We start from the raw sequence: 72,089 nt of genomic DNA on the forward strand, positions 1-72,089 counted from the left end.
ATTTTGACGGCAACTCTGTAAGACTAGCGAGCACACACAAACAACCCACGCGAAGCCTCGATGACCTCCACAACGAAGTAAAACTCTGACGAAGCAAGATTCACAGATCGTTTCTGGTTAGTGGTATAGTCTGATACTACGTATAAATCTTTTAACATTTTCTTAAAAAAAAAAAAGTTTAAAGTATCATACGCAAGATACTTCTTTTTTTTTTTTAACAAAATTGTTTTTTTAAAAAAGTAAAAGGATTTGTTTTAAATATACAAAACTTTTCAAAATATAAAATAAAATCTTTTAAAATATGTTTTGAATATGTTTTTGAAAATTAGGGAGTGATTTTGATAAATGATTTTCTTTTCTATAAAAAGAGTTTTCTTTTTCTTTTTGGTAAATAAAGTTGATTTTAAAAAAGAAAATATATTTGTTTTAAACCATATTTTTTTAAAATGCAAAATAAATAAAAGGTTTTTTATAAAAAAAAAGGAATTTTTTTTAAAATAACCTTTTTTAAAGTAAGTTTCTTTTGGAAAAAAAGTAAATATTTTGTAAATGGATTTAAAATAAATACCTTTGAATGAGTAAAAAAAAATCTTTTTAAGGAAAGTTATAAAATACAAGTTTTTTAGAAAAATACATAAAAGATTCAAAAGAAAATTTTTGTTTTAAAATAAATGAATCTCAAATCACAAATTAAGTAAGAGTTTGTTTTTAAAATAAAAGATTTGTTAAATAAGTTTTAAAAAATGAAGAGATTGTTTAAAATAAGTTTGTGGTTTTTAAAAAACCAATTTTAAACTCCAAACAAAGAGAAGGTTTTATTTTTTTTATTTAAAATAAAAATTTTGGGTTTTTTTTTTAGTTTTTAAAAATAAATTAAAAGATTTGTTTTTTAAAAGAAAACAATCTTTATAACCTTCGGTGTTAGCATAGTGGTAAGAAGCTTGGATATCAATACTCATGTGACAAGTCTAGTGTATTGGAATCTTCCAATATTCTCCGAGATGTTAAAATTTTTCCAATGGCTTTCATGACACTCATACTATTAATTCATATCTTCTAACAAAATGTGAATTAATATAATATGAGATATTTAAATAAAAACGATAATTTTTTTTGACAAAATATGGTACTGTTTTCGAACGGGTGTCGTAGGGTGCTAATACCTTCCCTACGCTCAGTCGACTCCCGAACAAAAAATCTATTTTTGCAGACCACGTTTTTAAAATAGGTGACCAATCACACGTCGTAGATGATTGGTGGAGAACCCTTATATCGAGAGAGAACTTTAAGGAGATGTGTTGGCCACTCTGCGTCGCAATGACATTGCGACAACTTCAGAAGTTCAAAAGTTAGAGAATTAATACATCCTATTGAAGACTATCTCTAAAGATTGGAAGACAAGACTTTTGAAGCATATAGAATTTGGATCAAAGTTTAAGAAAGTTAAACTGCATTAAATATAATTTCTCAAGAAATTTGGTGTGAACAAAAATAATTGGTATTCGTCAAGGGCAATTTGGAAACCAAAAATTATAAATGAAATCTAGAAATCTAGATTTGTAAATAATTAAAAAATAATGGATATTTATGAAATATTATGTATTATTTGACCCACAAGAGATAATTCTAGCAAAAAAGAAAAAGAAAGTGTTGAATTTTTTCATTTTGTGGAAAGCCAACACTAATTAAAAGGCTAAAAAAAGGCCTTATTTTTTCGAATAATAAAAAAAGAAAGGAATCTAAAATTGAAAATACAACCATATCAAGATATTTCATAATGTTATATTAATTAGTAAAAAATTTACATTTTAAGAACACAATCAACAACTAAGTTGGTGACTTAATATGTTACATGCAAGCTTCCGTCAAACATTCCATCATATCCTTTACTTAGAAAAAGATCAAACAAAAAGAAATAAAAGACAGAGAAATTGCAAGGGACAGGTTGTCTTCTTTTAATTAAGATTCATCGTTGCGAAGTATACTATCCATCACTAATATCAGCTGATTTATAGGGGAAGAGCAGATTTTAGGATTCTGTTTTCCGGTAACGATGGATTTTACATTGGGATGTAACAGGACCATCTATTCCACTGTAAGTAAGGTCAATATCAGCTACTTCTACCTCACCACAACCCAGGCCACTACTACAAATGAGTTTGACTGCTACTGGAGTTGCAGAACTTCCTCTAATGTTCTTGAAGCTCACTTTACTTAACTTTATCTTTGATGGAATCTGAAAAGTAATTAGAATGACATACCATGGGATCAAAATGATTTTGTTGTAGAGTTGATAAAAATATTTTCTTTCAAAAATTTGGGAGTGTGATCAAATACCTGACGATTGCATTGATTCCATGGGCAATATTCTTGGTCTATGAGAATAGGATTGCTAACATTGATCATTATAATGTCCAAAAAATGCATGTTGGTGGCTGTGTCAGTGGCTGGAGAAGCTGGCCATGTTTTAATCCTCACACCATTAGTGGTGTTTATTATGGTGCAGTTTTGTACTATGACACCTTCCACAGGTTCTTCTTTAGTGTATTTTCCAAGACTGCCTATGCTGATGCCATGTCCTGGCCCACATGTCACATTGGTGACCTTTATTCGCTTGCTTCCATCGCAAGGGAGATGCAATCATCTCCTGTTGCGATACGTGACTTTGTGATTGTGATCCCTTTTGATCGTCCGATGTGTATTCCATCAGTATTAGGACTGTTTTCGGGTGCAATTATTTTGACACTATGAAATGTGAGGTTGTTGCAGCCTAGAACATTGACATGGAAGTTCTTACTATCGAGTGATGTTATTCTCTTGACGGTTGAATTGGTAATGAAGTCGAACCTTAAATTCTGCTCATTTTTATATGATAAATGTCGTGTTAGAAGCTTAGAGAAAGCTTATATATTAAGAACAAATTCCATGGTTAAAATTTAAATATTTTTCTAAAAATTAAGGAAATATGCAAAATTGTGAAAGTTAAAATATTAGAGAACATCTGCGAAGCCCTCTCAAAATGGACACGACGGCATGAGATTAAAAAAAGAAAAACAAAGGCCTAGAGCTTACAATGGGAAGCTTAGCACAATTTATGCTTTTGTGGCAATCATTCTTTTCCCAACCATTTTCTCCTTTGGCCATCGAAAACACCTTCACCTATTAACGTCAATTGATCAATATATGCAAAAGTAATCCAACTCTCTCCCTTTGGATGGAGTGGAGCTTGCAATGTTCCTTGAAGTCGAATCTCAATGGCGCTCTTACAAGGACCTTTAAAGTTCCCTTCGCTTACTTTAAATATCCCACTCGGGATAACTATTACACTAGGACGAACGGATGCACATGCATCCTTCCATGCATCTGTCAAAGCCTACATATCACTAAGTAGTAGAAATAAGTGAACAACTAATCAATTCAACAAACGAGGACTTCACTAATCTACATTGCATTACAATCTTACTTGAGTGACATCGGCACCAGATGTTATAACACCGTATTTGCTCAAAGGGAAATCAACACGAGATTGAACGTGAGAAATAAATGCTAACAACAGGATCAATAATGCAGCGATCAAGAAGCTCGATTTGATCATGCTCATATTGTCTTTGCTCTAATTTCTTTTTATGTATGATGTTTGGAATCAGTTTGAGATGATGATGCTTTTCTCTTGCATTTAAAGCTCTTTATATATATCAATGGAGAATGGAAGATAAGAAGCCATTGTAACTAAAAGAGGTTATTGTTGTGAACGTGTGTGTGACATATTACTAATCCATCTCTTTGTGTATCTAAACACTAAATTGATAACTAAATGTTGCTATTGTTAAACTTTCAAGTCATTCACAAATGGATGTGGCCGCAACAGCTCTCTCTCAATTGCTTGTGAATAGTTAAATTTGCCTATTGAAACTAAACATTAACCTGTCATGGAAGAGGGAATTAACAATGGGAAACAATCTTTTTGGCCACAAATTAATGGTGGCCTAAAATCTAAAACCGAAGTTGCTGTAACAAATTTGAAATTTCTTGGCTTTATCTAAACGTCCTTCACTTTTATTTAAACCCTAAAAGTGAAGGATATTTAACCATTCGTATTGTTATTTTATTGATTAAAAGGGAGACATTATTTAAGAGTGTGTAACAATGCGGTCGATAATTCTATATTATGAGAAAAAAAATCTACGACATAATATTAAGGTAGACAAAATGATTAATAAAGTCAAACATACAATTTCGTCTATATTTCTTCAATATTCAAATTTCTAGTTAATTACGCATTTGTTTTTCTAGTTTTAAATGATGAATTTTTGTCTTCAAAACACCGTAAATTAATAGTCTCCTATTACATCTATTGAATTCTTTTTTTTTTATTAGTTCATTATATCCTAATAAATGAATAGTCATTTAAGTTAAATATTTATCTTACTAATGAATGATTACATTTTTGTAACCAATTAAAGAACTAAAGAAATTTTAAATTAAATTATATGAGAAATATTTATTTCTGTACCGTAAAGTTTTTGGTTTCATGGGTTCGGAAGTTATCTAAACAATAGCTATTCAGACACTTCTGAGTCAAACCTTGCACCAAAAGTTACCTTTATGCCCATCTCTTCTCAACTTTCTTTCTCTAGGCTCTCTAAAAGACAAAAAACTTTCTGTCTCTAGCTTCACTCTCACAAATAAATAAATAAATTCTTTTTTTTTTAACTCTCTCAAAAAAAAAAAAAAAACTTAGAACAAAAAATTTACATCCTCAATTTTTTTTCTTTCTAAAACTACATTTCATAAATAAAAATATAAAGAAAATTGAAATTTCATGCCCTACCATTTACAAAATTACAAGCCAAATCTAAAATTTCCGACCAAAGTTCATTGCAAATCATTCGATTTTATCCATGACAACTTCAAATAAATTCATCAATTGTAGATCTGTTAAATAATATTTCCCAAACTTAAGAAGTCTCCTTGAAGATGGAAGTCTTTAGAAGCCACTACGTTAAGAGATTTTTCAAAGCTTGCTCAAGAAGGTTTCCCTTGGAGAGTTAAAGCAACTAGAATCTACTAGAGTAGAATATGTGACAAATTTATTACCACTAGATCATCATCATAAACAAGGCTAATATGTGGCATATTTTGTAGCCATAGAAATTTGCTTGATGACCAAGTATGGATGGACAATAAATAGGTGGGCACCCATACGTGGCAACCCATCCCAAAAAAAAAAAAAAATATCTCCAATTCCAAGTAAGCTAAAGTGTGAGTGTGAAGCTTGGTGAGATAAAGATAGAGACAGTAAGTTTGTAACTCTTACTTTATTGAGTGAAATTCTTCTTCCTTACCCTTGGTTTTTACCCTAATTTGTTTAGGGGTTTTCCACGTAAAATAACTGTGTCATTTTCTTTTCTTTCTTCTCTACTTCTTCTGAATCAATTTTAGTTGCGTCTTACTCTATCCGATTCCTATCCTTTTTACAACAAATGGTATCAAAGTCTGGTCTTGGGTGTTAATATCTACTTATCGTATGCTCTGTGGTTGCCACTAATAATGTATCCTCCACATCAGAAAATAAGTTAGATATCTTTCACCTTAATTGAAAGGCGCAGAAGATTGCATACGGTTCGTGATAGAAGTAATGGCGGCAAAGTACGAGATTGAGAATTTCAACGGGACTAATTTCTCGTTGTGGAAGATGAAGATGAAGGCTATCTTGAGAAAAGATAACTGCCTTGCAGCCATCAATGCGAGACCGACGAATGTCACATATGATAAGTGGAACGAGATGGATGGGAATGCTGTTGCAAATCTTCATCTAGCTCTAGTAGATAAATTGTTGTCAAGCCTAGGAGAAGAAAACTGCGAAAGAGATTTGGGAACATCTCGGAAAGTTGTACGAAGCTAGGTCACTTCATAACAAGATTTTCCTTAAGAGGAGATTGTATACTCTTCGGATGTCAGAATCCACTCCAATGACTGAGCACATCAACACATTGAATACTCTGTTTTCTCAACTCACATCATTGGGTTGTAAAATAGAACCAAAAGAACGTGCTGAACTTCTACTTCAAAGTCTTCCCGATTCGTATGATCAACTTGTCATCAACCTGATAAATAATGTTCTCACCGACTATCTAAACTTGGAAGATATTGGATCTGATGTCCTACAAGAGGAAAATCGGCGCAAGAACAAAGTAGATAAGTTGGGCGAGATCACAACAAGTAGAGGCTCTAGCAGTGACAAGAGATAGATCAAGGGAACGTGGCTCAAGTGGGAGTCAAAATTAAGGAAGCGCAACATCAAGAAGTAAGAAGAACATGAAGTGCTACCACTGTGGCAAGAAGGGCCATCTGAAGAAAGATTGTTGGAATCTAAATAAGAAAGATTCCAATCCTCAGGGAAATGTAGCGAGCACCTCAAATGAAGGTGATGTCTTGTGTTGTGAAGCAGTGACAACTGTTGAAGGCAGAAAGAGTTTAACTGACGTGTGGTTCATCGACTCAGGAGCCACTTATCACATACCTCTCGACGAGAATGATTCCATCTTTATGAACCTGTCTCTGGAGGATCTGTGTTCAGCTATGATGATCATGCCTTGAAGATTGTTGGTATTGAAACGGTCAAATTGAAGTTCCATGACAATATAGTTCGCACAATTCAACAAGTGCGACATGTAGAAGGCCTGACAAAGAACTTGATCTTGGTAGGTCAATTAGATGACCTTGATTGCAAGGTAATCGTGAAGAAATGTATCATGAAGATGATGCGAGGTGCGCTTACACTTATGAAGGGAAAAAAGGTGGCTACAAACTTGTACATGTTGGAGGGAGAAACTTTGCAAGAAGGATAAGCATCAGTGCCTCAAGAAGTCCAACTGAAAAGCTCTCGATGACCTGGTACCAGAAACTTGGACACATGTTCGAACAAGGAATAAAGATTCTTGCAAAGTAGAATCTACCCCCACGGCTCACTAAAGTATCTCTACCTTTTTGTGAGCATTGTGTTACAAGCAACACAGGTTAAAGTTCAACACATCAAATTCTAGAATTGGTTCACTCTGATGTATGGTAAGCACTGGTTACATCTCTAGGAGGGGTAGGGTACTTCGTGTCTTTTATAGATGACTACTCCAGAAGATGTTGGGTGTATCCTATCAAGAGGAAGGCAGATGTGTGTTTCGTCTTCAAAGTGTTCAAAGTGTAGGTAGAACTTCAATCTGGCAAGAAGATGAAGTATTTGTGGATAGATAATGGAGGGAAATATACAAGCAATGAGTTTGCGAATTTCTGCAATCAGGAAGGCATCAAGAGCTAGTTCACTACGGTTTATACTCCTCCGCAAAATGGAGTAGCAGAGTGGATGAATAGAACATTGTTGGAGAGAACAAGAGCAATGTTAGCAGTTGTAGGCTTAGAAAAAGCTTTATGGGCAGAATCAGTCAATACCGCCTGTTATGTAGTGAATCATGCTCCATCAACCACAATTGAGTTGAAGAACCGATACAGATGTGGACAGGCAAGCCAGCTGATTATTCAAACCTCCATACATTCGGAAGTCCGATGTACCTGATGTACAATACCCAAGAAACTACAAAGTTGTATCCAAAATCCAGGAGATGTTTATTCTTAGGGTATGCTGATGGTGTGAAGGGGTATCACCTGTGGGATCCCACTGCCCACAAGGTTATCATCAACAAAGATGTGGTATTTATAGAGGACAAGAGACAAACTATAGAAGACGATAGCACTGTAAATAAAAGTTCAGAGACTACAACAGTACACATGGAGAAAGAATCTGAAGAGGACTCTTCTGAAGCTCAACCAGTGCACGAGATCCAGGAACCAGATGGATCACAAGTACTAGAGACTCATCGATCAGGTAGGCTGACAAAACCACCTAGTTGGCAATCTGACTACATTACGGAGAGTAATATTGCATATTGCTTTCTAACTGAGAATGGAGAGCTATTAACTCTCCAAGAGGCAATGACTAGATCAGATGCTACTTAGTGGATGACAGCAATGCAGGAAGAAATAGAAGCTCTCTATAAGAACAAGACCTGAGAACTTGTAATGCTACCACGTGGGAGAAAGCTTATTGGCAATAAGTGGGTGTATAAGATCAAGTGCAACAATGATGACCAAGTGGAGTGGTATCGTGCAAGATTGGTGGTGAAGGGATATGCTCAGTAAGAAGGTATTGACTTCAATGAGATATTTTCTCCGGTAGTTCAACTGACTACGATTAGAATAGTCCTGGCAATGTATGCTACATTTGATCTACAGCTGGAGCAGTTAGATGTTAAAATTGCCTTTCTCCAGGGAGATCTTTAAGAATAAATTTATATGCTCCAACCAGAAGGCTTTGAAGTAAAAGGAAAAGAGAACTTGGTTTGCAGGTTGAACAAATCTCTGTACGGTTCAAACAGGGGCCGAGGTGTTGGTACAAGAGATTTGATGCCTTCATCATGAGCCTTGGATACAACAGACTTAATGCAGACCCTTGTGCATATTTCAAGAGGTTTAAAAGACTTTATTGACTTGTTGTTGTATGTTGACGACATGTTGGTTGCAGGCCCCAACAAAGATCGTATCGAAGAATTGTAGGCTCAGTTGGCTAGGGAGTTTGAAATGAAGGACTTGGGACCAGCAAACTGAAGGGATGTGAATCCTGGAGCGGAAGCGGACCGTTGTTCGTGACATTTGGGAAACAAAATCAAAACCATTAAAGATGAAAATACAGAGGAAAATCATTACCTTTGAAGAACTTTTCTTCAACGGTTTCCACCCGAACACCACCACCGAGTCTTCCTTGCTATCCTATTGGGTTTCGAGAACACGCTTGTGGGAGCGTTTCGTTTGGAAGAAGAGGGGATTTTTGAGAGAGAGCTTGAGAGATATTGGGTGGGAGTTCTTTTTTTTTTTCTGTTCTGTAACAATTGCAGAACTTTTCTGCAACCCATTTGACAAAGAAAAAGAAGAATGACGTGGGGTAACTCCCCACGTCATACGAGCTTCCCACTCCCCTGCAATTTTGCAAGGGAGTTTAATATTAATATAAATATAAGTATTAATAATATATATATATATATAATAATTAATATATATATATATAATTAATTAATCATATTAATTAATTATTAATCTAATTAATAATTAATTAATATATATATATATCAAATAATTAACACTTAATTATTTATCATATAAATAGAATCATATTCTATAACATTTCTCTCGTATAACCTATAGTTTTAATGTACATCTTATGCACATTATTTTTAACCTATAGTTTTAATATGAATCTTATTCATATTAATTTTATTTGAATCTCATTCAAATAATTTCTCTCGTAATATATAGTTTTAATTTATAATTAACTATATATTATAATGTATAAATATACATATAATCCCTTAAGTAATTTGAACAATTCAAATTCTTCCAAAAACTTGATCCTTGTTTTACCCGTTATGAGCTAGCAAGGGAACCTAATGGACCTACAGATTAGAAGCTCAAACGATGCAAGATTAATCGGTCAAACTCATTTACCAAGTTAATCAACATTCGTTAACTACGGGTCATTCCACTAAAGACCCGCAGTTGCACTCTTCTCACTACAGAATGTTTTCGTGTCCATGGATATACGACCATTAATGACAAGTCAATCATTCACAAGTGCTCGTAACTCAAGTTGGGTCAAATTACCGCCCCTGAGTTACATCTTACTCCTTAAATACCACTGCTCCTCTAATGAACAACCCGGTTATGGTCCGACCAATAACCGGAAGTCCCTCTCGGGCCAATGAGAGGGTGGGGCCCCTTGTTCAAGTCCCGGAGTCAGCATTTAAGGGAACACTCATCTACTCCCCTAAAGTCGAAGAGGAGTGAATTCCATCTTGTGAAGTTATGTTCCTAGCTCCCCAATCGGTCTCATCCCCAAAATGGTAGGAATGTTGAGTCGGAAACTTGGGCCACTCTCACCCATACAGATCAAAGGATGAGCCCTCACGAGCAGGAGTCCATAACTCACTCAGGATTGAGAATGAGTTGCCTGGTCATCCTAAGAAACAACAATCTATTAGTTAACGGTGTTACATCTAAAGATTGACTATTTCGTGGTTCGGTCTTATACAAACTCATTGTATAGGATACCCCCACTCGCATGTCTTCACACGAACGACCTGGATTGAGTCGTCTATAACCTTTACAGAGTGGGCCATATCCATAGTGTTGCCAGGATAAGGTACCCAGCCTTATCCATATACTATAGACCCTTTAGGTTATTCACGGGACATTATCCACTTGTATATCAGGGTATATCAAATATATACCTCGTATATCAGGGGTATATCAAATATATACCCAGTATATCAAATATATACCTAGTACATATACTGTCCCGGTTACACTAAAATAACCTCGGATGTTTAGTTTATTGGATTTTGGACAATGCAATGCAATGAATTCAACAACAAATTTATTAAATAAAACTTTATTGAATATACATTTGTTTTTACACAAAATACAAACTACGAGTTTAGGGCAACACACCCAACACAAACAAGATTATGGGGATGCAAATTCACTAAGACAGAAATAATAGGAAGATTTGGCTATCTTAGAAAAATTACTTGAAGAATGTCTTGCAACGCTTCAACATGCAAAGCTGTAAGCCAATTGCTACCCTTCTGCCGGTTAATTTCAAGTTATCCTCTAGTGTGAGCCCTAGCAGTTAAGCAGAGAGGATGAAGATGTCTCAATTACTATATGCATCAGCAGTGGGAAGCCTAATGTTCGTGATGATCTGTACCAGACCAGACATTGCACATGCAGTGGGAGTAGTTGGTCGTTATATGGTGAATCCAGGTCGAGAGCATTGGAATGCTGTTAAAAGGATCCTTAGATACATTAAAGGGTCCACTGATGTTGCATTGTGTTATGGAGGATCAGACTTTATTGTTAGAGGATATGTTGACTTAGATTATGCAGGTGATCGTGATAAGAGCAAATCCACCACCAGATATGTGTTCACTCTTGCTAGTGGAGCTGTAAGCTGGGTTTCAAAACTGCAGTCAGTTATGGCTATGTCAACAACTGAAGCAGAATATGTTGCAGCTACATTAGCTAGTAAAGAGGCAGTTTGGTTGAAAATTCTATTGGAGGAACTCGGGCATTAACAGAAGAGTATTTCTCTATTTTATGATAGCCAGAGTGCCTTGTATCTTGCAAGGAATCCAGATTTCCATCCCAAGTCAAAACATATCTGAGTGTAATACCACTTCGTTCGTGAGAAAGTGGAGGAAGGAACAGTAGACTTGCATAAAATCCATACAAAAGAAAACCTAGCAGACTACTTAACAAAGGCAGTCAATGCTGACAAGTTTAATTGGTGTCGATCATCGAATGACCCTAGCAAAAACATAAGAAACATGAAGGTGGCAAGGTAGAAAGAATGGTTTGGAGATGTGATTGATTAACAATCAAATCTCCAAGTAGGAGATTGTTAAATAATATTTGCCAAGCTTAAGAAGCCTCCTTGAAGATGGAAGTCTCTAGAAGCCACTAGGTTAAGAGATTTCCCAAAGCTTGCTCAAAAAGCTTTCACTTGGAGAGTTGAAGCAACTAGCTACTAGAGTAAATATGTGGCAAATTCATGACCATTAGATCATCATCATATCCAAGGCTAATATGTGGCATATTTTGTAGCCATAGAAATTTGCTTGATGACCAAGTATGGATGGACTATAAATAGGTGGGCACCCATACTTGGCAACCCATCCAAAAAAAAATCTCAAATTCCAAGTGAGCTAAAGTTTGAGTGTGAGGCTTGCTGAGATAAAGATAGATAGAGTTTCTTCTTATGAGAGATTTTGTTCTCCATAAGAAAGAAAGTTTGCAACTCCTACTTTATTGAGTGGAATTCTTCTTCCTTGTCCGTGGCTTTTACCCTAATTCGTTTAGGGGTTTTCCATGTAAATCACTATGTCATTTTCTCTTTTTTCTTGTCTACTTCTTCTCAATTTACAACGAGATCTTAATAAATAAAAAAGGAAAGAAATTCAATTAGAGAGAGAACTTATAAATATTTGTCAATAAAATCTAGAAAAAAAAAAATTCAACGTAAATTTTAGTAAATTTTCGTTTAATTGATAATTCTTTTATTTGAATAAATAAAAATAAGTAGTAGAACGAGATTAAGAAGATTTAAGAAAAAACAGAATTTAAAGAAAATATATAAATTTTTATTAAAAAAACAATTATTCCGGTCGAGATATCGACCGAAATCACTATTTATTATTATTTTTTTCATTTTTGCTGAAATACAAAAAGCGATTTCCACCAATATATTAGTTAGAATTGTTGCAATTTTTTCTCTTCTTTTTTATTCTTGAGCTGGAGGGAGTGATAGAAGAGAATCGCATAAACTGAAAGTTTGAATAGGAAAAATACAATTCAGATCTCTCTCCCCGTTTATCATAAAATGATTCTCGATTTGACGATGTCTTCGCCCGTCATCACCCTAGCCTCCAACTCATTTGTTTTTCCATATTTCTTTTTCTCCACAAATCTTAACAATCTAGGAAGAGGTTGAAGATTCTGTTTTGAAAAAAATATATATATAATTGTGTTCAGAGATTAATGTAGAAAGGAAGAAATGTGAAAAAGAATGGGTAGAAAATTAATTTCAAAGTGTATCTTTATGTCAAAAAGGACAATACTTATTTTTTATAAAGCGGTCCAAAATTCTCAAACCAAAAACTTTAGGTTACATAAATGACAACTCCTCGAATTATTCATTGTCCATTTCCATACCCTAATAATTATCCCTCATTTTTCCTAATTTTATTTAAAAATTTCACGGTTTCAATAGCTAGCTGTATTGTAGTAGTTTACAAATTTTCTCAGCAAAACTCATTATTGTACGTTTGTTTTTCAGCAAAAATAATTACTCGATTTATTTATTATTTTTTTCCCAAACATAGCTGACAATGATCATTGGCCCTTATTTTTCAGTTTAAATTTCTTCTCTTTATTTAGAGTTACCGCACACCCACCAGCATGCCTCCTACACCACGCCACTGTCTACGCGTATGCACCCTCCAGCATACCAGCCGCTTGTCTCCACGAACTAAAACGGCGTGCGTGCCTGCACCCTTGCCCCCGCACACTCATGCCCTCACCAGCGTTCATTGCAACATGCAAGCCTGCGCTTCCAACTGCTTGCATGCCTACTGCCTTAGCCTTGGGCGCCCGTCGACACCCATGACCCTATGAGCACCAATGCATGCCCACATCGCGTGGCCCTGCGCTTGCCCGCACCCACATCCACCTACCTCTGCCACTAAGCTACTGATGCAATAATTGTCGTCCAAGGGACCTAGCCGCCCTTTTCATTTTAGGAAAACTCTTTTTACTTATTTGTTTGAAGATAACATTATTTTGTTTAGATTTTTCCTTCAGCTTTATTTTAAAGAATTATACTCTTTATTAGTTTTAGGCAAGTATTTTCGAGATTCGGGAATAATTTTTAGCATATATGACATTTTCTATTTTCTTTTATATTTTAGGGTTTGTTTTTATTTTAAAATTTTTCTTGTAAGGGCCGATGACCTAAGCCTATAAATAAGCTCCCTTATAATCTTTTGAAAATAGACTTGAATAGACGTTGAAATATAATTGAGAGACTTTTCTCCCCACTCCTTTGCATTTGTGCAACCCTGGTGTATTCCTTGGTGTGATATACTAATTAGGATGCATATTTTAGAAGCATTGAAGCTTTGTTTGTCTCCAAGCTTGTTGAATGTTTGGACAATGAGTATATTGGGTAATATGTCCTACTCTGGTATTTGTGACTAAACGTAATCTATCTATCTAACTTTTTCCTTTTTAGTTCAACAATTTATACGATTATGCTGATGCAGGATTCTGTCGAGCTACTGAAGGTCGTCCACGTGGTAACGAGGATGAATTGGCAAGGTGCGACCTTGAGCATGAGGGATCTGCAAAATGAACAAACACTATGGCACTCGAGTTAAAAGAGGCGTGAACTATGGTAAGTCATTCTCGGAGTAGAATTGCGTACCTGAGTCACGAGGCGGAGTGTCCTTTCTGTAGGTAGGGGACAAGACCGTTACCATTACAATTGCTCCGACAAGCGGTTGTGGCCGTTGGACTCCCAGGTCGGTTGTCAGACATGAGGTTGAACTCCTCAAGTCGGCTTGTGCTAGATCTACATTCGAACATATAGTGTGGGTACTTAAAAATAAGACTCACGTAGCATGGCTAAAAACTGAGAGATAAAAAGTAAGATAAAAAGGATGCTAAACTACATAGACTAAGTCAAAAGGACGTTAGCCCGACATGGAAATTAAAAATAAATAAATAAATAAAATTAGCGTCCTTTTTATCTTGTCCGCATTGTTTCCTCCGTATTTTTTTGTCTGACATTATTTTCTCCATGTTTTTTTTTGTCCGACATTAAAACTCAGATTCCGAGTTCGAACCTACCAAAGAGGGGGTAAATGTTGGAAGGAAAAGTACAACGTGACATGTGGACCTAACAACTCAGCTCGTGATCACCAGAAACGGTCAACAAGGCGAACTAAGAAAACTAAGGACCAAGCTGTAAACCGTAATCAGGGAGATTAGCCTAAGTTCCCTAGAACCTAATCGCCGATCAGAGCAGTTCCAACGGCCTTGCCCCCCCCACCCCCCAATCGCTCATAAAAGGGACGCTCCGCCTCTTCGCTTAGGTACGCAACTCTTCACCGTGAACGATTTACCGTAGCTTGTGCATCTTCTAACTTGAATGTCGGAGTGTTTGTTCCTTTTGTAGATCCCTCTTGCTTAAGGTCGCACATCGTTAGCTCGTCCTTGTTGCCACGTGGTCGATCTTCGATAGCTCGGTAGAATCCTGCATCAACAAGGGCAAACCAGTATAAACTCTTTGGTGTTAAACTTTTCTATCCCTATCTTCTATATATTTTTTTTTTTTACTATCACTTTATCTGTGATATGTTTTATCCCATAGAAGAGAATATTAATTGTGATACGTTTGGTCCCGTGAGGGGGGGAATATTAATTAGGTCTTGATTGGATAACTCTATTTGGAAGATAAGAGGAGGATTTTTTTTCCTCCAACAAATCATTTTATAATATAAAAATTGGAATTTCATTTTTAATTTGTTGAGATTTTTAACCAAGGACTAAATTGTTATAAATTTTAAGACTAAGTTGTTACATATTAAAATTAAGAGACTAAAGTGTTACAAATTTAAAAATATAAGCGGACTAAATCATTACAATTTAAAGTTTAAAGATAAAATTGTTAACTTTAGTAAAATTACAGGAACTAAAAGTGTTTTTTAATCGAACCATTATCAGATAGACTAAGAATTATTGATTTTTAGCAATTGTGTTGTTTCCTCGTTGTAAGGAGTGAATTCTAAGGGTTCATTTGGTGAACGTTCTCCTTTCTTATTTCTCATTTCTAATGTTTGTAATGAACGTAATCATTTGAGCTATCAAGATTCATGGGTTCAATTTCAAAACCAATTGACTATGAGAAGAGTAGTAGATGGTTCTCAAGACGAGGACTCCTTTGGGCTCATAAATCTTGGCCTGACACCATTTTTTTTTTTGCCCTACACTTATGTCAACAAGATTAATTTATGTCATTGCCATGACAAAATATGATTGGTCAAATTCGAATGACTAGGGGAAAGACATGTGATAATTTATTTAGCCAAACATTTAAGTTTCTTTTAATTTAGAGACACTTTGTGGAACTTTGTTTGCTCTCAATTTTAATGACATATAATTTATTATTAGGTGGTGATTTGTGATTGATCAAAATCATCATTCAACAATGACCACGCTAAGATACCAACCTCAGCATTTTTTTTTTCAAGATTCATGCATTAATTAATTAAAGTTTTTTAGTATGTTGTTAATTTTATTTAAATTTAACATGAATATTTATTGGATTTTACCTTAATTTTATAACAAATAGAACTATCATATTTATTTTTTAGATGTATTTTTAATGTACATAACTTCTTAGTAACTATTAGATAAACATGATTTAACTAAAAGATATATAACCTTTTAAAAATATTTGTATCCTCATAATTATAATTTATTTGAAAATTAACTTCATTACAAGAAATATAGTAATAATTTTCATGGATATCACAAAATAATTAAGGAACTTTTGATAATTGAGTAAAATATAAAATATTATTTTTTTTTTACAAATTAGAAATGCCTTAAATAATTTAAAGTTAAATAAAATATAAATTATATTATGTTAGTGAACATTTTTTGTTATTTATATTTTTATTTGGATATAATTTATATCCTTGTAAAAATAAAGTAATTGTATATGTTTAAAGTCAAATTAGTGTTGGGAGATGTTTCCTTCCCTTTTTTTTATTTCATTTTATAATTAAAACTGTTGCTTAATTTTTAAAATTAAAATTATTCTAATTTTAAAAAGGTAAATCAAAGAAAATATTGGGTTATTAAAACAACGTGGATTTATTGATATAAAATCTTATTAATATATTAATATATAAGAATTTAGATGATTTATTAAATAAAAGTTACTATAAAAATTAAAGATAGGCATTACAGTTTAGTTGTGCAGTACTTTTGAAAGGTTAAAGACGATTTTTGTTCACTGCATTTTCATTTTTATCTCATTTATTAAAAAATGAAATTTAGTATATAATACTTCACTCATTTGCTAAATTTCTTGAAATATAGCCATAGATTTGTACTAAAGGGTTCCATCCATCGTGTATAAAATTTTTGTTAAAAAATTTCAAATTAAGGATAAAAAAAATTATCATTTTCTAAAAGTAGAGGGACCAAATTAGAATAGTAATGAACAAAAGTTGAAAATACATAAACTAAAATAAACTAAAGCCAAAAATACCATGATCAAAAGAGTATTTTAATTATTAAAAAAAAACTAGAGGCTAAAATAGATCTTATGAAAGTTCAGGACCAAAATAAATAATTTACCAGAGTAATTTTGAAATAAAAACACAAATTAAGAGACCAAAATAGAATACGATTGAAAGTTAAGGACCAAAATGAAATGTAAATGCACTATTAATACGAGTCCGGTAGTCAAAGTGAGTATAATTCAACGGTAATTGACATATATCTTCAAAAGGTTGTGAGTTGGATTCCCCAACTCCGCATGTTACTAAAAAAAGAAAAAAAAAATACGAGTGGAGTCGAGTAAAGTAGTACACAAATTTAGTAGACCACGTGAAAGTTTTGAAGGTTTTCAATTCCAATTATTTCATAAATAACAACATACAAGATATTTCCAATCCCAAAAATTTGTTGGCCTCACATTTTATATCAAACACAAACAATTATTTGGATTGCGATTGGTATCAAAATATGAGTGGGGAAGAGAGAGAGAGATGAGAAGGGGCTGTTTAGAGAGAGAAGCTCTGCCGCTGGCGGCGATGGTTGCGGCGGAGTTCGCCGGCGTTGGGCTGACGATCATATTCAAAGCCGCCAGCTCGAAAGGGATAAGCAATTACGTGTTCATTGTGTACACATACGCCATTGCAGCCCTCTGTTTCTTTCCTTTTGCTTTCTTCTTCTTCTTCCAAAGGTAATTCATTACTAATTCTCTCTCTTCATTTCTTCTTCCACTTATTATTTTCTCTCTCTCTCTTGTAGATCATTTCATCTCCCTTATAACATTTCTTCCTACTTCATGATTCTCTCTCTCGCCGCTATTGGGTAAGAAATCAAACATCTATATCAAATAATCTCTAAGTCCCATGTTAAAAACTCTCAAAATGTGTCATTAAATTATTGTTTTTGTAATATATTCAGACACGTGGATACGATACTAGCTTGAAAGAAATATATTCTGTTGGTGAATGAGTTCGATTTTGCTTTAGACTGAGTTGAGTTGGGATTTGAATATGTTAATAAAATGATGTATCGACTTTTTTTTTTTTGACAAATTATATTTTATTAATTTTTTTTAAGAAAAGTAATCGAAAAGGTTAAATTTGATCTCTCTCATCCGTTTATCTATTTATAAACATATATATATATATGAAACTTCTCACATTAAATCTTCGTAACATTTCTTAAGGTAAAGGACTAAATAGAACCTAACTTTTAAATATTAAATATTAAAGTTTAAATTTTAAGAAATGCTTAAATACATGAATAAAATTAAAGTGCAGAGGCTAAATGAGATCGAATATATTTTTTAACATAGAAATTATTATTGGACAAACTATTTTTGGAGTGTTCATTGAATTTGTTGGTGTGGAAAATTGAAGGATTGGGTCTCAACTGTGTGGATATAGAGGACTGGAGATTAGTTCACCGGCTCTATCTTCTGTCATCAGCAACCTAACTCCGGCCTTCACTTTCATCTTTGCCGTTATTTTCAGGTCCGTCGTGGCCATCTACTCCTCCTGATTTCATATAAATTTGGTCCATACAATTTTAAACGTCAATGGAGTAAATTGTGTCTATGATACTTTTAGTTTAAAAATCTTTAAACACTTTTTTTAATATTTATGAACCTTTACAGTTCACTTCTTACCATGAGAATGTTCACCAAATTAACCTTTCTAAAAATTCTTTTTTTTCAAAATCACTCTTTCTATTACCATCCAAGTAATACCTTAAAAATAAATTTTAAGTACTTTAATATTTTTCTAAAATTTTAGTTTGCCAAACATGATTAATAAGAATGGGAGTGATTTTGACTTTCACGAACATATCAAAATCACTCCCAAACACACCTTTAATCTTTTTAAGTGTTTATTTAATCAATATTTATAAGTATGACTTTTTTTATAATATTTTTGTATTGGTTATAAAACACTTTTAGTCGTCTAAAATGATTTTAGTTGTCAAATATACCATTTTTTTTATCTCTATTTAATTTTTAAGTTAAAACTTTATTTTTGTTTCATTTTGAGAATACAATTGAAAATTTTATGCCCTTGTTTGGTAGGTAATTCAAATTCTATTTCTGCTTTTCTATTAATTGAATGTGTGTCTAATATATTTGTTTTTTAAAACTGTTTTCAGATTCTGTAATCTAAAGTCGTAAAAATTCTGAAAACAACACTTTTATCTGTTTTTAAATTTTGAATTCGAAACTTTAAAAGCAGAATATCATTAAAAAATAAAACTTTTGATAAATATACTATTGTTATAAATTATATGACATTATAAACCATAAAAATTTTACAAAATTTATAACATATTATGTTAATAAATTAATTGATATTATTTTATATTCAACTTATTTAGTTGGTAACTACTTATACTAGTTTACCAAATTGCGGTTCAACTTTCAAATTGTTACCCAAAAGTTTACTAAAAACATAACATAGAAAACAACCTTGTTTTCATTGAATGTCTTGTTTTCAGATTTCTGCTTCCAAATCACCGACTAAACGCATGATAGATTCAACTTACCATTTTTTTTTTATCTCAAACGTTGAGTTATCCTCACGTGTAAAAATTTAATTTTTGTACATTAAATTCTTTTTATTAATTCGTTAAAAGAAGCATAAAGTTATGACAAATTTTGTTGGATGTGTTATGGTGAAGGATTGAAAAGTTAGATTGGAGAAGCTCAAACTGCGTGGCTAAAATCATAGGCACAATAGTTTCCATGATTGGTGCTTTTGTGGTCGTTCTCTATAAAGGCCCAATGCTTCTACCCAATTCTTATAAAAAGCCTCTTCTTCTTCACCATCACTCCAACTCAGACTGGGTTTTGGGCGGCTTCTTGTTTTCTATTCAGTACCTCTGTTATGCCATTTCCTCCGTTCTTATGGTAATATTTCCTTCTATTTTACTTTTCGTGTTTCCCGTTTCTCGTTTTCATACTGTGAGATCGGTATGTGTTTTATAAGGCTCTACATTTTCATGGCTTTTCAGTTAACAAGAAACGTTTCTACAATTGTATATGCAAAGTTGAGAAACAAAATGGAAAAAAAACATTTTTTTGGTTCTTGAGACTTGAGTTAAATGTCTATTTGATTTGTGAAAAGTTGAAAAAAGACATTTTTCATTTATGAGATTTGAAAAATAGTTCTAAATAGTTTCAGGGGTCGTGTTAGTCGACTAACGAATAAATGATGAGGTCATTACTTGCCGATTGCACTATGATTATGTGACATATTATATTGATTTTATGTTTACTTTTATTTTTATGGATTGGACATTAGGTGGCATATCTTCTTCCTTGTCCTCCCCTCTATCTCTCTTCTCCTTCCTCTGCCCTCCCCTTTCTCGTTGCTGACGCCACTGCTAATCTGTCGTCAAGGCTTTTGTTCTTCATCGAGGGAAAGATCGAATGAGGGAAGATCTTCATTAAAAATCTAGAATGGTGATCATAATTGAGGAGCAATTCTTTCGTTTCAAATATGGAACAATGAATGCTCCTTTGTTCCAGACCTTTAACAAGAAACACGAGGACATTAATTCTTCATTCTAGATCAAACAAGGAAGAAATTCCTTTTTCTCGTTCTAATCGAACGAGGAAAGCATTCCTCACATTCCTTTATTCCTGATTGAACAAGGAATGCATTCATAGAACTAGAATGATTCATAATGAATCACCTGTTAAGAGAAAAATATAGAGAAATTAAGGAAATACGATCGATCGAAACCTAACAAAAGTGTTGTTTCCTTTCAGACAATTTTGTTCATTCTACGGTGCTCTAGGTATCATGAATATATAATTGTCTCCTAGGATAGGACGAATTACAAACTTGTGAATGCAACACTTCAATCACAGGGCTCAAGGAATACTGTACTTAAGCAATCGTACAAAGAAAATAGGAGAACGAGATTGAAGGAAAATATATCTTTCTTTGTTCAAAACTAAAAATGATCCACTTAGTTTGAGATTGGTTTGGAATGAAGCTCGCCTGTGAAATGTGAAGGTGATGACGAGAAGATCGATACAACAACCGGTGAGAATAAGGCAGTGGCAGCAGTGAAATTTGAAAAAGGAGAGGGAGAACGAGAGGGGAAGGAGAGGAGAGAAAGAGGAACATTGCAGAAGATGTGAACTCAATATCCAATAATAAAAGATAAAAAATGAAAAATTAATATAATTTGCAAGTAGTCATAATTCAATCAGCAAGTAATTAATGACCACGTCACATTTTCATTAGTCAATTAATGTTCAAGTGACATCAATGATCATTTAGAATCATATTTCTTATTTGGAGACTAAACATATCCATTTTGTAAAATATGAAGGACCAAATATAAATCTAACTCAAACTCAAAAACCAAAACAATTGTCTAATTTACCCTAAAAGGAAAAAAACACGTTTACTGTAATTATTTTTATGTTTAAAAATAATTTTTACAATCTTTAGACGTAAGTGAAAAACTAGATTTGTGTTTTTCATTTTAAAGCCACATAATCAAAAGTTTGTACTTGATTAGTATGAGGCATTTTGGATAAAATCAAAAGTAAAGTTATGAGGGTATCAATATTTATGGGGTTCCATCTTTCATGCTCGTTTGAGCTTTTGGACTCTGATACCATATTAATATTTATTGGGTTCCATCTCAAAACCAATTGACGATGAGAGGAATAGCCTATGTTTAATATAAACTTTTGTTAGGTCCTCTATCTTTTCAGTATGGGATCTTTAACATGTGATTTTGAAGCAAAGTGGAGAATATTAATATCTTGTGAAAATGTGGCAAAAGGGGAGAATATTAATATCTTGTGAAAATGTGGAGAGATTTATTGTCTTAACAAGTGCTACTAGAGTAATTCACCAAACTTAACCATAACAATGGAATCCTAATATGCCAAATAAGTGATTAATGTTGGGTTTATAATCGTAATGCAAAAAAAGTCTCACATTGACTCGGGAAGAGCATGATCCAAAGTATATAGATGAGAACAATAATCTTCATTAGTATGAGGCCATTTGGGTGAAACCAAAAGCAAAGTCGTGAGGGTCCAAAGTGGACAATATCATATCATCGTGGAGATACACGGGTACTTGGGATACCTTTGTCCTTAACAAGTGGTATCAGAGCCACATTCTAAGCCTAGCTGTGTCGTGAAATCTTCGAGTGCCGAACAAATAAGTGATGATTCTCATAATATGTAGTCATGGTGTAATCTGTGGGTGTGCTCCATCAAGGTGTGTCTGGAGCCTTGGCTAAGAGCATGCTCTTGTTGTGCCCGAGAGTAGACGAATGAGTGACTACTTGAGGAAAAGTCTTTTGGGTAAAACCAAAAGTATAGCCGTGAGGATTATGCCCAAAGCGAACAATATCATACCATTGTGGAGATATGAAGGGTACTTGGGGTACCGTTGTCCTCGACAATGAACACGTGTATGATTAAGTTCTATCTGATAAACGATGTACTCTAGGGAAAAAAAGACCTGGATATCGAATATCAGACAAGTGGGGTTGCTCTACAGAAAAAGTCTTGGTGTAGTAGAGAGTTGGACGTGGATGACTATTTGAGAGGAGATTTGGTACGGTGATACTTTATTTGAGAGGAAGATTGATGATGGTTATCATGCTCTTCTGAAAATGCATAGAGAGTTAGTTTTGTTTTAACAACAATAAAGAGGAACCAAGTGACTTTAGGGTGTATTTGGGAGTGATGGTAGAAAAAACGATTTTCAAAAAAGATATTTAAGTATAATTGATTTTCCAAAATCACCATCTAAGTGGTACCTTAAAAATCAATCTTAAGTGATTTTAAGTTTTCCTAAAATCAATTTTTTTTTTGCCAAACTATTGGGAATTAGTGCAAACATATGTTAGTTTCTTTGTTAGTGGTTCCACATTTTTAGAAGTCATGCAAGGTAATTAATTTCATAGTTAGAAGTTTATTAAGTAGAATGAGTGGTATGTGTATGTTGGGAGAGTTTATATGTTAGTGGCTTAGTAGAATTGTAGTGATGGTTTAAAGAGAATTGAAGGTTAGTGGCATAAGTAGTGTATTAGTGGCCTAAGTAGTGGGTTAGTGGTCAGTTATTAACTTTCTTATAAATACTTGTAACAATTATCAATTCAATTAATAGAAGTTCTTCTTTCGTATAGTTTCTATCTTGCTTCTACTCTCTTCTTCTCTTCGTTTTCGTTACATGATATTAGAGCGTTTAAGTTCTTTTTTATGTGTTTGATTTTATTGCTTGTTGTTTGAGTTAGTGCTCGTTGTTTGAGTTTAGTGCTCGGTGTTTGAGTTTAAGATGAACGATGGAAGCATTGTTTGTGTATACAAGCTTACCGATGATAATTAGAGCTACTGGACCATGTATGGAAGCTTTTCTACAAGGGTAGGATTTGTGAGATCTTATATCTGGTGAAGATAGTGTAATTCCAGATGATAGTCCACAAAATGCTAAGGTACGAAGGAAGTGGAAGATCAAATGTGGCAAAGCTTTATTTGCTTTGCGAACTTCTATTAGAAAGGAGTATATCAAGCATGTTCGTGATGTAGATTCTCCAAAAGAAGTGTGGGACACTTGAAAGGTTGTTCACTCAGAAGAACACGATGAGGTTGCAGTATTTGGATAATGAATTTGCAGGAAAAAGTTAAGGTAATTTATCGGTTTCAGAATATTTTCTGAAAGTTAAAACTTTGTGTTATGAAATTTCAGAACTGGACAAGGAGGAACCAATTAGCAATGCTCGTTTGCATTGGTACATTGTTCGTAGATTGCGAAACGAGTTTATGTCATTAATTTATTTCTTAGATACAAGGTTGGGTAAATCAAAATAGTCGATGTGGGAAACCAGGCCATATTAAGTAAAATTGTCGAGTGAAACTTAAAGAAGTAGAAACAGATGTTGATTCTGGTTGTTTTCATCATACTACTGAAGATGTATCTCTTCTTTCTAATGTTTGTGGGAGAAGAGTCAATGCGACAGCTGATAATTCCTTACATCATGATAGGAAAGGTGGACATGTCAATATTGAAAATCGTGAATCGGACGATGTTCCTCGTAAAGATGGTTGTCATGGTTCAAATCTGAAGAAGAATTTTTTTTTTCAGTCTCTCAGGTTGCTGATGCTAGGAGTTCTTTGGAAACAAGTTGAATTGTGACAGAAAATCTGCTCATTCTTGTGCTAAAGATAGTACAAGCTTAAGTTGTTTAAATAATCTGAAGGTTAGCCTTATGGTTGGACTTATTGCTGGGTTAAGATTTGGTTTTCTTGGTTTGATTATTATTTTTCTGCAAGGGTAACTATAAAGGCTACACATGCGGAGTCTTTGTAGATGTTGCAGGTGAAGTTAATCGAATAGTTTCTTTCAGTCAGTTGAAAGGATTCACATGGAAGAAAAGTATTGGAGAAGATGTTTTCCAACATGAGAATTTGAGTGTTATCTACCATCCTCGAGAACTTATATTTGGGGAAACTTGCTTTGGATTGGCCTACAGGTGTGTGTGATTGGACACAACTCAAAGTTTAAGTATTTTTGTGAGCATTGCAATCCAAAGATTACTCATCAAGGTATTGTGGTTGCTAATGTATTTCTTGATGAAGATTTTGAAGTCATTATTGGTGATTTTGACTTAGCAAAGTTGGTTGGTGTTAGAATGTCTAATGTCACTCAAGTTTGGGAGATAACGGGTCATATAGAACTGAAATATTTTGTTATGACATGATGAGTTTGGGCCTTGTTACATGTCAATTTTACTTCTTGTGCTTTGAGGAAAAAAATGATGTTCTACTCCTCGACCATGTCAAGAAACTAAAAAGGGGAAGTAACTCAATGCGACTGTGGATTGTTTTCATATGGGGGAGGCAAAACCGATTACTACTCCTATAGAGGAAGATTGAAGTAATCATAAGTGTACAATGTTGTTGTCCATATTTGTATGCTTGCACTAAGGAGGAGTGTCAAGAATTAGTGCAAACATGTTTTAGTTTCTTTGTCAGTGGTTCCACATTTTTAGAAGTCATGCAAGGTAATTAATGTCATAGTTGAAAGTTCATTAAGTAGTGGATGAGTGGTATGGTTTATGTTGTGGTGTATGTTGGGAGAGTTTATAGGCTAGCGCCTTAGTGGAATTATGATGATGGTTTAAAGAGATTTTGAAGGTGAGTGGCATAAGTACTGTATTAGTGGCCTAAGTAGTGGGATAGTGATCGGTTATTAACTTTCAATGCATAGAACTTCTTCCTTCGTACAATTTCTCTCTTGCTTCTACTCTCTTGTTCTCTTCTTTTTCGTTACACAAACATGATCAATGAAAGGGAAATTCTTTTGACAATGTCAAAAGTGTTTTGTCATCCCAAAATCACTCCTAAATACACATTTAATCCATTAGCCTAGCAAAGAATTTATAACAAGAAACCAACTACCTTATCTATTTGGCTAGGCTCTCCAAGGGTGTGTTTGGTGGTGATGGTAGAATTATTGATTTTTAAAAAAGAGATGTAAGTACAATTGATTTTCTAAAATCATCATTCAAGATTCAAGTGATACCTTAAAAATCAATCTAAATTGATTTTAAGCTTTCCTAAAATCAATTTTCTAATTTACCAAATAGATCAAAGGTAAGAGATATGATTTTAACAATGGCAAAAGTGATTTTGGTCATGTCAAAATCACCTCCCAAACACACCATGAGTCTCTTCCATCCGTTTCCTAACAATTTTATCTTTTGTTTTATGTTTTTGAAATGAAGCTTGTAAACATTATTTTCACCCATATATTATTCTTTGTTTAAAAAATAGTTTTAAAGAACTTGTTTTTGTTTTTGAAATTCGACCAAGAGTTCAAATATATTTCAAAAAAACATCAAACATACTAAAGAAATTGTGAGCAAATAAGTACAATTTTCAAAAACAGAAAACAAAAAGTGAAATGGTTATCAAATAGAACCTTCGTACTTGAACCACCTGTTCCACGTCACTACCCTCTAATTCTCATAGGATCTCAACAAAACAGTTGCAAAATATAAAAAGTTCATAGGCCTGTAATTAAGATTACTTGTGAATGATGTAATTAAAAATTTTCAAAAAATTTTATTTTTTGTTTTTCAAAATTAAGCTCTTGTTTGTGGCATATTCCATGAATTGCAGACAACTAAGGTCATCAAAGTTATGGGAGCTAATTCATTTGTGCTGCTCTTCTACTACATATGCACCACCCTTTTGTCAACGCCCATCTGTTTGTTGGCAGAGACAGATTTCAGAGCTTGGACACTGCCTACTGATATGGCACTTGTCGCTGTTATATATGCGGTATGTACCAACCAGTACTATTTATATGCTTAATATTTATAAATAGAAATAAAAAAAAATGGTTATCAAATCGGACCTAAACTTGTAATTGATTATCCATAATTCTTGTTGTTAATACTCATTACTACGACGTGATTATTGGACAAAAGCTAACCGATTTGACATTATAAGATAGATAGATCCGGGGAGAAGAAAATAGGTAGTTGAACAAAATAGGGTGATGTGTATAACATATCCCATTTCTTGAAGCAATATGTGTCAAATTCATTTATTTAGATTGTGTATCGCTTAGCTAAGATCCCTTTGGTAATGTTCCTGATTGTTGTTTTTCAGTTCTTGTTTTTAATTCTACATGTTTATGTTTTTTGTTTTTTAGTAAAAAATAGAACTGCTGTAGTTATATTTGTTATTTTCTTTTCTTTTTTATTGGAAAAAGAAATAGAAACATGTTTGTTGAACCTTTATTGTTTTTTATTCTCTACAATTTTAAATTAAAAAAAAAGGGTAAAAGTTTTATCTAAAAATTAATTTATTACATTAAAATTAAAAATTTTTACATCTTATTTATTTTTAAATATTTATTATACATTTTATAAGTCAAGAATGATAAAATAATGCTTTTACTTGAAAAAAAAGAACAAAAAAGACAAGAAACTTGATTTTGTTGCAGCAATTTTGGAAACATTATGCTTTAAATTGAGAAACGAGAAACATGAATAATTACCAAACGATTTCTTTTTCAAAAACTGAAAATGAAAAACAAGAAACAAGAAACATATGGCTCGTTTGATGATGTTCCCATTTCTTATTTATGTTTCTTCATTTTTAATAAAGAAAAATAGAATTATATAGCCCAACACCCATGAATTCAATAATGATCAAATAATATTCATATTTATGTATGGTAAAAAATTGGAAATAGAAATAAGAAACAAGTTTCTTCTTTCGATTGTTTCTAAAGTTTCTATACAATTTTGAGAAATTTTCCAAAAAAAATGAGAAACAAAAAACATACTTAATTGCCAAAAGCTCAAGTTTCTTAATAAAATTTAGAAACGAGAACAAAAAAGGGGAACGTTACCAAACGAGCCCAATAAACGTTACAAAACGGGTCCTATATTTTTTTTTCTACATGTACACTTTCTTTTTTGACATTTGTTGTCATGTCATGCCAAATTAGCCAACACTTGTTCAATAAGTATACATCTTCCGAACCTCGTTTAATTAACAACACTGATGTCGAGACTTCATAAAATCACAATTTAGTATGCGTAATTCATTTTTTTTCTAAAATTTAGGGACTAAAATAGACACGGTCCTAATAAAGGTTAATGAAATGGAGTTTGTTTGTTTGGTAGGGAATGATGGGTCAAGCATTCTATGGGATCATCCACTTATGGGGCTTTCGAGAGAAACGGCCTGTCTATGTCTCCAGCTTCAGGCCATTGTCTATTGTTATTGCAGCTGTCTTGGCTTTCATTCTTCTCGGTGATGCCCTCTATTTTGGAAGGTCCAATTTCTCCTCTTTCTCAAATTTTCCCCTCAATAACCTAAATTATGAAAAAAATGAAAAGAAAATATATATATATATATATATCCACACTAACCTTATAATAAAATGATTGTCTATAAAATTTAACACATTTAGAATTATCAGCTCGGTCCATAGTGTTATGGTTCAACACATATTTAATAAGACTAACTAGAAACATGTGTGTTATGCTTGTTTTCTTTCTTTTTTTAATGTTTTAAGATAATATTTAATGGTAAAGTTTAGGAATTAATTAATGAATATATTAAATAGAAAGTAAACATCTTTTTCAAAAAAAAAAAAAAGTAAAGTAAACATAAGGTTAACTTTTGAATAAAGTATATTATAAATTTCTCCCCCTTATGCAAGTTTTTAAAGTTATTGAAAAATTAAAAGACTTGTATTTTTAAAGGAAAATTGTACATTATATCACAGTTTTTAAAAAATTAAAAAATATATAAAATTTGTCACGTTATCTCAATTTTATTGAGACTCTTTTAGACCACTAAAATTGCTTATATGTAGTATAGAAAAATTTAAATGACCATGTCGCCATATTTGTAAATATAGCAATAAGATTATAATTTTGTAAATATTTTTTTTTTATAAAACTTTTCCACACCTATTTAGATATTTTTATGTAATATGTATTTTAACACTTATCAGTCTATAGTCTCATAGACGTTTTAAGATTATTTTAATCTTTTGTATGAGTAGATTTAGGCTCGGCTTTTATTTTACTTTTTATTTTTGCTATATTTATAAATCAAGAATGTTGTTAACTATGAAAGCAGAACAGGGTTAATATTATTTATTCTTTATCTTGGTCACAAGCTAAACTAAATTGTTTTAAAAGAAATAATAATCTTCGTTTGATATCCTTTATGGGTTTAAGTTATAAAATGAACACGTCGTGGTTAAGCTAAAAGCACTTTTTGTTTAGGACAGAAGCATGTTAATTTTCACTTGAAATTCTTATGTTTCATACGTAATATAAAGTATTTGTGAGGAAGCATGTGTAGAGTAGTACTACTTCTTCGAAAGGTATAGAATTAAGTTAACATCAAAATGATTAGTGATTAATTAATCCTCCTTGTAACTTAGGTGAAGAGTTTAACATGACTTTAGGAATGGTGAAAACTAGTTTTAGCTAATTAAAATGAATTTTAAAATTTGCATGATGTTTAGTTTTTTAAAAAATGGTATATGCTATAAATAAAATTACTTCTACTTAGAGATACTTATTCCACAAACACTCCCAACACGTTTTAGGGTGTGTTTGGGAGTGACGGTAGAATTAACGATTTTGAAGAAAGAGATTTAAGTATAATTGATTTTCCAAAATCACCATCCCAGTGATACCTTAAAAATCAATTTAAAGTGCTTTTAAGTTTTCCTAAATCAATTTCTTAATTTGTCAAACATAACCAGGGAAGTGATTTTAACCATGCCAAAATCAATCTCAAACACACGCTCTTAGCACTTTTTGCTCAATTATATATATATATATATATATATATATATATATATATATATATATATAGTACAACATGTGGGGTGAAGATCATCGAACTCACAAATTTTTAGTTGGAAGTATATATGTTAATTACCGCTGAGCTATACTCACTTTTGCTCAATTATATTTCGATTAATGTTAGGGCTTTGTATTTGATTGCTCTAAGTATAGTTTAATTTCCTCCCATGGTTGCAGTGTGATAGGAGCAATTATAATATCAATTGGATTTTATGCTTTACTTTGGGGAAAGGCAAAAGAAGCCGAAATCAAAAAGCAGATTGTTGTTGTTGGTAACTTGGAATCCAATCCATACAACGAGGAAACTCGTCCATTGCTACAAAACAATAATCACACCTAGTCCATTTAATAACATTTTCATTCCTATTATTCATATTTCTGCTATCAATGTATTCATATTTATTGACATTTTACGTAATTTATAGGCTTCATCTCAAAACTAATTTGCGTATTATGTCACTTTTAAAACGTACCATATATATTACAATTTATGATGTTCCTTCTATGAGGACACCCAATCCAAGATTACTAGGAGGTCATCCAACCTAACATTACTCAAAACTAAACATGCTTAACTTTAGAATTCTTATGATCGAGCCACCAAAAAAGAAAGTACACCTTGTTGAGTATAGTAGTCACTATCTACTCTTCTAAATTTTTATTAACCATGCTTGCATGATCTGATCAAGATCTCTATCATTTGAATGGGATTCATGAACTCTTCCTATATACTCAGGTGTTACATCATACTAGAGAGAAGAGCCCACATTGTACTTAGAGAGGTTCAATCATGCACGATTTAAAATCTCAAGTTGAACAATTACTACAACAATATAAAATACAATAAATATATTTTATAGAATAACCACTCGCAAAACTATTTGGGTGAGAAATTTAGATTAGTTATTGAGAATAATTAGTGAAATTTTCAAGGATGCCTCCTATTTAAGTTTATGATATGAATGATCAACATTTAATATTTCCAATGATCTTAGTTGATTTGACGCCTTTCAAAGTTACTTTAGTCGTTTTATGGTCAACTATGAAATTCGAAATGTTTTATCATTAATCAACTTATTGGAATAAATATCAAGTTTGAGGATGAGATACAAACTAACTTTCTCTCTTATATAGAGGAAGAACACGACTTTTTATAAAGAAAAACTCTCTCTACATTTATCTCACTTCCTCAAATTCTTTGAGTTTTGGGATAGATGGTCAACCATGAATGACCACCTATTTATAGTCCAAACATATTTACCCATCAATTAAATTTTTATGGTCACAAATACGCTACATATTGGTTTTAGACAAAGCCTAAGATCTAGTGACCATACATTGTCAGATCTTGATCGGTTTGGACAAAGTGTATGATCCGATAGCCACAGTTTTTGCCACATGTATTGAATAAAATGTTTGATCTTAATAGCCACAAATTCTCCAAAGATGCTTGTTGAACAAAGTTGGCAAAATATTTAATATTATTTAACCAAAACATAAATATATGGGCCAAAAGTTATGGACTCATAAAAATTCGTCCAAACAAAATCACACATTGTGCCAACAAAACAAATATGTTCTCTTCATACATGGTGCCAAATTTATTTGGACAACATATTTTGTTTTGACTCGTTAAGATTTGAACAAATTTATTTGGACAACATATTTAGTTTTGACTCGTTAAGACTTGAATGAAACAAAACATATGGTGTACTTTTTTTCAAACATAGTGTCAAACTCAGTTGGATGAATTTTTTTTTTTATTTTCGACTCATTAAAACTTAAATGAACCAAGATCCAAATGAGTTTTGACACCATGTTAGAACAAAAAGTGGATCATCTTTGATTCGTTTTTTAGTTTTAATTAGTCAAGGACCAAACTAGTTTGGCACCATGTTTTTTCAACAAAAGTGCATCATATTTTGTAGGGGTGAAAGAAGTTGGACCGACCTGAAAATTCGAACCGACCCGAATCTCAATTTAGATGTCTATATAAATTAAACCGAAATCAATCCGAACACTCTCAATTCGGTTAGATTCGGTTTGTCTTTAACCGACTACTCGACTAGGGTTTCCCTTTTATTCAAGAAATGCGCCCCCCCAATGCGCCGCTCCTAGCCTCCCCCTGCCCTCATGACCCACGACCCTCGTCTCCCTCTCCAGTGGCCATCTCCAATGACAGTGACATCTAGCAGCGGTGGCGGCCATCTCCAGCAACAGTGACATCTAGCAGTGGTGGCGGCCATCTCCAACGACAGTGACATTTAGTAGCGGTGGTGGCCATCTCTAGCGGCGACATCTAGCAGTGGTGGCAGCCATCTCCATGACCCATCCTGCTCTCTCCGTGAAGTTTGAACAACTCACCTCCATATTCGTGGCGATGATCCATATGCCAAATTACATGAGAAGTAAGAAGTCAACAAAAAGGGTCAGATGATTTCGGATCCAAACAGAAGGAGAAAATGGAAGATTTTAAAAAATGGGGCAAAAATTTCCACACATTTGGATTTCAAGTTTTTGTTTGCATAAATGAAGAATGAGAGAGAAGCCCTCAAGAAAAAATTGCAGAAAGAAAAGAGAGAGAAGCTAAAGGGTTGGAACCAAGAATGAAGTGAGTTTTTTTCCAGTTATGATTTGTTGGGATATCTTGAAGATTTTTTAATTTCTTAAATTTTTCTTTCATTTATTTTCTAGAGCTAAGCCTTTTTTTAATTTTTTTTTATCAAATCAGAGAATTAGAAAGTCGAGGGACGAATTTGAAAATAAAAATTAAAAATTGATCGTGAACCGAATTGAACCGATTTGGTTCAGTTTGGTTTTCGATTAGGGAATAAGAACTGAAAAACCGAAATCGATTTTTCTTTCCTACCCAAAAATCGAACCAAACTGTAAATTTATACCCCTAATATCTTGGTTAATCGAGTTTTAATGAGTCTAGAAAAAAAAAATTTCCTCTAAATAATTTTTTCTAGGGTAAGCACTACTAATATTAAATTAATAAAATTTATGGTGACCAGCCGAATAGATATATTATTTTGTTGAATTCTTTGTCTAATTCTTATAAAGATATTAGAGCTGCAATATGATAGAGTCTCTTCAAGAATACACATATAACTCTTTAATCAACATATTTACATAAATGACTATAATCTAAACAATTTAAAGATTTGTCAAAATAGAAGTCTGAGACTATGTGAAAATTACCGACCTACGCATGTTCATATATTTTTAATTAATAAATAAACAACTTACAAATAAGAAAAAAACCAAATTTTATGCCACCTTCTATATATGATTTTTATCTCAAATTTAAGAAACACTAATCTCTTTCTCTCTCCAAACCCACATACACCTCTTACTCTCTTTCTCTTCCTCAGTCTATCAAACCACAATTTCTCTCTTTCTCTCTCAATAAGACCAGCTGTTGCCCCCTTCCTCGATCCATTCTTTAATGAGAGCAAGTGTTAGTGACCCCACGGTGGAAGCACCAGACGATGGCGACTGGTACCTCAGCTTCTCAACGGTGGTGTTGAAGGGATCGAATTCTGCAACTCTTGTACCTTGATTTTGTTTTAGAAATACAAGAAATAAAAGATATAAGTATTGTAAAGAGGAAGTAGAGAAACCTATCTTTAAAGTCTTTTCCGCTATTTTTTTTGGCAAGGACCGGTTTGTGGGAACCATCTTTTGAAATAGGGAGAATCTTGTTTTCGAGAGAGCTTTTGTAACACCCCAAGCCCAGGATTCGGAATCCGGATTCGGCATCTAGTTTCCTCGAAATTCCCTTGCATCCCCTACGACCCAGTTGCACCACCGTCTAGTTCTAAGTAACTTAGAAAGTGTAAAGCAACTAGGAGGTCACCTAGCTGAAGATTGCTCCAAGTCAAGCACGCTTAACTTTGGAGTCGATTGAGTTACCGAAAATGAAGGTGCACCTTGTTAGTAGTGACTATCAATTCGTCCATAATTGTTCGAAGGGAAAAAAATATTCCCTAATTATTCCATAATTCTAATTTGATAAAAAGAAAATAAAATCGAAGGGAAAAAAAGAAGTATATTCCTTAAAATAGATGAAGTGGGCGGGAAGGCAAATTGGTGTCAAGGGATTGGGTGCGTGCAGGCGGCATGAACAACATGGGCGTGGGCGTGCGCGGGCGGCATGGGCAACATGGGGGGGGGGGGTGCAAGCGGTGTAAGCATCATGAGGCATAGATGAGGTGAGACGACTAGAATAAAAGAAACGGGTTAAGTTTTAAAATAATGACATTTTAAAAAGAAATTACAAAAATAATGTTAATTTAAAAATAATAACTAAATAAATGTAAATTAAATAAATAAATACAAAAGTAATTTAGGTTTTTGAAACTATTGACAAAAATAGGCTAGGTCAAAGTAGGGGTCAAAACTCGCCTGCAATGGACGCTACTTCCGTGCAACGTGTATTGTCTATGTGGTGGGGGAGGTGTCATTGAGTGGAAGTCGCGTATAATGGACGCGACTTCCAAACCACGGAAATCGCAGCCGATGCACGTGACTTCCCCCTTATTGAAGTCGCGTCCAATGCACGCGACTTCCGCACATTTTTCTTTCTTTTTTTTTTTGTTGAAGATTGCATGCGACTTCCTTCCAAACATTTTTCATATATTTTTTTTATTGTTACTTTTCTTAATATTGCAAAATTACTTTTATTAATATTGCGAAATTTTTAATTAAGATGCAATTAATTATTTTATTTTTTGTTATTATATTTTAAATTTTGATTAAAATGTGATTAAAGTTTAAAGTTTTAAAATTAAACTAAAAGCTACTTTTGGATAAAAGTTTTAAAACATATTCGATACAAAAAGTTGTCTTAAACTTTTAAACATATTACAAAACATAGATAATCATGTACCACATTGTCGTGGCCTTCTTACACGACGTCCACGACGAGGTTCTTGTTGAACAGGTGATGGGTCAGGTTGATGAGCTGAAGTAGATGCAGTGTCTAAATGAACTCCTGGCGTAGGAATCATTAGAAAATGTGATTGTATAGGAGCATTCATAATATGTTCATCTCCTATAGCATCTTCATTTTGTTCCCGAACTTGTTCAGCTTCTTGTGCTTCTTCTTGAACTTCTTCATTTGTCTGTGCTTGATTACGCCTATGACGAGGACGCCTCATTTCGAAGTTTGAAGCTACTCTTGGATAAACTGAATTTGATTCAGTTATGCTAATGCAAGTATCACACATTGATTTTAATACAGGTAGATTTTCTTGTATTGCAAAATCTTGTACGTTGCTAATAAAAGAATCCTGTAATTGATATAATAATTATTAATATTAAATTTGATTTAAATATTGTAATTAAAAAATATAAGAAATATAATACTAACCATGTAACCGTGATAAGCAGATTCACGTGTGATATAGTTTCTTGTAATAGAATCATACCACTGTTGATAATCATCTAACACGGCCGGCATATCTATCGCATCACTAAAGGCACACCGATCACGACGCTGACGCCATAGTGATATATATGCTGCATGTTGACGTTGCCAATTGTGATCATGTTTTCCTCGTAGGTCGATCTGATGTAGACTCGTGTCAGTATTACAATATGACGGTTTATTTTGTAAAAGCCCAAATTGTCGCAACACTCGATTCGGTAGATGTCACTCGATAATATGAAAACATATAAGAGGGCTTGAAGTCAACCAAATATCTTGCCTATTATGACAATATTCAGGTAATATAGTCATAATGTCGTGATTGTACGGTGTCCAGATAATCTGAAATCATTAATAAATAAGAAGTAATATTATTATTAAGTTAATTATAATTATTTATTTCTAAGTAATATACCTCGTTGGGCTTAAGTCGATGAAAACATGTTCGATATTGAACCAACATGTTCGTAGATTGTTCAGAAGCTATCAAAACTTCATTCCATCTGCATTATGTAAAACTTATTCAGTTACATATAATTTAAAAATCACATATAAATAAATGGAAATGAATGTACCGTCCACTGAGAGGACGTCCAGCATATTGTTCAGGAGTAAGTACATGGTGTTGTGGAGCAATTGTAGGAAACCTATCCCACGCCCACACTTGTAAAAGTATCAACGAACCTGCTATATCCAGGGCATCAGCTCGACTAGCCCGACAGAGTTCTCGATATAACCATGTTGGGTGTGTTGCCCTAAACTCATAGTTTGTATTTTGTAAAAAAAAATGTCTATTTAATAAAGTTTTATTCAATAAATTTGTTGTTGAATCATAGCTTTGCATTGTCCAAAATCCAATAAACTAAACATCCAAGGTTATTTGTGATGTAATCGGGACAGTATATATACTGGGTATATAGTTGACCTAAAGGGTCTATAGTATATGGGTAAGGCTGTGTACCTTATCCTGGCAATACTATGGATACGGCCCGCTCTATAAAGGTTACAGACGACTCGATCCAGGTCGTTCGTGTGGAGACATGCGAGTGGGGGTATCCTATACAATGAGTTTGTATAAGATCGGACCGCGAAATAGGCAATCTTTAGATGTAGCACCGTTAACTAATGGATTGTCATTTCTTAGGATGACCAGCAACTCATTCTCAATCCTGAGTGAGTTATGGACTCCTGCCCGTGAAGACTCGTTCTTTGATCTGTATAGGTGAGAGTGGCCCGAGTCGCCGACTCAACATTCCTACCATTTTGGGGACGAGACCGAGTGGGGAGTTGGGAACATAACTTCACAAGATGGAATTCACTCCTCCCCGACTTTAGGGAAGTAGGTGAGTGTTCCCTTAAATGCTGACTCCGGGACTTGAACAAGGGGCCCCACCCTTTCATTGGCCGAGAGGGACTTCCGGTTATTGGTTGGACCATAACCGGGTTGTTCATTAGAGGAGCAGTGGTGTTTAAGGAGTACGATATAACTCAGGGGTAAAACGGTAATTTGACCTTACTTGAGTTACGAACACTCGTGAAGGATTGACTCGTCATTAATAGTCGTATATCCATGGACACGAAAACATTCTGCAGTGAGAAGAGTGCAACTGCGGGTTTTTAGTGGAATGACCCGTAGTTAACGAATCTAGATTAACTCGGTCACTGAGTTTGACCGATTAATCTTGCATCGTTGGAGCTTCTGATCTGTACGTTCATTAGGTCCCCTTGCTAGCTCATAACGGGTAAAACGAGGATCAAATTTTTGGAAGAATTTGAATTGTTCAAATTACTTAAGGGATTATATGTATATTGATACATTATAATATATATAGTTAATTGTAAATTAAAACTATGTATTATGAGAGATATTATTTGAATGAGATTCAAATAAAATTAATATGAATGAGATTCATATTAAAACTATAGGTTTAAAATAATGTGCATAATAAATAATTAAGTGTTAATTATTTATGTATATATATATTTATTAATTATTTATGTATATATATATTTATTAATTATTAATTGGATTAATAATTAATTATATTAATTAATTTGATTAATTAATTTTATATATATATTAATTATTATATATATATTTTTAATTATTATTATTATATATATATATATATATATATATATTATTATTAACTCCCCTGCAAAATTGTAGGGGAGTGGGAGGTGTTGTGGCGTGGGGAGTTACCCCACGTCACCCTTCTTCTTCTCCAAGTGTTGGAGAAGGAGAAGAACATTTTTTTTTGTTACAGAAAAGAAGAAAAAAAACTCCGAGGATTTCTCTCAAATTCTCTCAATCTCTCCCTCTTTTCGATCAAGGTGCTACCACAAGAACGATCCCGAGACCCAAGAGGATAGGGAGGAAGATCCGGTGGTGGTGTTCGAGGGGAATTCACTGAAGAAACGTTCTTCAAAGGTTTGTTTTTCCCCTGTATTTTTCTTCTTTAAAATTCGATTTTGTATCCTGAAAATCAGCAACGAAAATTCGTTTCCGTTCCGGGAATCACATCCCTTCAATTGGTATCAGAGACAGGTTGCTGTTATGATTTTTTGGGATCAAAATCGTTAAGTTTAGTGGGTGATTTCATATTTCGAAATATGGGTTTGCGGATTGGAAAATTTCTGGATTTTTGGCACTTAGATAGCATTTTTCTTCGTGATTCGATCATGTAAGGGCCCGGTGTTTTGGGCATTATGTTTCTGCTTTGTTTCTATAAGTCCGTGTCTCTCGAAAGTCGTTCGTGGCGTCGGATTGGGCGAAAAGTTGCAGAAAACAGCGAAGAAGACGAAGCAGACTACACAGACAGCGCCATGACGCTATGCAGCAGCGCCGTGGCGTTGCCCTTTGGCGTCGAGGCGCTGTCCCGGGTGTCTTTCGACGCGGTTCCGAGGCTCTGGTTCGCGGTTCAGGGCGGATGCAGCTGGTTTTCTTATTTTGTATTATTTCGTTTTCTTAGGGTGCCAAAAACCGTTCCAGCTTTGCTATTTAATTATTTTATGCATTATGAATGTATATTTTAATTAAAATCATATAGCATATTGTATGCCATATAGTTTTAAAATCCCACCACAGGTTACATGCATAATATGTATGGTCATGCATCATATAGTTATAAATGTTATAATGTATGTATGCATGTTTTATTTTCATAATTAATATAAGTGTTGTATTAATTAGATGAAAATAAAGTTGCATTGAGCATGACAATATTTTGGATAATATAATTGTTATATTAATGTATGCTTTCAATGCATGTTTATAGTTTTAATTTCTTAAATTTTATAAGAGTTATAAAATGTGGTAGATAGAAATTAAAATCTATAATAAAGAGTTGCATGCAAACATAAGATCTAAGTTAATTATTTTGAAGGGGTTTAAAATTAATTAGACCTTAGGTTATATCTTTTAATGTGATTAGGGGGTAGTCTTTTATTTTGTTTTGACTAGGTTTAAAATGAAATAATAAAAGACTAAATATAAAATGTTATTTATAAGGGAACCCTGTCTAAGGAAGGTTTTGTCTAGGCTGAGGTATTTAAGCTGACCGTAAGGGAACACCTCTACCTGGGAACCGACCTGGGGGTTGAATTAGTCAATATTTTATATACAAGCAATAATGTCGTTGGTTTATTAAAGTGTTTAACGAACTAAAACATTATTGTACAACTTCTGATATAATAGTTATATTGGGCCGACTAAAAATTCACTTAGTTAATTTCACTTAGCCGGGATTTATCTAAGTAATATATCCTAGTCTTAGAATACTAAGTGGGAGCAAAAGAGAATATGTAATATACAGCGTATATATTTGATATACAAAGTATATATAACATACTTTACTCTCTCTCACGTTCTCCTTTAAATTCACGCTGTGAGTTCCATGCTCGGCCTCGTGTCGCCCTTGGCGCGGCCTCCCTACGGAAGGTGTTTGCATGGTTCAATATCGAGGTGAATGGAGATAGTGTTCATAGTAAGTGGGAGAAGGACGTGTGACAACACATCCAGCGGTCTCCGCCATTGGTTTGCACCGTGAGGTTTTATACATGACCTGCGTGTCGTCCTGGAGCGACCATCCCGACGGAGGGTTCATTGTATGGAAATCAAAACCAAGGCAAACTCCAGAAATGGATAGGAGTCTCTTAGGTTTTGCTCCAATATTTTCCTTCCCTACGGCAGGATTATTGGGGTGGACCTCTTAGATCCGAAAATGTTAGGTCACACTTACGAGGAGTTGTTAAGTTAGTTAGCAATTTCCTGACGAAATAAACGATGACTAAAATTTATAGGAATAAGAGTTATTCTGGTGTAAAATTTAGTTGAGAATGTCTCAATTCAGTGAAGGAGTACATGTCCGCCCTATGGTGGCTCCTGCTCTAAATCACTGAAGCGTCGTTGCAAAACAATTTTTTTAGGGTGCTTAATTACTTTTGCTAAATTTTGATTTGGTTTAAAAGGTTAATGCATGAAACTAATATAGATTTGTTTTTACTTTCAGCATGTCTACTTCTATTATTGCACTTTTAGCCGCGCAAAGACTTAATGGCGAAAATTACAAACAATGGAAGTCAAACCTAAACACTATTCTCGTGATAGATGATTTTAGGTTCGTCTTACAAGAGGATTGTCCTCAAGCTCCTGCGCCTAACGCCACTGTGGCGGTGCGCAACGCCTATGACATGTGGGTCAAGGCCAATGACAAGGCCAAGGTCTACATCTTGGCGAGCATATCTGATGTGCTTGCCAAGAAGTATGAGGACACGGTCACCGCTAAGGAGATCATGGACTCGCTGCAGAGCATGTTTGGACAACCGTCCTCACAGGCTCGACATGAAGCCCTTAAGTTCGTTTACAACTCCCGCATGAAGGAGGGCTCCTCAGTGCGAGAACACGTTCTCAACTTGATAGTCCACTTCAACGTGGCTGAGTCGAACGGGGCCGTCATAGACGAGCAGAGTCAGGTCAGCTTCATTCTGGAATCTCTTCCGAAGAGTTTCCTACCATTTCGCAGCAATGCGGTTATGAATAAGCTGGAGTACACTCTTACCACGCTCCTAAACGAGCTGTAGACTTACCAGTCTCTTATGAAATGTAAGGGACAAGAAGGGGAGGCAAATGTTGCCACCTCAAAGAGGTTCAACAGAGGATCGTCCTCTGGAACCAGGATTGCGCCCTCTTCTTCTGGAAGTAAGACTTTTAAGAAGAAGAAGGCTGCTGGTAAAGGGTCTAAACCTGACTCAACTGCTGTTGCCCAGAAAGGCAAGGTCAAGGTTGCAGAGAAAGGAAAGTGTTTCCACTGCAATATGGACGGGCATTGGAAGCGCAACTGCCCAAAGTACTTGGCCGAAAAGAAGAAAGCCAACGAAGGTAAATATGATTTACTTGTATTGGAAACATGTTTAGTGGAGAATGATGACTCCGCCTGGATATTGGATTCAGGAGCCACTAATCACGTTTGTTCTTCATTTCAGGGAATTAGTTTCTGGAGGCAACTTGACGCCGGAGAGATGACTTTCAAGGTCGGAACAGGAGAGGTCGTCTCAGCTGTGGCGGTAGGGGAGCTCAAGTTGTTTACAAACAAGAATATGTATATATTATTAGATAATGTGTACGTTGTTCCTAAAATTAAAAGGAACTTAATTTCAATTTCTTGTTTGTTAAAACATATGTATTCAATTTCTTTTCATATGAATGAAGCGTTCATTTCGAGAAAAGGTGTTAATATTTGTTCTGCTTTGCTTGAAAACAACTTGTATGTGCTAAGACCAACCATAACTAAAGCAGTTTTAAATACCGAGTTGTTTAAAAATGCTAGAACTCAAAATAAAAGGCAAAAAGTTTCTCAAAATGAAGATACCAATCTTTGGCACTTAAGATTAGGTTATATTAATCTCAATAGGATTGGGAGGTTGGTTAAGAATGGCATTCTAAGTGAGTTAGAAGACGATTCTTTACCACCATGTGAGTCTTGTCTTGAAGACAAGATGACTAAAAGACCTTTTACTGGAAAAGGTTATAGAGCCAAAGAGCCCTTAGAACTTATACATTCAGACCTTTGTGGTCCGATCAATGTTAGAGCTCGAGGAGGGTATGAATACTTCATGTCTTTTATCGATGATTATTCAAGGTATGGTTATTTATACCTAATGCAACATAAGTCTGAAGCCCTTGAAAAGTTCAAGGAGTACAAGACTGAAGTTGAAAATCAATTAGGTAAAACCATTAAAACACTTCGATCAGATCGGAGTGGAGAGTATATGGACTTGAGATTCCAGTACTATATGATATAACATGGAATCACGTCCTAACTCTCAGCCCCTGGTACACCTCAACAAAATGGTGTATTAGAAAGGAGAAACAGAACCCTGTTGGACATGGTTCGATCAATGATGAGCTATGCTCAGTTGCCTAACTCGTTTTGGGGTTACGCAGTGGAGACTGCAGTTTATATTTTGAATGTAGTTCCATCAAAGAGTGTTTCTGAAACACCCTTTGAGCTATGGAAGGGTCGTAAACCTAGTTTACGTCACTTTCGCATTTGGGGATGCCCGGCACACGTGCTCATGACGAACCCGAAGAAACTGGAACCTCGTTCAAAAGTATGCCTATTCGTAGGTTACCCTAAAGAGACGAGAGGTGGTCTCTTCTTCGATCATAAAGAAAACAGAGTGTTTGTATTGACAAATGCTACTTTCTTAGAAGAAGGCCATGTTCGAGATCATAAACCACGGAGTAAGGTAGTAATTAACGAGATTTCCGAAGAGGCTACAAACACGTCAACAAGAGTTGTTGATCAAACTGGCACTACAACAAGAGTTGTTGATGAAGCCAGCACATCGCATCAGTCACATCCACCTCAAGTGTTGAGGGTGCCTCGACGTAGTGAGAGGATTGTGTCACAACCTAACCACTATGTGGGTTTAACTGAAACTCAAGTTGTCATACCTGATGACGGCGTCGAGGATCCATTGACCTATAAGAAGGCAATGGAAGATACTGACAAAGACAAATGGGTCAAAGCAATGGACCTGGAAATGGAGTCGATGTAGTTCAATTCCGTTTAGGAACTTGTGTATCAACGTGACGGGGTAAAACCCATAGGGTGCAAATGGATCTACAAGCGAAAATGAGATGCCGAAGGAAAGGTACAGACCTATAAGGCGAGAATTGTGGCAAAAGGCTACACACAAAGGGAAGGGGTGGACTATGAAGAAACCTTCTCCCCTGTAGCTATGCTTAAGTCTATTAGAATACTTTTGTCCATTGCCACATATTATGACTATGAGATATGGCAAATGGACGTCAAGACTGCTTTTCTGAATGGCAATCTTGAAGAAAGTATTTATATGTCTCAACCCGAAGGGTTCATAGAACAAGCTCAAGAGCAAAAAGTTTGCAAGCTTAAACGGTCCATATATGAACTCAAACAAGCATCTCGATCTTGGAACATAAGGTTCGATACTGCGATCAAATCTTATAGTTTTGACCAAAACGTTGATGAGCCTTGTGTATACAAAAAGGTCGTCAACAACACTGTCGCCTTCTTAGTGTTGTACGTGGATGATATCCTACTCATTGGGAATGATGTAGGATACCTCACTGACATAAAGAAGTGGCTAGCGACTGAGTTCCAAATGAAAGATTTGGGAGAAGCTCAGTATGTTCTTGTCATCCAAATTCTAAGGGATCGCAAGAACAAAACGTTAGCTCTGTCTCAAGCAACTTATATCGACAAGATGCTTGTTCGATATTCGATGCAGAATTCCAAGAAAGGTTTGTTACCCTTCAGGCATGGAATTCATCTGTCTAAGGAACAATGTCCTAAGACACCTCAAGAAGTTGAGGATATGAGACGTATACCCTATGCTTCAATAGTGGGTAGCCTGATGTCCTCTATACTGTGCACGAGGCCTGACATTTGCTTTGCGGTAGGGATGGTCAGTAGGTACCAATCCAACCTAGGATATGATCATTGGACTGCTGTTAAGGGAATCCTCAAGTATCTTAGGAAAACGAGGGACTACAAGCTCGTGTATGGCGCTAAGGATTTGATCCTTACAGGATACACTGACTCTGTCTTCCAAACAGACAAGAATTCAAGAAAATCCACGTAGGGGTCAGTATTCACTCTTAACGGAGGAGCGGTAGTTTGGCGAAGCATCAAACAAGGATGCATCGCAGACTCCACGATGGAGGCTGAGTATGTTGCAGCTTGTGAAGCAGCCAAAGAGGCGGTTTGGCTTAGAAAGTTCTTGACAGATTTGGACGTCGTTCCAAACATGAACTTGTCCATCACACTTTATTGTGATAACAGTGGTGCTGTGGCAAATTCTAAGAACCTCGAAGCCATAAGAGAGGCAAACACATCGAAAGGAAGTACCACCTTATACGGGAGATAGTGCAGCGAGGAGATGTGATTGTCACGAAGATCGCTACAGAGCACAATATTGTTGATCCTTTTACAAAGGCACTCACGGCTAAAGTGTTTGAGGGCCATCAAGAAAGTCTAGGTTTACGAGCTTTGTACAGTTAGTCTAGGGCAAGTGGGAGAAATGTAATTGGGTATAGTGTATGCCCTAGTTTATTGTATTTTCCATTTGCTTTATAATAATGTACACCCCACTCGAGTTTAGTTCAAGTGGGAGTTTGTTGGGTGTGTTGCCCTAAACTCATAGTTTGTATTTTGTAAAAACAAATGTCTATTTAATAAAGTTTTATTCAATAAATTTGTTGTTGAATCATAGCTTTGCATTGTCCAAAATCCAATAAACTAAACATCCAAGGTTATTTATGATGTAATCGGGACAGTATATATACTGGGTATACAGTTGCTATACGAGGTATATATTTGATATACCCCTGATATATGAATGGATAATGTCCCGTGAATAACCGAAAGGGTCTATACTATATGGATAAGGCTGGGTACCTTATCCTGGCAACACTATGGATACGGCCCGCTCTGTAAAGGTTACAGACGACTCGATCCAGGTCGTTCGTGTGGAGACATGCGAGTGGGGGTATCCTATATAATGAGTTTGTATAAGACCGGACCGCGAAATAGGCAATCTTTAGATGTAACACCGTTAACTAATAGATTGTCATTTCTTAGGATGTCCAGGCAACTCATTCTCAATCCTGAGTGAGTTATGGGCTCCTGCCCGTGAAGACTCGTTCTTTGATCTGTATGGGTGAAAGTGGCCCGAGTCGCCGACTCAACATTGCTACCATTTTGGGGACAAGACCGAATGGGGAGCTGGGAACATAACTTCACAAGATGGAATTCACTCCTCCCCGACTTTAGGGAAATAGGTGAGTGTTCCCTTAAATGCTGACTCCGGGACTTGAACAAGGGGCCCCACCCTCTCATTGGCCGAGAGGGACTTCCGGTTATTGGTTGTACCATAACCGGATTGTTCATTAGAGGAGCAGTGGTGTTTAAGGAGTAAGATGTAACTCAGGGGTAAAACGGTAATTTGATCCAACTTGAGTTACGAACACTCGTGAAGGATTGACTCGTCATTAATGGTCGTATATCTATGGACACGAAAACATTCTGCAGTGAGAAGAGTGCAACTGCGGGTCTTTAGTGGAATGACCCGTAGTTAACGAATCTAGATTAACTCGATCAATGAGTTTGACCGATTAATCTTGCATCATTGGAGCTTCTGATCTGTAGGTCCATTAGGTCCCCTTGCTAGCTCATAACGGGTAAAACGAGGATCAAATTTTTGGAAGAATTTGAATTGTTCAAATTACTTAAGGGATTACATGTATATTGATACATTATAATATATATAGTTAATTGTAAATTAAAACTGGAGAGATATTATTTGAGTGAGATTCAAATAAAATTAATATGAATCAGATTCATATTAAAACTATAGGTTAAAAATAATATGCATAAGAGGTACATTAAAACTATAGGTTATACGAAAGAAATGTTTTAGAATATGATTCCAATTTTATAATAAAAAATTAAATGTTAATTATTTATGTATATATATATTTATTAATTATTAATTGGATTAATAATTAATTTGATTAATTAATTTTATATATATATTAATTATTATATATATATTTTTAATTATTATTATATTATATATATATTAATATTATTATTATTATTATTATTAACTCCCCTCCAAAATTGCAGGGGAGTGGGAGGTGTTGTGGCGTGGGGAGTTACCCCACGTCACCCTTCTTCTGTTTCTCCAAGTGTTGGAGAAGGAGAAGAACATTTTTTTTTTGTTACAGAAAAGAAGAAAAAAAACTCCGAGGATTTCTCTCAAATTATCTCAATCTCTCCCTCTTTTCGATCAAGGTGCTACCACAAGTACGATCCCGAGACCCAAGAGGATAGCGAGGAAGATCCGGTGGTGGTGTTCGAGGGGAATTTACTTAAGAAACGTTCTTCAAATGTTTGTTTTTCCCCTGTATTTTTCTTCTTTAAAATTCGATTTTGTATCCTGAAAATCAGTAACGAAAATCTGTTTTCGCTCCGGGAATGACATCCCTTCAAACCATGCGAGGCATGCACTACCCCATGAATCGTCCTGCTTCCTCGAAATCAGTCAGTAGCGGAAAGAACATGAGATGAACTAAAGTGTTAGATTTATCGTGAAATAAAAATCCACCGATGAGCTGCATAATATATGCTCGTCTGTACCGTAACCTGATCAGCATCTTGTGGTAATTCAATAAATTGTGCCGCTAGTCAAGGAATACTCAACCTAGATCCCTTAAGTTGAGGAGGTCGTACTCCCAGTAGGTTCTCACATAACTGAGCCCAATCGTATTGCAAGGATCCTGTAATGGGTTCTCCATCAAAAGGTAGCCCTAACTGCACAGCAGCATCTTGTAGTGTAATAGTACACTCTCCACCAGGCATGTGAAACGAGTGAGTTTCCAGCCTCCATCGCTCCACCAGTGCAGTAATAAGATGCCAATCTAACTGAGTAAAGCCTATTTGTGAAACCCCCCAAAGTCCAGACTGTTGTAGATATGGTACTATACGATTATCTAGCCTAATATTATGAGATACTACGACCTCTCTTCTTCGACATTGTAAAACTATGGTAGATCCATCATCCCACACTAATTGTGAACGATGTGATCATTGTAAGTATAGCTGATGCGAATCCAAAGGTCCTGGATCCATAATTAATGCTGAAATATAATAAGATAAATAACACAATTATAGTCAAAGTTCATTTCAAATAACATGACATAAAGTATAGTACATTACAATTCCAAATATCTAACTATTACAAATCAACAAATGATTCAATAAAGCATAGTCTATTACAAAGCACGAATCCGGGTAAGTGATAAAATATAAGGTATTACAAAGCAACAATCCCACACTAATTGAGAACGATATCACCGCATATGCTTCAACCTGTACATAGAAAATATAAAATTGATTTCAATATTAATAGATTTGTAATAGTATGTTAAAAAATAATTAAAAAAATCCACCTTAATCACCCATTTGTCTCGAAGATGAAGCGCTAGAGTTGCGAGTTGGACATGTACGTTTGTTTTGTCCTTTTTTGCATATTCCACAATGAACTTTCGTACCCGTCTCCCGCCAATCCATCTCATTGTGAATGCGAGAAGTTTTTGGGCGTCCATGTTCCCTCAACAAATTTGAGTTCGAATAAATAACATCAAACTTCACTTCCGGCCAATAATCCCTATGTTGTATAGGGTAGAATCGAGATGCATAACAAAGTTGGTACCGTGACAATTCGTAATACTTCTCGACATAAGGCAAATATGGCAAGTGAACATGATTGCAGACTGCAATTACATGAGAACACGGTATCTTGAAAGATTGCCACTTGTTACAAGTACATGTATTGTCCTTCAAGCAAACTACTTGAGTATGTTGGCCTTTGTAAAGAGAGAACATATCTATTCCTGTTTCGATTTGAAAAGTTTGTGTCTCTCGATCAATAGAAGTCACTGAATGTGCTGTCGCTCTTTTCCCCCACCTCCTCAATTTATTTAAAGCATATTTTGTATACTTTTCACCCCGATCCACTGCCTCACTGATATCATCTTTACGTTTCTGGAAATAAGTAATAGTCTTAAAAAACGTAGACTTCACCAATGCAGTAATTGGCAACATTCTAGCTCCCTTAAAAACACCATTAATACACCCTGCTAGATTTGTTGTCATCCATCCATATCGAAACCCTTGATCATGTGCTTGTGTCCATTTTTTAATGTTTATATGAGTGAAAAAATCAATACAATCTGGATTCAATTGTTGTAACTCTCTCATATATCTTTCAAATTTACGCTTTTGGTGTTGACACCCAGCACAATACACCAACTCTTTTAAGGGCTTCGAATTATATTTTTTGTTGAAATTGCTAGCCACATGACGGAGACAAAATCGATGATGTGCTCTTGATTCACTCCAGCCATTTTCCTTATTTTTCACAGCCACCAAAATACCTCCATGACGATCAGAAATTAGACAAATTCCATCTCGTTCGGTTACCAAATTTCGCAAGGCACACAAAAATCACGACCAACTAGAAGTATTTTCCTCTTCCACAATAGCAAAAGCAATAGGGAATATATGTTCATTTGCATCACCATCAATCTGGATTAATGGTCTACAATGTTTAAATCCTTCAATTGCAGGACCAAATGACCAAAACACTCGCCCAAAAATAAGATGTCCAGGTTTATTCGAAGGTATCAAGTCCCAGAGTACTCGAGTGTCAGCATTGTAATGCACTAAAGCATTCAACCAGTATAGGAGCTCTTCATATGATTTTTCCCAATCTCCAAAAACTTTAATTAGTGCTTTTCGTTTAGCTTGCCACATACATCTGTAGTTCACACAATATCCAAAATCTTTTTTTATGACTTCTTGTAATGAAGCTACAGATGTACTAGGATCACGTCGTACAATATTCTGAATTTCATTGCACATAAAATTTGAGTCAAATTGTGAATGATCCTGTGTAAGCTCGGCATATAAACACGAATGAACCTCCTCAAGTACACTGATTTCATACATCCCATGAGATTTACGTCGACGAGCACGACGTCTCCACTGTTTGCATTTTACATACCACATATCTTGATTCGATTCAATTACAACAAATTGATAATGTTGTGCAATACAATATTTCTTGACAGCAAGTTGTAGTTCTTCTTTGGTCCTAAATTTTGACCCTATACGTATGTTATCCACATTCATTTCTAGAGACATCGACCCTTCTTCCAACTTTGAACCTTCTTCACATATAGAGTCTACAATCTCAAAATCTATTCAGTAAACATCGGTGAAGGTGCTTCCTCATTTGGGAGTGGAGGATTCAAATTTACTGGAATGTTCAAACACAATCCAGTTCCAAACAATTCGTCCACTTCCACCTCAATATCAGAAGCGGATCCATTTCTAGGTTCAAGTATCACAATTTTATCACAATGTAATGACATAACTGTAAAATATTTGTAACTATGTTAACGAACTATTTAAAAAGGAAGCTCGGCCATAGGCTGCGATTTCTTGCTAAATCGCACCTAACGGCGGCGATTTCTTGAAATCGCGGCTGTTGGCTGCGATTTACCTACCGTATTTTTGGAATATTTTTTATCCTACCCTACTTTTGTCATTTGTTTTTAAAAAGTAATTATTTTAAAAAAAAATCCAAAAGAAACCTCTCAATTTTAATTATCACAAAATAATCTTAGTCTCAAAAGAGGCCTAATGCCTTCTACAATAATTTACAAAATAAAATAAATTCTAAAATCTAAGATAAATAAAATAAATGTAAAAAATATTCCCCAAAATCCTCAACTTTCTAATCTAGCAATGTCAATATTTCTTAATTCTACTCTGATAAAAACAAAATAAAATCTAAGGAAAATAAAAAGGAACTCTATTCCTTAAAAGAGATGTAGTGGCCAGTAAGGAAAATTGACGCCAAGGGATGGGTGCATGTGAGGGCATGAGCACATGGGCGTAGGCACATGCGGGCGGCATGGACGTGGGGCGGGCGTAGGCGACGTAGGCAGCATGGGCTGGGGCATAAGCAAGGCGAGACTGCTGGCGAGGCATGCAGTCGTAAGGTGCACGTGCGGCATGGATGGGCTCGTGCATGGATGCAAGTAGCACAATAGGGACGTGCACATGGGGCGAGTGGCAAGCGTGCGCGGTGGGGGCTTGTGTGGTAGGGGGTGCATGCGGTAGTGTGGCGTGTGTGATAGGAGCGAGGGCATGCGAGCATTGGCTTGTGAGGTTAGCGGCAGGCGTCTGGCATCATGGGGTGCTTGTGGGGCTATGCAATAGCGCTGGTGTGCGCATGGGCATTGGCGCGTGTGCTAGGCATGTCCTTGCTTGGTTGACGCCTAACTTTGGTTTTTCCTCAATCTTCCTCTTCTTCTTGACCCTTGATGGTTGCTCTTTGTCGTTCAAGATTGTCAAAATTTGATGATGCAATGTAACTTTCTCTTTTTAGGTATTGTTGGGAAATTAACGGTTTTGTATAATTTCCCTTCCACAGAAAATATCCAACACAACTAAGAATATGCAAATAAGAAGAAAAGCAGTAAAGCACAAGTAAATGACACAGCAATTTATACTGCACCACTAAGGGCTACGTCCAGTCTTCCACTCAGATGTGAGTAATTCACTAATAATTGTTTAAGGATTGGATACAATAACTCTCTCAAAAAAATATCCCCTAAAGGTGCCAACAAAAGCCTCATAACTTCTAAGTATTATAACACACTATACTCAGGAACAAGAATGAAAAACACACAATAATCAAGATACAATTTACCCTGAATAATATGATCTTGATCTCCCAATGTGCTGTCAACACTCTCGAGTTGCTGCCAAAAAAACCCCAATTCGGCTGCCCCTAAAATTCTAACGACTACTCCCAACAAAACTTAAAACTCATATATATGAGTATGTGAAACCTAAAAATAAAAGGTTTGAACTTTTTGGCCCTAAAAATAAAAAATAAAGGAAGAAAGATAAAAAGGGAATGAGTAAAAAAGTAATTTCAAATTGTACTTTATGTCAAAAAAATGTCAGAATAACTATTTTTAAAGAAATGATCCAAGCTTCTAAAACCAAAAACTTGGGGGTACATAAATGAAAATTTCTCCCAATTATTGGTTTTCATCTATATATCCTATTAATTATCCCTTATTATAAACATTATTAAAAATAGATGTCCAATCTTAAAATAAAGATACCTTAATAAACCCTAACTCATGTGTCAAAATTTGCATTTGCTTACTGTCTCCCAGTGTCAAATTGATTCATGTTCAAGTGCTTGATTCTCATTGTCTCATCTATCTATTTATATACATATATTTGTTATATGTATATAAATATATTTCATAATGTATGATAGAAGTGGTATATTGTATACCTTTTGAGATCATCAGCTGTCACGAGTGTCTCTGATAGCAAAATAAAATGGCAAGGAAATAGAATGTAAAACAAACAAAATGGAAGAAACTCTATTTAATTACTAATTCCGAAGCAGAATTATATTAAGCGCAGAAGTTACATTCAGATACAAAATATATGAAACTTCATGAACTTATTTCCCCAGGAAAGTAATGTGTAGAAACTGTGTACATTTATTATTAAAATTACGTAAACTGGTCTCCGTTTCCTTGCCATGAAAATCTTCATCTAGCTCCCTAATCACGAAAGAATATTTGCCGAAGAATATAATCCATCGATTGCATTTGCAAACTTCATGAGATCTACATGTTTTCCCAATCTCTTCAGCCACTTCTCATACATTCTCTGTCAATTTTGGAGAGAAAAGTGGCTGTTGGCGATTTGCAGAAAAAATTTTGAAATATTTGCAGAAGATAAAGAAATTAAGGGATTTCATCCAGCGCCGAAATTAAATTTCTTTTTCTTGTGTATATTCTTTGTTTTGTTTATTAAAACTGTCTCACATGGGCATTCATGTAATCTTCCGTTGGCTTAAGCTGTTGATAAAAATGAAATATTTGTAAAATATGGACAATTTTGAAATTAGAATCTCAAAATGGACGACTCATTTACTTCTCCTTAGTTTTTTTTAGGGGTGTTCGGGCAAGGAGTAGAATGGGGGTGGGGTGGAGAGGCGTTGGAAAGTCTACTCCATATTTGGGAGAAAATTTTCAAATCAACTCTACGGATCGCTATTTAATTAATCATCTTGTACTTTATCTCTCCTCCCTTTCTTCAAGTTAACTTGAGGTTGTATTAAAAAAATATATATATCAACTTGAGTATAATTCAACTAGTTAAATATATCTCTCACCAATCCAATAGTAGTAAATTGAAATCCTATTAAAAAAACATGTGACCCACCCGTACCCTCTCTTTACCTAATTTTGGTGGATCTCACCATTTTACTCTTTATCTTCCGGCCATTTCTTTCTTTCTTTCTTTTTCTTAACTTAGCAACAAGTCCTTTGGGCCATGTCAGGCCAAGTCACAAGCGTGCTAACCGTGCAAGGGCTCGCACCCAGCGCCTTTAGCAGCCTCTGCCATGCGCACATTTGCGCTCTTCATGTGCACTATATCTCCTACCGCACGCCAACCAGCACACCTCCTATACCACGCTCCTTCCTACGTGCATGCACCCACCAGTACCTACTCGTTGTTTGGATTGGTGGAGTCAAAACGATATCGGAACGCACTAGAGATGAGTCGGGATCGAGCCAGGATGCGTCGTGATCGAAGCGGGATGAAAACAGGGGAAAGCGCGATGCTGCAGGCCATAGTGGCCGAGAAGACAGCACCGCGGCGTTGTCTTGGTAGGTGCATTTTTGCGTCCATTGCGCCATGGCGTTGTTTCGAGTCTATAAATATTGTAGTTCGGGTTTTAGAATTTTTCAGCCGAAAGCGAAGGTTATTTGCAGCCGATTTTGAGCAGGTTTTGGCAGCAAATCAGTGGCAGCGGTGCAAGTATTGCCAGAGGCATTGGGACTAATCAAGATCAACATATTCGAGGTGATTAGATCTTGATTCCATTGAGTTTTTCATTACTGTACCTAAGTATTAATTATCTAAAATACTTTGAAGCTAGAGGGCTTTTGTCAGGACCTTTAGGGATATTTTTGGGGAGAGTTTTGTATCTAATTCTTAACAATTATTAGTAAATTACCCACATCTGAGTATTTAGACGTAGCCGTTAGTGGTAAACTAGGATAAAGACCGTTAATTTCCCGCGTACACACTCACGCCCCCGACCTTCCTTGCCACATGCAAACCCACGCCTCCAATCCCTTGCATGCTTGCTTCCTCCCCTTGCACGCCCACCAACACCTACACGCACCAATGCCTGCCCACATCACACGGCTCTGCGCCTGCCAGTGCCCATGTCCACCTGCCCCTACCACCCAGCTGCCTGCGCGCCAGTGTTTGCGATACAAGTTACCTTGCCACTTTTCATTTTTGGAAAGCCCTATTCTTATTTGTTTATTTTGTCTTAGACTTTTACTTAAGTTTTATTTTAAAGAATTATACTCTTTATTTAGTTTCAGGCAAGTATTTTCAAGATGATTGGGAAGAATTTTTAGTATTTATGTTATTTTTATTTTCTTTGAGATTTTTGGGGTTTGTTTTTATTTTAACAATTTCCTTGTAAAAGTTGATGACCTAAATTTAGGCTCCCTTGTAGTCTTTTGAAAATAAATTTGAATTGACGTTGAAATATAATTGAGAGAGTTTTTCCTCACTCTTTTGCATTTGTGCAACTCTAGTATTATTCCTTTGTGTGGTATACTAATTAAGATGCATTGTTGAGAAGTATTCGAGCTATTTTGGTCTCCAAACTTGTGGGAGTGTTTTCACGGTGAGTATATTGAGTAATCTATCCTACTCCGATATTTGACTCTAAAGGTAATCCATCTATCTAACTTTTTTATTTTTTGTTGAACCATTTATACATTTTGATTCAAGTCGCTTGAGACATGTTTTTCCATATGCTTGAGTTGCCGTGTATCAATGGATTTCATCATTTTCGTCTCTTACACTATCTTTTTTTTCCTATCCATTCACTACTCTCCTATCACTTCTTCTTATTTTCAATTATTTAATTTTTTTATTTACTTGCTTCAATATTTCTTGACACGTTAATTTTTCTTCAATCCCACCACATCATTTATGTTGACCCCTAAATTTATCGATATTAATTTTTTTATTAAAATTTTTCATTGATTTTTCCCAAGTCGATACAAATTAATTAATATTTTGAAATGATATATTCTGTTCTTTTTTTAGATTTGATTAATTAATAAAATAATTTTATTTGAATTTGAATTTGAATTTAATTATTTGATTTTTTATTTGGATTTGGAATTTTGCTATAAATAATGACAAGTTGGCTAGGTTTTTGAGGACACCCACGAAAAGAAAAGAAAAAACCTACGGTAGCATTATATCTATGTTTTCCTCTCATTTTTTATAGTTCAACTAGTAGAGATATATTTCTCCCATCACAACATCGTGGGTTTAAATTCCCAAATCTCACCCCAACATGTTAGTTGCACTGCACAAAATAATAAAAGTTCTTGTCTTTGCCGTAATCACCCACCTTTTATTTTCTTTATTTTATTTTTCTCTCTTTGCCACAGTCTCCTTATTTCTCTCAATCTCTCCAATTCTGTCGGCACTCTCAAATTTTGACTCTGCCACTATTTTCATCCGAATCTTTTCCTTTAATGTTTGACTCACAACGCACATGAATAAAGATGTAAATACAGTTTGATGTTCTCACCAAGTAGGTTGATTTACTTTTATTCATACGTTTTTCAGTACAACATGTTGGGGAGGGGATTCAAACTCACAACTTCAATCAATATGTCAATTACCGCTGAGTTATGCTCGCTTTGACTACTTTTATCGTATTTATTATTTTGTTTAGCCATGTTTCAAGTACGACCTTAGTTATTGGTGTTGTTTTATGCTTTATATGATAAGTTTTTCTTGTTTTTATTCTTTTTTATTCATATATCATCAATCCCCATTGATAATTCTATACTATGGTGGCATGATTTATTTGTAAAATGAGATTTGATTGAATAATTTCATGATATTCGATAAATGTGTGTATATTTATGCCATAATTATTGTGAACTTATTTGATAAAGTTTTATTATTATTTTTTTAAATCTTTAATTCAAAATTCTCGAGAGAAAATTTTCTACCAACAGAACCTCGAAATATTCTGGATGCCGATATTCATGAATTATTGAATTGAAGAATCAATATCTTGGGATAATGTCAGCATTTGATTTTTATATGCTTTCATCTTTTAAATAAAAAACGTTTTAAAGAGAATGTTGTTGTAGTGGGAGGCAAGATCGATGTTTTGTCTCCAAGTGGGAGATAGTTAAAAAATGAAGCCAAAACGTTAATATAATGTTCTCACACTGAAAAGGTAAGGGAGACCTAATAAGAATTTATAATATAGTTGGATTACTCCTTTCATTATCAATTCGTTTTGAGATGGAACCTCATGAAAATTGAAATGATATCATAACCCAAAAACTCAAATGAGCATCAGGTCCAAAAAATGGCATCCAGCCAAGATACGTGAACTCAAAAGAGGCACCATATTGAGGAGGCACCATATTGAGGAGGCATGTTAAGGATATCCCACATTGAAAAAATAAGGGATGACCTAGCAAGGTTCTATAGTATAAGTGAGCTCTTCCTCTCATTGCTAGTTGATTTTGAGTGGCTTGGGGCCTCAAGGAATATCCTTGAGGTCTTTAGTTCAAGTTACATGGAACTCAACTCCACCAAGCAATGACCTCTTGCGTACGTACGAGTATGGAGATAGTGTGCATACCCCCAAGGTTTAGGAGCATAAAGGCCAAAGGGCCGCCGAATCCTGGGTAACAAAAAAAAAAGGGCCCTAAGGAAATAGCACCTATCCGCCAGCCCTAGAGTCGCGCTAGTCACGGCGCTACGATTTCTCAAATGGCACTGTAGATAAAAGATTATATAGAGTAATTTAGATGGCAGCACTGCAACATTACTACCTTATGGTATCACGACACTACGACTTTCGTAGTGTCTTTTTTTTTTGTTGTTTTTGGGAGTGCCATAGCTCTATGTTTCTATACATCCTTATGTGCTAGGTTTTTTGAATCACAGAGAAACATTAGAAGCCTTGAGTGTTGGCTGACAACGTGAGAGAAGAGAGGAAAAGACTTTAGAATGTTGAGGGTTATCTATTCTCTTCCGTTTAGTGAGAGTATTCGTTGCGTATTTTATTCATTGTTGTGATACTTAATGTTGGGTTTGGTGCCCTTAGATCGTGTATTTGTAATTTATGAACAAATTATTTATTCAATAAAGAATTATCTTATTATTTCTTTGCATTACTCGTATTCCAATAAACTAAGATCCAAGGTTATTTAATGTAACTAGAATAGTATATATTTGATATACAATATATATTTAATATATAATGTATATATTTGATATACAATATATATCTAATATACAATGTATATTTTATATATATATATATTCGATATACAAGTGGATAATGTTCCAATAATAACCTAAATGGTCTATAGTACATGGATAAGGTTGGGTACCTTATCCTGGTAATACTATGGATACGACCCACTTTGTTATAGTTACAAACGACTTTATCCATGTCGTTCATGTAGCAACATGCCAGTCGGAGTATCCTATACAATGAGTTTGTATTAGACTGGACCGCGAAATAATTAATCATTGACTCTAACACCGTTAGTCAATAGATTATTATCTCATAGGATGACCAGATAACTCGATCTTAAACCTGAGCGAGTTATGAACTCCTGCCTATAAGGGATCGTCCTTTTGATTTGTGTGGGTGAGAGTGGCCCAGGTTGCCAACTCAACAATCCTACCATTTTGGAGACGAGACCGAGTAGGGAGCTAGGAACATAACTATACGAGATGGAATTCACTCCTTCCTGGCTTTAGGGAAGTAGATGGGTGTTTCCTTAAGGATTGACTCCGAAACTTAAACAAGGGACCCCACCCCTCACTGGCCCGAGAGGGACTTCCGGTTATTGGTCGGAACGTAACTTGATTGTTCATTAGAGGATCAGTGGTACTTAAGGTACAAGAAGTAACACATGGGTAAAACGGTAATTCGTCTCAACGAAAATTGATCATTGACGGTAAATTGATCCCTTAAGTACTTAATTGCATAAAATTGCTTATTAGACAATGAGTCCATTAATTTATCTACATTGTAGATTTAAAAATAAAAATAATATTTTTTGTTTGGAAAGAATAAAGAAAATTGATGAAAGAAAATATATGGAAAAAAATGAAGGACAAAAATGTAAAGAGCGGATGCCCTCAACATGGGAATCTTAGATACCGACGTTTCAAAAGGGCATCCAAAACTAGTTAGATGACTCCCGTACGGGCATCCTAAGATACCCGAACATCTTGAGATGCCCAGGTATCATACATTCCCTGCAAAACAAACGTGCAAATCCAGATGCCAGTCCAATGGGAATTTTGGATTCCCAGATGGTCGTAGACTAAAAGGCTAAAAAACCTTTCAACTCTCTCAGTCTCTCAATTCCTAGCAATTGGATCCCACAATCCGGATTCTCGATTGAAAGACTTAGTGAGGAAGATCAACTGGTGTTGTCTCATCGGGATTACACTTAGAAGAGTCTTCAAAGGTAAAACACAACATTCTTCCCTGTTTTATATTATTATGTATTTTAAATTTCAAAAGAAATTCAATAATGCGTACTACTGCTTCCGCTCCAGTATTCACATCCCTTTCACTTAATACGCTAGGTAACAATTGTTGTGATACCCTGAGATTTTTTGTAGAGTAAAGGAGAGGCCCAATTATAATCTTCCCAAGTATAGATAGTGTTGGAAAAATTAAGGTCTACACAATTTCTCCTTCCACAATTATCCATCAAAATACAAGTCAATCAACACAAATAATAAGCAATTAGAAAAAGCATAGTAACGACACAAAGAATTTTATACTGGTTCACCCAATAATGGCTACGTCTAGTCTTCCGCTCAGATGCGGGTTCCACTAATAAAGAATTGGTACAAGCGCTCTAGTATCTTCCTCAGATATTTACCCTATAGAGGTCCCAACAAAAATACTCTAGCTTCTAAGTATTCTAACACACTATACTTAGGTAAATGAATGAAAAACCTCACAAGAATTTGTTAGTTTTTCGAGCTTCAATCATGTCATATGTTTTGATGATAACAAACTTAATCTAAGGATCATTTTAGTGTTTCAAAGTATCCATATCATAGAACTTGAAAACACGAATCCAATGCAATTTGAGTTGCTCAAATCGGAGTTCAAATGGAGAAGTTATGATCGAAATAAGTTGAAAGAAAAATATCAGAGAGGATGACATGGGTGAATTATATGCTGACACATGGCGAGCTAAATTTTTCTTTAAAAAAAGGAAAAAGAAAAGTAAAGTAAAGAAAGAAAGATGGAAGAGAAAACCAAAGAAAAGAAAATAAAAATAAAATGAAAGAAAAATACCTTTGGAAGAATTAAAAAAAAAAAAAAAAATTCTTCATGTATATATTGGAAGATCCCATGTCCCAAATTGATTTTAGTTTTAAATCAATTTTTACACATTTTCCTCTCCTATTTAAACCCTTATCCTCTCCAAAATTTGCACATAACAATTTTTATTATTTCTCAATCTTCCATAATTCACTGGTTACTCTCTCCAAGCTCTCAATTTTTACTTTCATCTTTATTATTTAGATAGTTTTTTTTTTTTTTGGGGATTGAGTTACATGTGAGCTCAAATTTTGTAAATCTACTCCATTTAAGAGTTTTAGTGTGTGAAAAATCTTTATTTCCACACTTATTTGCGTTTCGTTCTTGAGCCCGGTAAAAAGAACGGAGTGTAGGGTTTGATTTTTGTCTCGGAAAGATGTTGGGTTTTTAGTATTAGATCTCGTAAAAACATCAGTTTGTAAGGTTTGGTCTCGATCTCGTTAAAGGATCGGGATTTAAGATCTTAAACTCGTAAAGAATCGTGTTTAGTCGAAAATCTCGAGAGGTACACAGAGAGTGGAGTAGGTCGGGGTTGATCGAAGCACTATAAATCTCTTACGTAACGTTTCTCTATCCTTATACTTTTTATTTTATTGCAATCTATTTTTCAAGTATTTCTTTTATTGCAAATATATGTTGTGCTCATCTGGAGTATTTGTTTTATAATATTTTGGGTTTATGTAAATTATGCATAAATTGTTTTGTCTTAAAAAGTTTACTTAGTTATTTGATTTGTGCTTAAAATCAACAAAATTTAGTAAACTAATCTTCAACATTATTCACCCCCTTTAATTTTTTCATACCGATCCAACAATAGGTATCAGAGAGGGTTGCTCTTTTTCGAATAAAAAATATATTTCAAAAATTATTTTGTTTGATATATATTGTTTGAGTTTCTCTCCAACAAGTGATATTGTAGCAAGATTGCTCTTATTTAAAAATTTTATTTCGTAATATTATTTTGAAAATTATTTGTGAAAATTTTATAAATTATCTTTAAAAGTAATTTTTAAAAAAATTTTAAAAGCTTAATTGTTAGAGCATTATAGCAAACTTTGTAGTAAATGGAATTGTTGAAGGTCACTCCCTCTTTAGACCTCCTTTCTTTGATAGCTCAAACTATGCATGTTGGAAAGCTAAAATGAAAATTTATTTGCAATCTGTTGACTTTAATTTGTTGTTAATTATTGATAAAGGTCCTTTTATTCCCATGGAGAAAGTAAATGATAAAAATGTGTCTAAATTAAAAGAGGAGTATGATGAAAATGAAATGAAAAAGTGTTCTTTTAATGCTAAAGCTATCAATTGTCTATATTGGGTTTTAAGTAAAGATGAATTCAATAGAATATCCATATGTACTTCCGCTAAAGAAATTTGGAATATTCTTGAAGTTACTAATCATGAGGGAATAAACAAGTTAAAGAGTCTAAAATTAGCATGTTTGTCCATAATTATGAATTATTTAAGATGGATACTAATGAGTTAACTACCGATATGCATACTCAATTTACTAATATTATAAATGTCTTGAAGGGTCTTAGTAAAGAGTATACAACATCGAAAAATGTTAGGAAAATTTTTATGACTCTTCCTAAGAGTTGGGAAGCAAAGGCGACAGCAATCCAAGAAACGAAAAATCTCACCAAACTTCATTTTGATGAGCTTATTAGCTCACTCATGACTTATGAAATTACCATGAATGAGCAATTGAAGGATGAGTCCAAAAATAAGAAAAGTATTGTTTTGAAATCCACATCCACCAAAGAAGAGTCTAATGATGAGTTTAAACTCAATGAAGAAGAACTTGCTTATCAGGCTTTGACCTCGAATTTGATCGGGTTCGATTTAACCGAATGATAAATGCAACAGACCTAGCTTTAACACAGGCTTCAACCTCGACTTAGATCGGGTTTGATTTAACCAACAGGAAATTAAAAAGCAACAGACCTAGCTTGACACAGGCTTCGACCACGGTCTTTGATCGGATTCAATTTAACCAGAAAAAAGCACTGGACATACGCTTTTCGTGGGTTTCGACCTTGATCTTGTATCGGGTTCGATTTAACCATAAAAGATTAAAATGCAATTTTCCATAAAACTGAAGTGATTTGATTTACTTGAAAGCTCTTTACCAAAGTGCAGGGTTTATAGATTCTTTTAAACTTGCTAAGTGCGTGAGATATGCACTTGACGCATGACGATAAGACTAACAAAAATCACATGTTCATGCAAATGCAAACTTCCAATGGAAGTATGCAGTACTTATCATAGTGAGAGCCTTATATCCGAGCGAAAGGTCAGATCGAACCAATTCATCCTGGCATCCAAACACTACATTACGTATGTACCTATGTAAGTGAGGTGTCGGTCGGTCCTAGAAACGGCCGCAACGGCGTGAGGAGTTAACAACTGGAATGCCCAGAGATCATAAAGTATGAGATAGGAATGGAGGCGGTGGAAAGCTGTACTCATATTAAATTGTGTCCCCTTGTAAACGAAAGAGCTCCTGCCAGAAATAACTAATGAAGATTGGGTACTCTATCGCTGACAATTGAGTGCAGCCTATCAACTAGCTCTAACTCTAAAGGCCGAGGAAAAGCTAAAGAGATCTACAGGAGGCTCCACGGGAAGCTGTTGCACGACCTTTGGCGCAACTATCTTATGATGAATGGGTGCATCTACAAATGTGTATTGCCCTAATGTCATGAATCACAAATGATGCTCTATTTTATTTTGCATTTATTTTTTATCACTTGACAATGTGTGACAGCATATGATCTATTTCTTATTTAGCTTAACCAACAAATTCGACCCTCAATACATGATGCAATTATATATGCCTACTGAAAGCTAGATGAATGCAATATGTATGCATGATACTCATTTTTGTTTTTGCTCAAATAATAGAATGCACAATGCATATTTATGCATGATATCCATATTTACTTTGTCACAACTAATAAATGTAACTCCGAATGCATAGCGCATATGCTAGTGTTAGATGAATGTGTTATATTCATATTTTCAATATTTAACCATGATATGATAACGGTTTATTTTTTTGAAGAATATAAATGCAAGTGATTTGAATGCATGATTTGTGAAAATATGGTTGAGAGAAATTTTTTCATATCTGGTAAAGATATTGTCCTTTGTCTACTCTCATCCTTCTTATTAGCAAATATTTAGCAAAGAATCAAATGAAAAAAAAAATTAACGTCAACATTGGAGGAAACCTGTCAACTCTTCTTCTTTTTCCTTTTCTTTTGCTTTTTGTTTTTGTTTTTTTTTTTTTGTTTTTTGTTTTTTGTTTTTTTTAATGAATGCCTTCACTTGATAAGAGATATATACATCAAGGTAATTTATCAAACCTATTAGGTTTAATGGGGGTTTCTTTTTTTTTAAATGTATCTCATGTGCCAGTTTAGAGAATTATTAAAAAGTAATTCATAGCATTGCACATCTTGATTTATTATACTGCGAATGAGGGATACAAGAAAATTGATATTGTTTTATGAACAAACGAGGATGGAAATAATGATTTTGAAATAAAGTTTGACGGAGAATAAAAGTCAGCAGGCTTCCTTTTTAAAGAAAAGAAAACCAAGAGTTCATGGGTATTTTGTCAAATCTCTGGAACAAAAAGAGATTGATTTTTTTTTTTTATTGAAGCTTTAGGTAAGAGATTATAATCAAATGAATAGAAGAGTAGCAGTTATCCAATTTCTTTTGACAAATAACTTTGAGAATTGGTTGCGTAATTCCCCAAGAGTTCATCTCATCTACCTCGCTCCTTTGAGCTTAAATGTCGTCGATCTATGTTAAATGTCTCACTCATTGAACTAAAGAATTGTCATGGCTTTAGACATTTCCCTTTTTCTTTTCTCTTTCTCTTTTTCTTTTTCTTTTTCTTTTTCCTTTTTTCCTTTTTTTTTGCTTTTATTATTATTATTATTTTTTTGCCAGACATATTCTTTTTACAAGCAAAATATGGTGCAACCACATATAAAATGTCGATCATGCGTACGTCACCCTTTGCAAATTTGGTCGTTGTTCCAAATTATTTCTTTGCTACCCCAGTACCATGATAAAATTGTTTCCAAGCAAAACCCATCAACAGAGATTGATATCTTGAGACTATTTCTTAGATCACTAGCTTCCCAATTCTCAAAATTATTATCCTCAGTTTTGGAATCACCTTTTACTCAAAAGAAGGAAGTAGAAGAAGAATTAAGATGAGATAGACTTGGGAAGAATGTTTTAGATATGAATAAGAGAAGTCAAAATAGGGAAATTTTGGTGCAACTACAAGTACCAATCCATGAAGCAGTAAATTATAATAGTCCAATGTTATTTTATTACCTTCAAAGTTCCCGGGGTAACGCTAGGTGGATAATTTTGAACATTTACCATGCAATTAATTGTGATAGGCTTAGCTAAAGGCTTTTATGGTAAGTAGACAAATATTGATATTCATAAAAAAAAATTACATGTGACGAACTGAGCAAAGGATTTTTTGCATTAAGTGGTCGACTCTCAAGGTTGAGCATATTTACCATATATCAGTAGGCTATGCTCAAGGTAGATTAGGCTCAAAGCAGGCTAGGCTCACGGTTTTATATGGAGTAAGTAATTTTGGATTCTGCCCCATCATGGAAATTTTGTAGTTTACTGATTTACACGTGAAAAGAAATAGGAAGGCTAAGATAAAGTTGCTTTGAGTTAGGGATGTAGCCCGTCAACAAAACTTGGGGGGAAAATCCTTTAAGAAAGAGAAGTGAAATGTTGATCAAGTTTATATCTCATTGAGAACCGCGAAGGTATTCATCTTTTTTTTCATTTATTCTTCGTCTTTTATTTCTTTTTTCACAACTTTTTCTATTTTATTTTTTTTCACTTCTTCTTTTTTGTTTCCTCCAAGTGACTTATTGTAGTTGCTTTATGATATTTGCTAATGTCTTAACTAGTAAGAATGACAAGAGTATACCTTATAAAATTATTATTGAAAAAATCTCAAAACATGTAATTTTCTTTTTTTATCGAGAGTCTTTTCAAAGAAAACATCTTTTTTTTTTTCGACCAATGATACGATATGAGTGATTCATGCATGAATGAATCTATGACTTTGATTTTTTTTTCTAAGAAAAATAGCTTAATTTCCACACACTCACATTCTTTTTGTTCTTTTTTACAAGTACTTTGGCTAAATCATGGATAAAAAACTTCATTGCCGTTTTAACATTAGCAAGTGGTGAGTCTTTCGCTAACTTTAAATCTTAACAATCTCAGAGATTGCTTCAAAGAAGAAATAAATTTTATTGACAATGGGAAAATAGATCCACATTGATTTTCATAGTTTTGTAAACTTAATGCTTCATGTATGGATCATCTTCCTTTGAAAACCTAAGTCATCATACCTTCATTAGAACTTGCACTTTATGCTTTAGTGAAGTACAGTTCTCAGTTGAATGACCTACAACTCTTGCATGGTAATCAAAGCGAACTTACGGGTCATACCATTTTGGATAAGGTAGTTGCAATGGTTATACGGGTACCGAAGTTAATAAATGACTTTGAAATAATTGGGATAACGACTCGGTATGGGATAACAACTCGGTATAGGATATTGGGATCGAATGAAAGCTCTATCGCTTTAGTTGTCTCCGACTACTATGATTGTCTAGTAATGTTGGCGATCTTAGTTGTGGGTCACACTGTAGAGCCAACGAGTTTATTGGTACCATAGAAGGATTGTATATTGTAGATCATTGTTGGTGCCTCCACTTGCGCTTCGAGGTTACTGTCTAGACTTTACTTTTCCTCTTAATAGAGCTTCTATTATTTTTAGGATGTGACTCTCTATCAATTAAAGGCACTGACAGTTGTTCGGTTGCTTCTCTCCATCTCCCTGCATTTTCTTTCCCTACAGTTTCTTTTTCTATTCCCTACCGAGCATAGGTCATACCTATGTCATGCTTGTATTGATTTAGAAAAGAAATTTGATTTCTTCAGCATTTCCATTGGTAACATTTTCTTTTTCTTTACCTATTAAATTATCTGAGCAATTGGCCTTTGATGTTTGTTCATCTTGGAATGTGAATTCAACCTGACATATTGTAGGAGCTTGTTGGCCTTTCTTGGAAAGCTGAGCTTCATGTGACAAATTGTTCTGAGGGAAGCCCTCTATTGATTGACAAAGAGGTGGGTCCACCCTAGGTGATGAATTATTCTGAGGTTCGACTAAACTGTTAGGTTGAGAAATGTCTCCAACTGTAACAATATTCTTTAAGACATTGAAAATTTCCGTGACTTGCCCCTGAATCTTATCGATGTCTTATCTCATCTTCTTTAGCTCTACATTCTGCACCTCCATGATATGTTCTTGGACCTCGTCTCTCATTTTCTCCTCATTCAATTCTTTCATGACCTGTTTGTGGATTTCGTCTCTAATCTTCTGTAGCTCAGCATTCAGTTCTTCCATGTTATGATGCTTTATGTACCTTGTATATAAAGAATGGTAAATATGTGGTTGTTAAGCTATTTTTTGTAAGAGTTCATGTTGATGATTTAATGGAGAATACACAGATTTTGATTTTTTTTAAGATAGAAATTGATATGCATGAGATGATGTTATGCAAACTTTGGATCACAGATTAAGGGAAATTTTAAATGATTATGTGAACAATGCCTGTGAAAATATTGCTTTTTTTTTTAATATATACACTTAGACATGTAAAATGATGCATGAGAAAGATTTATTTATTTATTTATGTCATGGACATCTGCAATGATGCGAAAGATAGACAATTTTTTTTTTAAATTATGTTATGGTCATGATGCACGCAAGATAATTTTTCTTTAATTTATGACATCGACACATGGAAAATGATGCATGGGAAAGGTGTAACAAATATGCTACAAATTGTCCCAAGATAAATTAGTACATTCTAAATGCATGCAAATGTAATGGTAGACTCTAATTCACCCTAAGAGAATGAAACATGAATATGTATATGAAATTAAACTCTAGGGTTATAAAGCCGAACTCCTAGATTTTGGATAGAAGTGAATAAATTTGAAAGTTTTTGCGTGCCTACATAGGACATTTATAACTACTTTGAAAGCCAGCACTTCTACCAAAAACTTAAACAAACACTACAAGAATTAAAGGCTTTGCCGACTTTTTTCTTCCCGACGTATAAATAGTCGTCGGGCAAAGACCTCTTACCCGACGAAAGGTAAAATAGTCGGTAGTATTACCGACGATTTGTAAAAATAGTCGCGAAAGATCTAATTTTCCCCACGGTATATATAAATCGTCTGGAGATGTAGATGTTATCCCGACTATTTTAAGAAAATGTCGGGAGATATTGTTTTTTTATTTTTTAGATAATATAACACCAGACTATTTTAAAATATGGTCGAGAAAGATTGTTATTCCCGACGGTTTTAAATTATAGTCGGGGTAAGTTGGATTATTTTGGTAAAGCACCGTGTATATTGTTTTTCAATTATTTTACAAGTCCAGACTATTCTAAAAATAGTCGGCAATTATTAATATGTTCGACGGTTTTTAATAATGGTCTGTAGAAGTTTACTTTATGCAACTATTTCAATTGATCGTCGAACATAATTTTTTTTTTTATTTTTTAAATATTACTTCTACCTACTATGTTTAAATATAGTCCGGAATACTATCTTTTTAATTTTGCCTTAATTTAAATATTAAGTCTTCCGACTATTTTTAATAATAGTGGGGAATTATAATTTTAGGCCAATGTTTTAAATAAATCTGCATATATTTTCATATAATTTTTTAAATAATAATTATCCCGACTGATTTTGAAACTAGTCGAGAGATAGAAATTTACTCGACTGTTTTGAAAAATAGTCGGGTATATTATTTTTTTTTAATAATAATTTTTCCGACTTTTTTTTTATAGTCGGGAAAAAGTAAAATTTCCCAACGCTTTTTAATATACCGTCGGGTACCATATTTTAAAAAGCCCTATTTCACTGTTAAAAAAAAAAAACAAAAAGCCCTATTTCCCCTTCATTTGCGATAAACCCACCCCTCACCTTGCGTTCGTTCGTTGCTGCAGCTGTTGTCATCGCCGCCGTTTGCCATTGCTCCCTCCCGCCGGTCTCCCTCTCCCTTTGCCACTGACTCCTCGTCTCCGGTGGTAAGATTATTATTGTTTATTCGACCTCATCCTTCTTCTTTAAACCTCTTAATTGTTTCGTTCCTTTTGCACTTGATTGAAAATTTACAACATTAGAGGGGGAGATGGAGAGGGCAATGATTTAACAGGAAGGAGTATTTGGTATTTGGCTAATGGGAAAACAACATAAGAAACAACATAGTGTAACTTCATGATATCATTTGGGCAATTTGGCAATTTGAAGAGGGCGGTAAGAAATTAGGGATTGCTTGTTTTGGTAGAAATTATTTGATTGACGCAATATATGTGACATATGGGGTTTCGTGGACACAAATTTGGCAGTGGGGAGACAAAGGCAAGGAGGAGGACATGGGTAGAAATATGCCAAATTTCTTGATTAGAAAATTCGATCAAATTCTGTATTATATCTCTCTGCCTTAGACAATAACATTAACCAACTAGCAGTACTTAATTCTGTATAATGTTAATTTTTTGTGAGTTTTGAGTTGAGGGTAGTTTCTAATTGGAAATCGAGGAGTTAAGTGAATAATTGATGTGGGCATTTGCCTTTTTTAGTTAACGTTAGTTCTCGTCGCTTTTTTGTTATTAAAATTAGAGGTCAAAGGGAGGTTGCTGATGAGCATCATACTTCATAGTAGTTTAGTAGTTTATTTGCTTATTAGAAAGATATTCTTTAGTTTCCTTAACAGCTACTCGTTTTATTTTGTCTGCTAACTGCGTTGGAAAACTTATTGTTGATATTTTACTTTTAGCTAGAGTTTCTGATGTGATTTTTCAATTATTTTTATCTTTTAATGTATCAATTTATTTCAATTACATCCTTGATGTGAAATTTCAAGTGAATTGAAAAATAAGATGGTTGTTCTCATGTTTACCTTTGGCGTGTCAAAAAAAAAGAAAAAAGTAAAACATGAATCTCCCAAACTTTTAAAACTTACTTAACTACCAAAAACTTATCTCCCTTCTTCTATCAATCAAACTCTCACCTCCCATTTCTCTCTTTTACTCTCTTGATCTCTCAAAATCACTGCCCTTCACAAGTATTTCGAACTTAATCGTAAGTGTTTCGAACTTAATCACAGGTGTTTCGAATTTAAACGCAGGTTTCGAACTTATCTCCCTCCTTCAATCAATCAAACTCTTTTACAAGTGTTTCCAACTTAATCGCAAGTCATTTTGAAAGGTTTAGTTGGAAAATGAATAGAGATTGGATTAAGCTAAGAGATAGGTTTTCAAGAGACTATGTAAAAGGAGCTTCACAATTTATGGAAGTGGCCAAACGTCATGCTAACGAGTTGGGAAAGACGAGATGTCCATGCAAAAAATGTCAGAATGTAATATGGCATCTATTGGATGTAGTGGAACAACACTTATTCACGAATGGGATGGAGTTTGCTTATTCACATCTCTTGTGCATGCAACACTTATTCACATCTCTTGTGCATGTGATGGAGTTTGCTTTGATTGAATTTATGCTTCATTTGTCTTGTAAATGATAATGGTAGTATTGAATAGATTGAGTTTAGTTTTAAGGAATTGCACAACTCCAACATTTTGTAGAAAAGGAGTATTTGCATACAGGTTGATTGAATTGCACAACATAGGGTTGCTAAAATAGGAATTGCACAAACTCCAACATTTTCATTGAATTGAGTTTAGTTATGTTGTTTTTAGATTCAAGACTTCATTTCTTTACTTAAGTAGTCCTTTGATTGAATTTATGCTTCGTTTGTCTGATAGATCGATCAAGGTGTTGGAGTTGTTGAGAAATGTTTTGACTTCTCATTGTTTGTTTCCTATTATGAAAAGAGAGGAATTTTTTGTGTTTGATATCTCTTTAAGATTCTTTGTATTGTATTAAAGACTTGTGATAGAATCAAATTTTACTTTTCATTCTTTACCTAGTTTGAATTACTAAACATTCATAATGGTTTTGTTTTGTTTTTTCAGGTACTTTTGGGAATTACTATTCTGCAAGGCTTCACGTGTTAGAAGATTAGATAGGTGAAACTTTTTTGGATAGGTGCAACTTTTGTAGACGGGTGCAACTTTTGTAGAGATGAAGTTTTTGCGTACAGGTGCAACTTTTGTGGATAGGTGCAACTCTTGTAGAAATACAGTATTTGCATACCGGTGCAACTTTTGTTGTGATGTAATATTTTATTATTACATCCTCAACGATTGTAACGTACATAAATTAGGGATACAAATTTTGTAACAGACATCCTCAACTCTCTTAATTTGTAAGAAGATTATTTTATTTAATATAAAATCATATTAATTGATATTTTGATAATGTGAATTTAAATATCATAAATTAGGTTTCTAAAATAGGGATACAATTCAAATTAGGATTGAAAAAAAAAACTCTCGACGTTTTTCAAAAAATGTGGGGAAAAAGTCAACTTTTCCCGACGTTTTGTACTCCGTCAGGAAAAGTTGACTTTTCCTAACGTTTTGTACCCCGTCGGAAAAAATCAACTTTTCCCGACTTTTTGTACTTCGTCGGGAAAAGTCAACTTTTCCCCACTTTTTGTACTTTGTCGGGAAAAGTCATTTTTTCCCGACTATCGTATTTCGTCGGAAAAGGTCAATTTTTCCCTACGTTTTGTCATAAGCGTCGGGAGTTACCTCTCCCGACGCACCTCTCCCGACTCTTTTGCCGACGCAAAATATTCGTCGGGAAAAAATTTTCCCGACGTTTTAAAGCTTCGGGAAAAAACTTATTTCTTGTAGTGAAATAGCTAGGAAGAAGTATGTTAAATAATTTTTTATTCTTTTTTATTTAAAAAAGTGGTTCATTTAAAACCTTATGATTAAAATTCCAAATCAATCCTAATTTTTTTATTTAAAAACAATATGCCATGAACGACATAACAACGCACATAAAATGTAATATGAATATGATGTGAACTTATGTACTAATGCATCCTAGAGGATAATGGCCCTCAAATCTTCCATATGCTTTGGCAGTATGGTCGACTTGAGTGGAGAATTTCATGAGCTTACACGATAACTGAAATTCCACGAAGGTCACACTATTCAGTCTCCAATCTAATCTTAAAGGTAAAGCTCGGGTAGGAGGCTTGTGAAGTTGTGTGAATTGTATGATGATGCAAAATCAAATTAATCACTATACAATAGAATAACTACAATGATACAATATAAAAACAAAATAAATGGCTTGACTCTCTTAATATCCCAAGTGGAGTCGCCAAGCTGTTGCAACGTCATCACGACGCGGAGCGGCAGACGTTATAACAGAATTTTTGGTTCAGGAGTCGACTGAGCGTAGGGAAGGTGTTAGCACCCTACGACACCCGTTTGAAAACAGTATCACATTTTTTCAAAAATTATCCTATTATTTATTGGTCCAAAAACAAAATACTTTTATATTTAATTTTAAATTTTCCAAATTTATTAAAGTCACATTTTACAATAAAATGTGAATTAATAAATATGAGTGGCACAAAGACCATTAGAAAAATTTTACCACCTCGAGAGAAAGGGGCATAGGAGGGCGTAAACTTGGATTGTGGATCTGAACAACCAAGTTATTGCCACTATACCAACAACTAAATATGTAAAATAAGTTTCCTTTAAAAATACAAACATGTTATTTTTAAACTTTGTTTAAAAAAAGGGAAAAAAACTATAAACGAAAATTAAAAAAAAAAGAACTTTTTATTTTATTCATGATTTGAAATTCGTTTAAAACTGTTTTATTTATATAAAAAAAATCTTATGTGTATAACCAAACTTATTTATAAAATATCTTATTAAAAATTTTCAAAATTTAAATAACAAATATTTCGAAACAAACTTTTACTCAGTTTAAGTTTTTTTTTATTCTTTTATTTATTTTCCTAAAAACTTGGATTTATAGCTTTCTTAAAAAGATTTTTTTCTTTTAAACTTAATTTTTACTAATTCAAACAAATTTATTTTAAATCTATTTACAAAATCTTTTCCTCTTTGTCCAAAAGAAATTTACTTTAAAAATTTTATTTTAAAACAAATTCCTTTTTAGAAAAAAACCTTTTATTTATTTTGCATTTTAAAAAAACATGGTTTAAAACAAAATTTTTCCTCTTTCAAAATCAACTTTTATTTACCAAAAAAAAACTCTTTTTATAAAAAAAAATCATTTATCTAAATCATTTACTATTTTTCAAAAACATATTTAAACATATTTTAAAGGTTTTGTTTTATTTTGAAAAGTTTTGTTTATTTAAAACAAATCATTTTATTTTTTTTAAAAAACAATTTTGTTAAAAAAAAAAAAGAAAAGTATCTTTCATAGGATACTTTAAACTTTTTTTTTTAAAGAAAACTTTAACAATATCAACTATACCGTCTACCAACAGCGATCTTTGAATCTTGCTTCGTCGGAATTTTACTTGGTTGAGGAGGTCACTGAGGCTTCATGTGGGTTGGTCGTCTGTGCTCGCTGGTCTTTCACAGTTGTCGTCGGGATAGGTACTAGAGTTTATTTTAGAGAGAGAAAGAGGGAGTGGTTAGAGGTAGAAGATGAAGAAGGAGAAAGAGTGAGTGGTGAGAGGTAGAACATGAAGGAGAAGGTAGTCCTAGAGAGGAATAAAACTGAGTTTTCTAAGGGGCTAGTATTTTCTCCTTGTAACAATGAGAGGATTAGAGAAAATAGAGGAAGGAATGGAAGGAGAAGATGTCATGTTAAATGGTTTTGACGAGGAAAAAATCAAAGAGGAAAAAACTGTTACTAAAAGTCAATCATTTAAATAAAAAATCTAATTTATGAAATAAAAGTAAAAAAAAAACAAATCAAATTCTTTTTAAAACAAATTTATTTTTTTGTTAAATTTAATTAAATTAAAACTTTACATTAAAACTTATAATAAAGTAAACTAATGATATTTTAAACCAAAACAATTAAAATATAATTTAATAAAGTAATAATAAAAAAATAAAAATAATAAGATAAATAACAAAAATTAAGTCGGACCAAATACAAAGAGCGGTGTGACTCTTGCCACACAGGCTCCGATCTTTTAAGTCAGAATCAGAATTTGTAGCATCCCTTCATTATGAATATTTACCTTCTATTTATAGAGGAAAAGTCCTAAGACTATCAGGATGATATATTCTTTTCAATCTAACGGAAATCCTCTGAAAACCCTAAGGCCATTGGGAGGAAAATAGGATTTTCTCATCCATAAAAAACTCTATTAATTTTCATTATCTAATTAAATTGTAATGGAAAGTTTATCACAACTTACATATGCATTTTTAAACAATAATGTTAATATAAGGAATATGTAAAATCCAAAAAAACAATGACATTATACTTTGTTGCGTCCGATATTGTTTTTATTTTGTAGTCATTATATATAAAGTCCAAAACTCATATTATATTATAGTTATAAAAAAAATTACTCACATTCATATATTTTTTTTCTTTTTGTGGGGGATGGACTCATATTTTATTTTAAATTATTATACTGAACATTCAAGAGATTTGGAAATCAAGAGGATGTCCAAAGTTGATTAAACTAAATTTTCCATTTGGTTTTTTTATTATATTTGATTAATCGTTCCATTTAAATTTTCCAATTAGATTAATAACAGATATTACAGCATAAGTAACTCATTCTTTCCCCTAAAAAAGAATAAAATCAAATCAAATAAAGCTCATTTCTAAAATTCAAATAAAGCTTCTCATCAACCTTACAATGTGTATGATAGTCAAGTGCCTAAACCCTAAATGTGTGTGATAGTTAAGGTGTATTGTTTTCCGACCCCTGGATAATTAAAAAAAATTAAGAGGTTGTTCAAAAAAAATTAAGAGGTCATTCAAGCGACCGAGACCGAGTTGCGAATTTGGTGAGTCCCATCATTTTTTCTTTCTTCCTTTTTTATTTTTTATTTTTATTTTGGTGTGTCTACCATTTCTCTATTTCTCTCTCTTATTATTATTATTTTATTAGACTCCCTTACTCTCATCTATCTTCTTCTAATTTCCAATTATTAATCTTTTTTTCTTTTTTAACAATTTATTTGATTCAGTTTAACCTCTCTCCATATTCATAATTATACCTATTGAAATTTTCCAATTTGTAATGTAAATATATTTTTTTAATTCATAGATATATATAATTTTCAATTATTATAAATTGAATTATACTTCTACGTAGTTTTTTAAGATATGTATATGAATTATGTCTTGATATAGAATAAATTTTAAAATGTCAAGCTTAAATAATTAAATTTAAGCATTTAACTGATCTTAATTATTTAGTGAAAATTATTATTATTATCTTAATTAACGTTCTCTCCCATCCATGTTTAAACAATTATAATTTGTAAAAAATATAAAATTTTAAACGAGTGGCCTTAAAATAAGAATAATAATTTATTTTGAAAATTATTTCTGGCCGACAGATATTAAAATAAAATAATATATTTATTCTTCAAATTAGTCATATTCAAAATAACAAAATAAATTGTATTGTATTTTGAATTTACTAAAATCAAATCTATATTAAAAAAGATGTTTAATTTTTTAAATTAGA

General features: G+C 34.0%; 2 protein-coding genes, 1 long non-coding RNA gene and 2 pseudogenes across 5 annotated transcripts; 2 read left to right on the plus strand and 3 right to left on the minus strand.

Annotated features, from left to right (window-relative positions):
- Positions 1–1,959: 1,959 nt before the first annotated feature.
- LOC111018358 (exopolygalacturonase-like) lies at positions 1,960–3,601 on the minus strand (annotated as a pseudogene).
- A 13,749-nt stretch (positions 3,602–17,350) lies between these two features.
- On the plus strand, positions 17,351–29,849 carry LOC111018340 (WAT1-related protein At4g15540). Of its 3 annotated transcripts, XM_022294382.2 has the most exons (7): positions 17,353–17,641; positions 17,710–17,772; positions 18,330–18,443; positions 19,621–19,849; positions 26,105–26,266; positions 27,625–27,776; positions 29,509–29,849. In XM_022294382.2, the coding sequence occupies exons 1-7, from the start codon at positions 17,445–17,447 to the stop codon at positions 29,669–29,671; spliced, it is 1,080 nt and encodes a 359-aa protein (XP_022150074.1). In that variant the 5' UTR covers positions 17,353–17,444; the 3' UTR covers positions 29,672–29,849. The 3 variants fall into 3 exon arrangements, with proteins under 3 accessions (XP_087983929.1, XP_087983930.1, XP_022150074.1); XM_088127803.1 differs by lacking the exon at positions 17,710–17,772 and having other exon boundaries at positions 17,351–17,641; XM_088127804.1 differs by lacking the exon at positions 18,330–18,443 and having other exon boundaries at positions 17,352–17,641.
- A 4,368-nt stretch (positions 29,850–34,217) lies between these two features.
- LOC148209529 (serine/threonine-protein phosphatase 7 long form homolog) lies at positions 34,218–45,942 on the minus strand (annotated as a pseudogene).
- A 1,377-nt stretch (positions 45,943–47,319) lies between these two features.
- On the minus strand, positions 47,320–48,248 carry LOC148209530 (uncharacterized). The gene is made up of 2 exons (XM_088126902.1): positions 48,149–48,248; positions 47,320–48,059 (listed from the first exon to the last, which is right to left on the minus strand). Exons 1-2 carry the CDS (start codon positions 48,246–48,248, stop codon positions 47,320–47,322), a joined length of 840 nt encoding a protein of 279 aa, XP_087983028.1.
- Positions 48,249–65,374: 17,126 nt separating this feature from the next.
- Positions 65,375–67,828, plus strand: LOC148209531 (uncharacterized). Its single transcript, XR_015792690.1, has 2 exons — positions 65,375–65,541; positions 67,492–67,828. It is a non-coding gene; the product is annotated as an uncharacterized LOC148209531 (long non-coding RNA).
- The last annotated feature ends 4,261 nt before the right edge of the window (positions 67,829–72,089 follow it).

The sequence above is a fragment of the Momordica charantia genome (genome assembly GCF_013281855.1).
Source record: "Momordica charantia cultivar OHB3-1 chromosome 8 unlocalized genomic scaffold, Mcharantia_2.0 BLBB01000008.1, whole genome shotgun sequence".
NCBI lineage: Eukaryota > Viridiplantae > Streptophyta > Magnoliopsida > Cucurbitales > Cucurbitaceae > Momordica > Momordica charantia.

Excerpts from the sequence above, each read along its gene's own strand:
- LOC111018340 (XM_022294382.2), top strand. The coding sequence starts at position 17,445 with ATGAGAAGGGGCTGTTTAGAGAGAGAAGCTCTGCCGCTGGCGGCGATG. Across the intron at positions 17,773-18,329 it reads CTCTCTCTCGCCGCTATTGG|GATTGGGTCTCAACTGTGTG; the intron begins GTAAGAAATCAA and ends GGAAAATTGAAG. Across the intron at positions 18,444-19,620 it reads ATCTTTGCCGTTATTTTCAG|GATTGAAAAGTTAGATTGGA; the intron begins GTCCGTCGTGGC and ends GTTATGGTGAAG.
- LOC148209530 (XM_088126902.1), bottom strand. The coding sequence starts at position 48,248 with ATGTCATTACATTGTGATAAAATTGTGATACTTGAACCTAGAAATGGA. Across the intron at positions 48,060-48,148 it reads ATTGTTTGGAACTGGATTGT|ACTCTATATGTGAAGAAGGT; the intron begins GTTTGAACATTC and ends TTGAGATTGTAG.